General features: G+C 40.4%; 4 protein-coding genes across 6 annotated transcripts; 3 read left to right on the top strand and 1 right to left on the bottom strand.

Moving 5' to 3' along the window:
• Positions 1–4,779: 4,779 nt before the first annotated feature.
• On the top strand, positions 4,780–18,836 carry LOC124269486 (beta-1,4-galactosyltransferase 1-like). The gene is made up of 6 exons (XM_046704500.1): positions 4,780–5,001; positions 7,912–8,099; positions 11,772–11,894; positions 14,739–14,843; positions 17,166–17,304; positions 17,967–18,836. Exons 1-6 carry the CDS (start codon positions 4,789–4,791, stop codon positions 17,976–17,978), a joined length of 780 nt encoding a protein of 259 aa, XP_046560456.1. The 5' UTR covers positions 4,780–4,788; the 3' UTR covers positions 17,979–18,836.
• Positions 18,837–22,272: 3,436 nt separating this feature from the next.
• On the bottom strand, positions 22,273–32,640 carry LOC124269453 (methyltransferase-like protein 27). 2 transcript variants are annotated; one of them, XM_046704457.1, is made up of 6 exons: positions 32,452–32,640; positions 26,026–26,174; positions 25,438–25,566; positions 24,481–24,616; positions 23,506–23,604; positions 22,273–22,572 (listed from the first exon to the last, which is right to left on the bottom strand). In XM_046704457.1, exons 2-6 carry the CDS (start codon positions 26,167–26,169, stop codon positions 22,382–22,384), a joined length of 699 nt encoding a protein of 232 aa, XP_046560413.1. In that variant the 5' UTR covers positions 26,170–26,174; positions 32,452–32,640; the 3' UTR covers positions 22,273–22,381. The 2 variants fall into 2 exon arrangements, with proteins under 2 accessions (XP_046560413.1, XP_046560414.1); XM_046704458.1 differs by having other exon boundaries at positions 32,457–32,640.
• A 1,268-nt stretch (positions 32,641–33,908) lies between these two features.
• LOC124269484 (acetylcholine receptor subunit alpha-type acr-16-like) lies at positions 33,909–44,841 on the top strand. Of its 2 annotated transcripts, none has more exons than XM_046704497.1 (5): positions 33,909–33,991; positions 34,818–34,951; positions 43,386–43,540; positions 43,805–44,203; positions 44,313–44,841. In XM_046704497.1, exons 1-4 carry the CDS (start codon positions 33,937–33,939, stop codon positions 44,169–44,171), a joined length of 711 nt encoding a protein of 236 aa, XP_046560453.1. In that variant the 5' UTR covers positions 33,909–33,936; the 3' UTR covers positions 44,172–44,203; positions 44,313–44,841. The 2 variants fall into 2 exon arrangements, with proteins under 2 accessions (XP_046560453.1, XP_046560452.1); XM_046704496.1 differs by having other exon boundaries at positions 43,805–44,208; positions 44,308–44,841.
• A 3,347-nt stretch (positions 44,842–48,188) lies between these two features.
• On the top strand, positions 48,189–54,079 carry LOC124269485 (acetylcholine-binding protein-like). The gene is made up of 4 exons (XM_046704499.1): positions 48,189–48,263; positions 50,389–50,522; positions 53,149–53,303; positions 53,691–54,079. Exons 1-4 carry the CDS (start codon positions 48,209–48,211, stop codon positions 54,049–54,051), a joined length of 705 nt encoding a protein of 234 aa, XP_046560455.1. The 5' UTR covers positions 48,189–48,208; the 3' UTR covers positions 54,052–54,079.
• Positions 54,080–55,369: the final 1,290 nt, after the last annotated feature.

Below are 55,369 nucleotides of genomic sequence, written 5' to 3'. Positions count from 1 at the left end.
AAGTTCTGGGTCCTTAAGCGGTTTTTATTTTCTGCAAAACTATATACAATTGGTTTTCGATTTAGAAAATTTAAACCTGTTTTCAAGGCATCATCTGTGAATTTTGTTGAGTCAGATCTGTATCTGTCTGTGAAGCCCTTTGCATATGTCTTCCACGACAAAACAAACCCATTAAAATCCACGAAAGGGGATACATAGATTGAATCAGTTAAAACTTTAGAAAGACTATGTATTTTAATACTAAATCAAGTGACAGAAAAAATACTGCCTTGTGGAACACCCTGATCCTGAGTGTGATGATCAGACAAGGTTGATCCAACTCGGACTTGAAATTGTCTCTCATTCAAAATGCTATTATAAACAACACAATGTATTTCCCTCCTTGTAAGAACCACATTCACTATGTATCGCTGGGTCCCCAGACATGCTAGTAGTCTGTCTCATATTCCTTTCTGCAATGCAATCTAGACTCTCACTGGTTCTGAATCTCCGAGCTCACTGGGGATAATTCAGTGTAAACCGAGTTATCTATTTCTATCAAAATGTCCTATTTCCAGACACTTAGCCCTTTGTATAAGGTGTCAGCATAATTATGGATCGAAACATGCCCAGGATGTGCTTATTGGTTTTTCAAGACCATACCTATATTTCTGAATTTCTTCCACATAAGACACGTGTTGTAAGATCCACTATTCAACTTGAATGCTTTGTAGTCTTTTTATGGCATTTGTGTTGGTTTTGTTTGTGTGTTTGTTTGTTTCTTGCTGTATTTGTATGGGTTGGGGCTATTCAAGATGAAATCCATCTCAGTAGGATAAATTGATTATTTTCTGACTAACACAGAAGTAGCGAATGAAGTTCGTACCATAAGTTCACATTTTCATCCGGTAACTTGATTTTGCATGTGATTGTACCAGGTACTAAAGGTAGGGCAAAATGTGCTAAACACGCTTCTAATAAAGATTGGTGTTTTCTTGGTGTCTTGTGCACCTTAATGGTGAAATTCCACACAACTACATCCTAATTACTATATTTAATCATGGTTAAATTGTTATAATGTATTTATGATATTGAATATCTGCTTGATTAGATGTTTGATATAGGCATTTAGAGGTTGGAAGGGTACTACAAGACACTTGATATGGATATGCAACTTCTTTATTATTTACACACGACGTTTCTGGGCTAATACTTGCCCCTTCATCAGGTGAATGATGATGAATAATAAAGAGGTTGCACATCCATATCAAGTATCTTTTATCCGCTTGATTGTATGGCATATGGAAAGGCTAATCCATGCACATTGTATATACGATGTGCTTGTGCTTGTGATCTTTCAATTAGCATGAATATATTCTCCAATTATCCATGGGGTAGTGGAAATAGAGGTAAAAATACATGGCAGAGGTATAGCTCAAGCTCAAGCACTGCGTTAATACGTCTCACAAGCATTTTTGAGACCCATGAACCAAGAACTAGATAACCTGCAGTGTTGCTTAAAAATATTAAATCAATACATTTGAAATAACAGAGCATAGCTCATAGGAATCTTAATGAAAACATTTGTTTCCCCTACAACAGCACTGTGAAAAGAATCGTAAGCACCTGTGGGTAATGCATTTTAAGCAGGTTTTGATCACAAGCATTTTGACATATATTTTGTCATTGATTGAATGCCGTGAGGTTTAATCATGAACCAAGAACTGCATTGTATTAATGAACACGAGGAAGCTACAATGAAACAATACATATTTATAGACAACATGTCACAAATCTGTCAATGGTGATTGAAGGTTTGAAGGTTGTTTACAAAGACATCAGTTGACTAGACAAGCACGGTCAGTCATGAAACGTTGAACAACTTGATGATGGCAGACAGATGTGTATACATCCAGTCATGTGTTACGCCCATCGCACAACTCAACAACCAGCCCTTATTTAGCTCTGACACAGTTCTCGAGCATTCTAGCTAAGCTTGGCTCCATCATTATCCTCTCAGAACGTTACGCGATTTTCTCGAACACACGACATGATGAAAGCCAGAATTCAAAACAAAAGACAAATACTCCATTCCGTACAGAGACTACGTATTATTATAATCAAACTTCAACCTACAGGTAGGTTTCGTTTAATTCTACAATTCTACTAGGTCTTTGACGTCATTAGTATCCACGTGAGATTTGAAAACAAATGGGTCCATGAAGAACACAACAATTTCCATCATGCATGACATTTTAATGTCAGAAGACAGGGTTTTCATCAAACAGTAAACTCCTTACAATATTTCAAAAACATTGAACCATAATTCTTCACAGAAACAACAGATTTACGGTTTAAAAAGTTGTCTCTCTTTTCCAACTCGCACTTTTCATAATAATGTCCACTGGGATGCCATTATTAAAGGCGGTTGAAGAAGAAGCCGCCCTGACACTGTGGGCCTTATACACACTGGCATCAATACCTGCTTGCTGTGACACTCACTTGAACCACCTTCCTATAGTGTCACACGACACAGGATCATGCGGTCTCTGGTAGCTTACAAGGAGTTGTTTGTCAGTTCTTACAGTTTCAGTTTTTTGTAAGTCCATCTTTAAGCATGAAACCACACAAAAGTCAGAGTCCTCATAAACCACAAGCTCTACCGGCAAACATGGGTGCCATGTTCAGTAATTTAAAGCACAAAATTGTCAGTTTATTCTCTCATGTTATTAATACTGAGCAGCTTCAAAGTCTGACATCTCCGGCCAGTGACTAACGCTAACAATATCACAAGTTTTAAATCTTAAATCTTTAACCTTAACTCTAAAGTTTTCTGACTTCTAATGAAATTTAGAACAATTTCAGCGTCCCATATTTCTGAATATCGGGGCATAGTAGATTTAACTTCACAGAGTCCTTTCATAAAGAGGATGTTCGTCGAAAGTTCTGTTGCAAGGCAGTAGTATTGTAGATAATATACTATTAGTATTACCGCTTTGAAAGTCCTTTACCTTCAAGTAGCTGCCCGACAAGCGGCATGCTACAAGTGTAAGAGGTTTGTACAAAGGAAAAACTTCTTGTCGGTGACTGGGTAGCACTAGAGTTCTCTGCCCTTGGGTAACAGCACAGGGTAGGAAATGCGCATCATCATTAAGCGTGGCCACCAGGTCTGCGTTGTCTACAGAGGGACTATGATTGACCCCGTCGCCCCCTCCCCTTCTGTCTTCTGCAAAACTAGTGATATTATACTGAAAGGAGGGAAAGCATAGAAGTTATATTCTTTCCATGAAATAGTGAAACAGTCAACAGATAATGCTTCTGGGTCTGGCAAAAAGAGATATATGGTTATACTTGATAGTTTAACCTTGAGGCAAATAAGTCAACACTTGGAGACTGGTCTAGTCTTTTACACATTCTCGAGAATATCTCACTATTCAGTTTCCATTTTGTGTCTTTGCGAATTTAACGAGACTCAAAGTCCACCTCAACATTTTTTAACACCAATATATGAGCAGCAGTCAACCAAACATTTTCAGGCAAACAGTATTCTTGTAACCTTATTACACAAATTAGCATGACTAGTTCCCATATGACACATACAAGAGATAGCAGTTGTGTTATCACTAAGGATTTTGACACTCTGACCTTTAACTTCCCTTTGAAAATATTTGCAGGTAATGTGACGATAAAGAATGTTTGGCAAGAGTTTCGCCAATGTCATTTGCAATTTCCGATTTGTTACGGTATTAAACCATGGCTTCCATACGTGTTTTTTCGTAGAGGACTGTGGTATACACTCATCAGATCTCTCATTTCAAACGTCAGAAAAAATCTAAATGGGATGAGTTCCATCACTGAAACATTCAGGTTGTAGCTTCAATTTACATACAGTTTGGTATAAGCACAAGTTAGCTTTCGACAAATTCCATCTTGTATACAAGGAATAATCAGTGTAGTCAACGGAGTTATTTCTGATAGTTTGGAAGTGCTCACTTCCACAAACGTCATTGAGGACTGACCAGTCCAATTCATTGAATAGGTTAGAATCTGCAAGAGACAAATCCAGAGAAGAGTAAGTGCAAGTTGCAAGATGCAGATAAGAGCTTGAATCATCATTATATAAATACAGGTCATTGTTGGAAATGAAATCTTCCAGTATTTTACCCTTAGTACTAGTGTTGGTACTGCCCCAGAGCGGTAAAATAGAATATCCGTCTGTTTTATATACGTTTCCTGCCGACAGAATGCCGAGGGTGTTAAATCCTGGATTAACTGTTGTACTTAATTAAAATTAGTTATTACAATAACCTTTCAGGTGGCTTCTTAGGGGATATAACCCTTACTTTCTTCGAGGGCGACGAGCTGTGTGCCCTGGGATGGATGTTTTCTGACACATCCATGTCCTCGAGTGAACCATTGTTACTAAATAGTTCTATGCGATTTTCTGAACTGTTCCCAGTTTCCGTTCTAGGTTTGACAGTTTTTTTATCTTCGAATTTGTCTCAGATCGAGTCTGTTATTTGGATTGTGGTAATGCTTGTTCTTCATCCTGAAATTTAGAGAGCACCCGAGTATTAACACATGCTTCTGAAGTCTGAGTAGACTATTCAAATCCTGCATCACATCTCGCGTTCCTCCACTATAAGCCTGCATGCCAATATATATAAATGTAAAACTATTCAAACCAGTGTTACATCCGACACATTACACTCAAACATTACATGTGAGGACAGTTCCTTGGCCTTTTAAGCTGGAGCAACAATTCATGATAATATCCTGGATGTTTCAGTCGGTGCGTTAGCTGTCAATATGGAACCTGTATCATTCGAGGATATTAAAAGGCATAATCCACAAATCAAACCGGGTGGCAGATTCCATCCTCTGGATTGTAAGTCCCGTCAGCGAGTGGCCATCATTGTTCCCTATCGCGACCGAGAGCACCACCTCAAGGTCCTCCTCAACAACCTTCACCCCATTCTGCAACGGCAGCAACTAGACTACGGGATCTTCGTCATAGAAATGGTAAGGAAAATGTATTTCAAACATTGTAATAAAATGGCAACATCATTGTTGTGAATGATGTTATCCCTCTTTCTTTGGTGGGGAGGTGAATATAGAATATGTTTTATTGTGAAATACATTGATTATACATTAAACATAGATCTGCTTATGGTTAAAACTCTTCTGTATCTGAACCGATGGGTGAATGCTGTTTCTACTCCATTTAGCAGTAACATGGTTTTCAATATCATGTCCTAAGATAGCATGGTAGCACAGACGCAAAAAATCAACGAATGACCTCACAAATTGTGACATTTCTGATAATAAGGCCACTTACATAGCCACTGATCTCAATACCGCAAAGCCATGCACTGTGAGGAGCTAGAAGGTTAATAGTCATATTACTCATCCCACCAGGTACCCATTTTCTGCTGAGTGAACAGAGGCAATTTTTAACAAATTCACTTGCCTAAGGTGAGACCACATGCATCACGTGTGGTTCGTTAACTTTGTTCTTGTTTTATAAACGCCGCACTCAGCAATAATTCAGCTGTATGTTGGCGTTCTGTAAATAATCGAGCCTGTACCAGACAATCCAGTGATCAACAGCATGATCATGTATCTACGCAGTTAGGATATGCTGACATGTCTGAGCCCTGGCTGCGAGCCTGACCACCAGATTCCGTTAGTCTTCATTGGTAACCGGACGTGCTTATGGGTAGTTTCAATTTTGTAACAAGTGATGAGACGTTACAGATCGGATAATGTTACTGATCTCCAAATGTTACTGCACTATACACATAATTAATAATTTAAACAGAACTGGCAGTTCAAGTTATGTCACATCCGGTTGAGGATGAAACAGTCTTGCATTAGCAGGTAAAACCTGTGAAGCTTTTTAGAAGAAATTCCATGCTTTGCTCTAATAACAGAGATGGCAGTACTTCCTCTGTGGAATATTTCATCCGGTTACACGAAAAATTGTTATCGTCAGGTAACGTTTATCAAGATACAACGTTATGCGTTTTCAAAGTAGAAGGACCATAAATTACAGACCTACTCTGTTGTATATTTAAATGTTAGAGAACGGTACCACCCGAAGGAAGTGTAATCAGCCCAAAATTATATAATGTAGTGATGATTAGTGATCTGTTTGAGAATATCAATGTACTGGTCATAAGATCACAACCTGCAGGTGATGGAGCATTGTGTTCACGGTCGGGTATTGTTAACACTGTCTTCAACGACATTCAACAATCTCTCTATCTTGTACAGAATCGGTGTGTACATTGGGGTTTTAGGAACCCAGCTTCTAAATCATCTGCAGTCATTTTTACACAGAAGAAGATTCCTCATAATTCAAACTTAGTTTCGTGTGGTTCTCATTTGGATTTTGAGGATAAAGCCAAGGTTTTTGGGACTCTGGTTTCAAAACATAATGGGATGCCGACAGAAAGTGTAACTGTTATACAGTGCCCTCATTAGACCTCGACTTGAGCTGTTCAGATGATGGATTTGCGAAACTAGATGTTGTCTAGTCAAAAGCCCTACGATTATGTTCAGAACCACCTCTGTTGAGGTTTTACAAGTTGAATCTGGTGAAACTTTAGAAGTTAGATCAATGTCGAAATTGAAATCATTTGGGATAAAATACCCTACGTCTGTTCTGGGAGATTATGTTTATTATTTTTAAGATCCTTGGAAAGATGGTGTGGGGCCTTATGGGAGGGCTTCTCAGAGAACTGCTTTCCATCATAATGTACGTGATGTTACCATAGATGATATTATTGTTCTGTCTAAGAAGCCACCATAGTAACTTGAACTTCCATGACTTTGTGTTGATGTACTGGAACTGGTAAATAAATCCGAGCCAGCACCTCGTGTTAAATCCATAGCGGAGGAACATTTCCGACGTTTACAGTGGATCAATGTCATGCACATTTCCACTGACGGATCAACGTGCCCAGTGTCCGGTCGTGGTTGTACTGGTGTCTTCATTGCTAACGACAAACTAGATGGTTCTTTACGATTAGCTGTTCACTTGTCAGTGTTTTCTGCAGCAATCATTGAAGCATTGTATTGGATTCATTTTAAGACCTGTGGTCAGTTGTCATTTTCAGTGATTCAGTCAGTGCTTTTCAGAAGCAGTTCGGGCAGGTTCATCCTCAGGAAGGCAGGACTTGACATTAAACTCGACCATTTTAATGAATGAAGTAAAGATCGTTTAGATGTTGAATTGTCATAGATACCTACATGTATTCATGTTGGTGATGATTTAGCAATAGCTGCATTAGCTAGACTTCGATGAATCAGAACAGGAGGAGACAATATTGCCTTCTCCTGCAGAATTATGCACTGTCAGTAAGGTAAACGCTGTAACTAAATGGATGCCTTCTCAATGACATTGAACGTTTTGTTACTAAATCACATGTATCTCGAAACAATCGGAAAGAATATATTCTTTTTCACCAGACTTTGTCTTAGAGATTGTGATCTTGTCTCAATATTGTTAATAAAGATATTTCTGACAATTGTAAAGTGTGATATCAGCTAGATAATGTGGCTCAGCATTTACTGCATTGCTACAAATATGTAAATCAACGAAAGCGGATGGTGGACTCTTACAGCTCTCAATATCGTTCGCCATGAAATTCAGAATGCCATTCTTGCTTACATTTAAGCGTGTAGAAGCTTTGCTACTTGTGACATTTTAGAAACTGTTTTTGATGGAAAAGGTGCAAATGGGCCTAGTTGCCCGAACACCTACTGAACTTGTAATGATCAGTCAATCAGTCAATCATCCAACAGGGTGATGTACGTTTGGTCCAGGGAACATGTGTCCAACCTATCTAGACTCGTCACCTAGAGGCGTACATCATCAGGCCTTTCTTCTTGATATTATTTTTTTACTTAACTCATGTTTTGTCGCAGGCAATGCCAACCACCTTCAACAGAGCCATCTTGATGAACATAGGCTTCAAGGAGGCATTAAAGGACTATGATTTCCAGTGCTTTATATTCCAAGACGTCGATCATATCCCAGAAAACGACAAAAACCTGTACAACTGTCACAATTCCCCAAGTCATCTGGCCGTTTCTGTCGACAAGAATAATTACAAGTGAGTAATGGCTTTTTCTATCATGGAAGGACATCGAGCAGAATAGAAATGAAAATCCTGAGAAAAAGCCACATGTACCTACATGTTTGCTGTAACCGTATTTTTGGTTTGGCTGATTTGGTTTTTGGTTTGACACTGTATTCACACACTCCCACGACAAATAATGTCCGAAAACTGTACCTACAAGTGACAGTGGGAGGGCGTTGATTGTCTAACACGATCGTCATGATTTTATTATGCACTTTGTACACATATATTCTTCTAATGATTCTCTGATGACGCTTATTAAAACTTATGAAAATAATGCATTGTAAACAAACCAAGGGTTTTGGACACAATCTCAAGGTCAGTGTTGATTTTGTTGATGGCTCAGTACTGCTGCTCGAAGATACAGACATGACTGTCACCTAAGGAACGTTTCATTTCAAAATGGCAGAGGTTCAGGTTTTCATGTAAAGTCTCCCGACCGACCGTTGCATCCAGTTTGTGTGCGGCGTGTTGAGTAGAGCAAGCCTGATCGGTAGCTTTGGTGGCTCCGAAAAATGAAACAGAAGGTTTCCTGTTTACCTGATCAGGGTCAGTCTCTTCTCACTCCAAACCGTCAAAGTGTAATTTTGCACAATGGAATATTGAATATGGAATGAATTTAATGAGACTGTACAGCACCCTGTCGGTTAGACAAACAACTAGTCGTTGAAATGAACACATTGTACGAAAAAACCGGTTCCTGAAATAAATGCATAAAAAATAATAGAAAGGAGCCAAGAGATTGTCTTCATTTTCAGATACTAACAAAATCTGCAGAGCAATACTTGTTGCTTATCTAATAAGATTCTCATGACACATCACTGGCATACCAAATGAAAGCATGACAGGTATCTTTATTGCCCCCACCACCTCTCCCCAAAACACACGCTGCCCTCACCACCTTTTCAAGGGTGTTCATTTTCACTCCCCTAATGCAAACTGTTTGAAATCATCCCCTCTTCTTTTCAGAGAAACAATGAACCAACTAAAGAAAAGCGATAGATAGTGTGTGTCTCTATGTCTTTAATGTAATCACACTTGTTGTCTGGGTGCTAGGACAGGGAAGGAGCAGGCAGTCTTGACTCAGTCTCAGATAAACTGATAATTACAAATTCTGTTCTCGCTTGTGTATTCAGCAGATTTGTACAGACCCTGGAACCGTGGTTATCTGGATTTGCATGGAATGTACTGGGTATATTTGTTTTAGGATCTGTATGACGGTCTACCTGTCAGTGGTTAGGTTGATAGAGACGTCGTTGACTCGTTGACTCAGAGCTCAGTGAAGTTTCAGAATATGTGGAGGTGCAATGGCAAATGATCAATATAAACTTCTGTGGAATAGGCCCGAGTGTTCCAGGATCATCCAACCATTTGCAGCATTCATATATTTTAATCTATGAACAGAAACATGTTGTGTCTTGCCACCGCTGTATCCCCACTGCCTCTAAAATGACATCTAAATGACACTGATCACAGTGGATGCAGCTTGATTTCATTACAACAGAAAACGCTGTGGTCAGTGTCTGTATCGCGACGACAACTGTTGACACTGTATCATAACTGAATCAAAGGTACAAACACTGCTCTCTCTGGATGTTTTATAAATGTATCACAACTTTTACTATTGATGTCTGTATCAACCGATCCTCTTTTTCGTACTGAAGAGACCACAGGCCTATTGTACATATCCATATATGATAGGGATTTACATAAATAAATATATTTACATTACACTGATAAAACTTTTGTTCTATACAACATTGCATTGTGAATGAACATTGCAGGATTTTGTAATATATTTTGATTTTTAATTCTTATAAGAGTAGAGAATTTTATGATATTTGGATGGACATAGTAATACCTTTAATATATTTACAGCGTATTGAATTATACAATGGACATGATGAGAAGAAGGTGGTATTCATCTTCAACTTCATTTTAATTACAGAGTGTACATCTTCTTTTTTAACATTTTTATATCTGCCGCTTTCATTGAAGAAATCGTGAGATGAACATCGGAATCTTGCCAGTGAACGCCTCAATTTCTTTATATTAACACATGATAAGTATACTTCATTGAATAGATCTATTTTTAAAATTGTGAATAATAAAAACATTTTCTTGACAAAAATATTTTCTCACACTATGTTTGAAGATATATATCTTTAAGTCATATGGTTAACGACTGCATGAATGACGTATGAGATTCTACATATTGTGCATTCCAAACGTTTCCAAAGCCAATAGAGAATAAGAAGTTCTTAACATGAGATGTCCAGTTTCTTTGTCCATTTTCATCATACAATAACAACATATTACAACATTTTTTCGTTGAACGATATGGAGGCATGTTTAACAGTTTTATCCAATATGTGACAACTTTTATGCTTTAAACAAGTGTATAGGATATCTGCCATATTCACCGTAAACCACTGCGTTAACTGTATTCAATTTAACACCAAGATATTTCTTACATGCATACAAGCGTTTTCTTTCTATTTGATGAAAGTCTACTAATCCCCAGATTTCTGCTCCATACGTTAAAATTGGGTTTATTTTTGCATCAAAGATCTTAAAAAAGGTCTGTATCATAACAGCAAACACTGTTTTAAGATGTAGTAGTTATGGTCAGTGGAAGAACCACAAACACTGTGGTCAGTTACTGTATCATGACTGTGAGACGTTGACAGTGGAAGAACCATCATCAACACTGTGTCAGTGGAACAACAATCAACACTGTTGTCAATGGCTGCATCATGACTGTGTCATAAAGGTCAATACGGTCAGTGGTTGTATCACCATAACAACCAACACTGTTGTCAGTGGAAGAACCATGAGCGTAACAACCAACACTGTTGTCAGTGGAAGAACCATGGGCGTAACAAACAACACTGTTGTCAGTGGAAGAACCATGGGTGTAACAAACAACACTGTTGTCAGTGGAAGAACCATGGGTGTAACAAACAACACTGTTGTCAGTGGTTGTATCACCATAACAACGAACACTGTTGTCAGTGGAAGAACCATGGGTGTAACAAACAACACTGTTGTCAGTGGAAGAACCATGGGTGTAACAACCAACACTGTTGTCAGTGGAAGAACCATGGGCGTAACAACCAACACTGTTGTCAGTGGAAGAACCATGAGCGTAACAACCAACACTGTTGTCAGTGGTTGTATCACCATAACAACGAACACTGTTGAACCATGGGCGTAACAACCAACACTGTTGTCAGTGGAAACAACGAACACTGTTGTCAGTGGAAGAAACCATGGGCGTAACAACCAACACTGTTGTCAGTGGAAGAACCATGGGCGTAACAACCAACACTGTTGTCAGTGGAAGAACCATGGGCGTAACAACCAACACTGTTGTCAGTGGAAGAACCATGGGCGTAACAACCAACACTGTTGTCAGTGGAAGAACCATGGGCGTAACAACCAACACTGTTGTCAGTGGAAGAACCATGGGCGTAACAAACAATATTGTTGAAACAGACTGTATCATGACTGCATCATTACTACAACGACTGCCTTAAGTTGTTGGGCTATATGTTTGTAGGTTTGCTTGATAACTACCTTAAGTAAATAACAGTTATCAATCAGATCATTTACTTGGTTCTTTTTGCTTGTTTCTTTATCTAGGCTTCCGTACCCATCTGCGTTCGGAGGGGTTGTATCACTGACGAAGGATCAAATGATCAAAGTGAACGGTTGGTCGAATTTGTACTTCGGATGGGGCTGCGAGGATGATGATATATATAGGAGGTGAGATATAAAATACAATTAATTATAGTGTGGAATTGCCAGGTTACATTTATTGGCATCTGGCAAACGGAACGAGCAATAATGAATCGAGTGCTTGGCAGTGTGATAAACATAAAAAATGACATTCACATAAAACAACCATGCTGTTTCCATGAAGATACCAAATTCCGTCGTTCAGCTGTTGCTCAAAAGGTGCTTCATCACCGTCACAACTCTCAAAGTCTTAGCAGAGGTTTCAAGTTCCATTTTTCACAGATATTTGTATTGCATTTCCATATTTGATGAAAATATGTCCGATGCAACAACAACTTTTGATTTGTAAGGTATGTGCCCGTGTTTTACAGGTAAAACAATTGACCAATCTCTGCGTGTCATTGAAACGGATGCCACTGCTTGGCCAGCAAATATTCACATTTTCGCAAACACAAGCTCAGGATGAAAGTTAAATTGACAGTATAGACTCTTGATTTCTTGCGCAGGGTTCCTGTGGCTGTTATTCAAATGTCACATTGAAATGGACATATTTACATCACAGCGTTAACCGACTGTAATTATATTTTTTCCATCCACAACTGCCTACCGCTTTAGGGCAAGCTCACGATACTAGGTGCTGACAATATCCACTATCAGATATAATATACATTTGCCAGAATCCTGTTTACGAATATTATTACGTATAAAAGAAACGCTTTTACGTACATTTGATCAGATTTGAACAACGGTTAATTTCCCTTCACCGTGGCGAAATACTGTCGTTATTCAAATTCCAAAACCTGGCGGTAATCAAGCTGATCCTTCCAATTATAGGCCAATATCGCTAACTAGTTGTGTTTGTAAGACTATTGTTTCCAATGGTCAACAGCCGATTAATATGGTACCTAGAAACAAATAACTTTATTTCAAATATCCAGTGTGGTTTCAGAAAAAACAACCAACCATTTAATTAGCATTCTTAACGAACTTTTCCATTATATTATCAATAATCAACACAGTGTCCATATTTTTCGGTTTAGAAAAAGCGTACGATACGACCTGGAAGTATGGAATTTTAAAAAGATCTTCATGAAATGGGGCTGAGAGGCGTTTACAATATGTTTGTCTCCCTTTTTAACAGATCGGCTCGTGTAGATTCCACCATGTCTGATTGATATGATTAAGACCAGGGTGTGCCACAAGGTAGCGTATTATCAGTAACTTTGTTCAGTATAAAAAAAACAGCTAATCTAGAGTATTAAATGATGATCAATGATGACCTTTGATGGATCAATATTAGTAGATGATTTTGATGTGTCATGTCGAGATTAAAATACAATTGCAGTTAAGTCTGAATAGAATTAATGATTGGTCAGAACGAAATGGTTTTAAGTTTTCAAAAACTAAACTATTTTCAGTCAATGTCTGTCGGAAATGTAAACTGCACAGGGACACAGAGTAGCAGGCACTTCCGTTAAAGTTGTAAAGGAAGCTCAATTTTAAGGAGTAATATTTTGACAGCACCTTACTTTCTTAGCACATATTAAGTTTCTGAAAGTTGAAATTACTGAAAGTTGTTTCTTACTCAAATATTCAGAAATCCAAAACCACAAAAGGCACAACCTATGTGCCAAATTTGGTGAAGAAATGATAAACGGTTTATAAAGTTCTGTTCCATAAAGAGCACCAACACCAATTTTATTCGAAGTCAGACTTGTTGCCATGGAAAGCGCAAAAAAAGTATTATATTCAGAAATCTAATGCTACCAATTGGCCAGTTCACCACCAGACCTATGTATGTGCCATGGTGAGGAAAATGTGAACGGTTTTTTGTTCTCCTCTGGAAAAAACGAATTTACACGGACGGACGTAGTGTCCATTTTAATATATAAACACACACACACACACACTGTGACGCCACTTCTTATCCCATACAGACTTAATAAACCTGTTGTTAGAAGTTACTTCCGGAATCTGATACAAAAGAAGTGGGGCCCCTAGGTAGGTACCAATAAATTACACAAAATAGAGCCAACTGTCGGTTACACCGACGTGGGTTGTCAGTACAGATTTAAAGAGGTAATTTTAAGACGATGCCATATTGGCCACAGCATATATACTCATGAATGTTTATTGAAATGTTTCCATGGTTGCTGGTGATATGTAGCCCGTCTTTATACTGTGTCCTTTGTCGACATGTTTAAGAAATACAGCTCGCTCTTCCATCATGTATAGTGCAATAAAGCACACTTTCGCCCTGAACTATTATAGTTAAAGTACGGGGACGCTTCGGAGTAGTTTACTGTTGGAGGCTGTACGAGGCGATGACAACCGACATGCATCGTGACGTCGGTTACATTGTGACGTAATGCAAAAGTGTTCGATTACGAGGGGACAGACTAGAATAGCGTAGTGACGCCAATACATTGTAACGTAATGCAAAAAGTGCACATTATCGTCTGATAATGTATTGTCGGCGCCTTTGATCTTTCACCGAAGCATCTTAGAATTTCATATCATTACATATTGTTTTTTAATATTAATCTGTAGGTTTCATAGTCACGGTGCGACTTTATATCACTCACTGATAGTAATTCATAAGCAAGCTCATAATATGGTCGGAGTTGTACAATCGAGTTTTCGCATGGAGTGGGTTTTATCGCTTTGTTATTATCAGAGAATGATGATAGCAGGGTTTTCTTCTGCCCCATTGGTGCCCCCGTCATAAACACATGCCAAGGCTAGTCAATGTTCACATTCAAACTAACACTGAACGTTGGTCCTCGTCCTCCGAACACGCCATACCAACTGAAGCAATTACCTGCCTTTAAATCCACAAATACCAATATATATATACATATTTGTTTGTAGAGTTCATCTACATGGTATGAAAGTGTCACGTGGGCCAGCAGAGATTGGTCGATATAAGATGGTGAAACATAAACGAGATCCAACCAACCATGTGAACAAGGACAGGTAACATTTTTTACACCCTTTTATTCAGTAACAAACAACATTGTGAACTACGTACCGAATATTACAAGAATAATCGGAATAATTAATTGAACACTTTAATCGCGTTATGGCCTTAATTCAATATTTTTCATTTCAATAACTAATTTGAGAATTGACACCATTACAACAAAGTATCAATCTGAGTACCATATGGCGGGTTACAGAATCTGGTAATATTTTAAAAATATATTCCTTTGTATTCCAAAAGCAGAACAAGTAGCACAAAATAGATGCAACTTTTGCTTTTGTTGCAATATTAGAAGATAAATTTTGCATGAGTACTCAGAGCTTCTAGTGTTTGAAATAGACATTAACGCTGTTAATCTGCTGTCATACTTACCTGTTTCTGAAGAAAAACAGTCACAACTCAAACAAGCAACTAAAGAAGACAATGTGCTTCAAAATCTCCAGAATGTGGTGTTCCCAGGCTGGCCAAACGCCAAACAAAGTCTACCTCAAGGACTAGGTGAATATTGGTCTTTCAGAGACGGAATCTCAAGCTTGAATGGTCTACTATTCACGTCTCACAAGTTGACTGTACCTACATCAATGAGAAGAGAAATGTTGGATAAAATTCATGAACCACAAATGGGAATAGTCAAGAGCAAGGCTAGGGCCCGTGATGTATTGTATTGGCCTGGGATGACTTCACAAATAGGAGAAATGGTGGTCTAAATATTAAAAGTGTGCCCTGCATCAAACTGCTAATGCTAAAGAACCTATGATCACACCAGACTTACAGAAAGGCCTTGGTCGAAAGTGGCTGCCGATCTCTTCGAATGGAAAGGAGACCATTATCTTCTTACTCTGAATTTCTTCTCTAAATAACCTGAAGTGTCAAAAGTGGAGAATTTAGAAAGTGTAAATGTGATCTCATACATGAAAAAGCAAATATCCATATATGATGTTCCAGATGAAGTGGCAATGGACACCAGTACTCCAGTTCGGATTTCCATCAGTTCAGCAAGAAGTATGGTTTTACACACACTACCAGTAGTCCATACTACCCCCGTGGAAACGCACAGGCGGAAAGAGCAGTAAAGACTGTAAAAAGCCTGATTAAAAGGGCCAGTGATCCAAATCTAGCCTTACTTGGCTACAGAAACACTCCTATAGAAGAAATCGGCTTATCACCTGCACAGATGTTCTTAGGACGTCGCTAAAAAAGTACTCTACCGACTGCAGCAAGGCTCTTGAAACCTGAATTCGCAACTGATGTCAGAGAGAAACTCCAACAGAAATAACAGAATGAGAAATTCTATTATGACAATAGAAGGTGTAAGGAGTCACCTCCCTTGACTCCTGGTGATCAAGTTGTGTTTCAACATCAGCAAAAGTGGGTTCCACCAATGGTGACCGCAAAGCATTCTTCTCCCAGATCTTACATAGTTGAAACAGCAAGTAAATGACAGCTCAGAAAGAATAGGTCACAGTGCAAGCTGACCAAAGCTTTTACTAATGGTAATTCTCAAATGGATAAACAAACTACTCAGAACATCATGCCAAGTGCCTTACAACAGCCACAACATGACGTCACAACAACGATGATGAGACATGATGACAACAACCGGACCGAGTTGAAGGTGACACCTGCCAACGATGAACCTGTTACTGTCACCAGGTCCAGTTGAATAGTCAAACCACCACAGAGATTCAGTGACTTTGTTAATTCATAAATTATGGTTATTTTCAAGTCATCATAACCAAGTGACTCTAACAGTAAAGTTGACTTTGCTATTAAGTTTATAGTTTATAGGAAAGGGAGATGTCATGTGTTGTATTGAAGCGTTAATAAAATATCACACCTCTAAAATGAGTGTTGTGAGCGGCATGTACAGCTTGTGACGCTTAAGATGGAGTAAAAGCACTTCCAGTCTACCCTCCATGCTCGTGAGTTGTAAATACATCACACTGGTATATGAGATTTAATTGTGAACGAAGCGTTATACAAGAAACAGCATTATGAAAGTTGGCTACCACTGAGTAAAATGATCAGTGCTGTCAGTGTTGTATTCGGGTACATGAATACACAATGAGGACAGATTTAGAAACATTTAGTCCTGAAGTGAGTGAGTGAGTGAGTGCGTTTGGTTTTACGCCGCTTTTAGCAATATTCCAGCAACATCACGGCGGGGTACCCATTTGGGGAATCGAACCCGGGTCTTCGGCGTGACGAGCAAACGCTTTACCCACTAGGCTACCCCACCGCCCCTAGTCCTAAAGATTCATATGTGTACATGGATTGGTTATTACCACTAAGCCAGACACAAATCTTCATTGCAGAGGAAACCTGTTGAAAGGAGTAAGAACAAGAATGACAAAAGATGGGTTAAATTCACTGACGTATGAACTTCTTAAAAGAGAAACTAGGCCATTATATGCTTACATTTATGTACGCATACCTGTTCCAGGGGACATGAAGGTGAGTCTTTCATATCTGTGGCTAACATCGGATATAGCATTTTCACACAGTTATTACATAAACTCGGTTGCAAACGTGTCCCACACATGGGAAACGCAACGATAAGGTTTTGGTGCTAAATCGTATTAGATCGAATCTTGAATTCAAACCTGCGGATTAAAACCAAAATCACGGTGATTTAACTCGACCACGTCCGTCATCTTTTCAATGGTCTATCAGTTATTATATAGCGACATTGCATGTTAATTTGAGAATAAATATTCAACCCGACATCTCCTTCATTAATGGGCTCCAACGAAGAGCATTTTCCAGGATAGGCCAAAGCCACTAGATTGTCGAATGACTCCTAGAATCATTTTTGTAAGGAATTAGTTTTCACTGATTGAGTCCATACATGGATGTCTTAGAGTTTGAATATGGGTGAATGTGGAGTTAATCAATATTCACTTGTGAGTGAGTGAGTGAGTTAATATTTAACGTCATATCGGCAATACAATAGTCACTTGTAACACAAAAATACGTTAAAAGATGGTAAAATAAGGACTTAGTTCGACATACGGTAACTGTGTAACTTGCTGTTGACCATAGCACTCTTTTCTGTGAAAGAATGATTCTTTCTTGTTAACGTTTGTCGGCTTTACACTCATACCTTTTCGTTCCAGAGTCACCAGTGATGGAATGCTGGGGAACATTGACTGAAGACGCCAGGCAACCTGAATGCACCTATAGCAAGAACATTTTATGTTAATATTTACACGTGTTTTATAAATATTGATCATAACAATTGGTATGTGGTATGTTTCATTCAAATATTAAAAGACTGCTGGAGTTTGTTTCATACTCATTTAATTTGGTTTAAAGTGATCATACGAACTGGTATCAATTCCATTTTAGCATATCTATGTAATAACAGATCCATTAAGAGCAAGTATTTGTGTAAGTGTAGATTAGAGTAGAGTCTGGTGACATAGAACCTGACTATGTATGTGTCCCAAACTTTACAAGGCTCAACAGCAGTAGGGATGTCATCAGTTGTGGTTCCCTGGCTTGTCAGGTCCAGATTTGATTATTTGTAGAGCAGATATTTAAACATTTAAACAGCCAACGAACAGGGCTTTACATATCCTAAGCAGCCTATGTTTGGTCTAAGTCCATCTCAAAAAAGAAAAAAGAGGAAAGTACTTTCCATATGCACTAAAATCTGTTTTCATGTAATGCAATATCGAATTTCGATTTATTGGAAAAGAACATGGACATGTGTCGCCAATCATTTATAACTGTGCATGTGTATTGTCGAGTCAGGTCTTAGACAACACATAACACCTATTCAAGCACGAAAGGTACTTATAGATATATTGAAAAATATATAAATACTCGGGGATTTAAGTTTAACATCATTTTTCAGAATATTTGATGTAAAAATCAAACCGATTCTACTGTAGATGCTGTAATTATGCTATAGACGGCGAATATAATTTTCGTCTTGTATGTCCAGCATATATTACTATATGTAAAATATATTAAAAAATACTATTTTGTCCATCCATTAATTGATAAATTTTCTTCTCTATTGAATTATTTAAATTGTTTTATTAATCAAGCATGATGATAAGAAAGTTGAATATATTTAATGTACTATAGGCCTGAGGCCTCCTCAGTACCGAAATAAAGCTTGATTGATTGAACTCTGATTCGTTTTTGTGTCTGTGCCACCGGTAAAATATGCAAAGCTTACAGTTTCGGGAATCAAGTTGTGTCATCACTGAATTTCATTTTTCACAACTATTTATCCTTTTCTACCGTGATGAGGTGCTGTTGCACACAGTTGAGCCATTCCAACAACGTGTCGGACAGAACTTCGAGTTTCAGCAGGATAACGTCAGGCCCCACACAGCTCAAGTTTCAGTTGAATGTCTGAGGAACCACGGCGTGAGGATTCTGCCCTGACCATCGAAAAGTCCGGACCTTAACCCCGTTGAACACCCCTGAGATGTTTTGGGTCGAAGAGTGAGAGGCCGTCAGGTACAGCCCCAGAATCTCAATCAGTTGTATGATGCTCTGGTAGAGGAGTGGCGAGTTATTCCTGGAGCTGTCACACGTAAACTCACTCGGAATCTGCCAAACAGGTGTGCTGAAGCAAGTCACAGATGCGGAGGACACATGGGATACTGACTTGGGAAACCTTCCTGCTCTACATTTGTGTCACAATGTGGTCATATTCAATACAAGTACATTAAATAAGCTTAGATTAATCATGCGTTCCTTTATTCTTTTCCATGAGTATATAATGAAATATATTTGGCTCTTAAAAAATGGTAAAAGCCCAGGATGCCCTTCTACAAATCAACGTTAGCGATACGCCAGTCGTAAGTCTATGCTATGGCATATGGGAGTTACGATCACTTTAGCGATACTAAGATCGCTTTGTACGACACCCAGGCTCAGATGGCTTTACAGGAGATGTTTTATCAAATTCTTCTGGAATGATTTAGGGAAATACTTGATAAGTTCATAAAACTATGGATATGAATCTGGATCTTTATCTACTACACAAAGACAAGGACTAATATTATTTTTATTTTGGTATAGGATATTTCTATAGCGCACATGTCCATGCAACTAGTACATGCTCAAGGCGCTGGTATTTTTCCCTAGATCATTGGATGTCAATCTCAAAGGCACATCGTATTATCAATCTCAACTCCTTGGTGACCTTAGAACTCTTGCAGCCACTTAATCAATAGCATTATAAGATTCTACCACAAATAATCCATAAAAAACAGACTTTGTAGAAGGGAGATATTTAGGGGAAATAACTAGACTGATTTATGATTTGATGAATTGTACAGAAACCTGTTCAAAATCTGGCTCGATTTTATTGATTGACATCAAAAAGCCTTTGGCTCTGTGGATAGACAATTCATGCAGAATGTTATAATTAGGAGATAAACGTACTGTGTTTGGAAATTAGATGAATGTTAGACCGAATTGATAGTCTCTAAATTTCATTTGAAGCCGAACGCGTAGAGTGAGGTTTCAAATGATTAATTAGAGACAAAATTAATTCGGTCTACCATTCATCTAATTTCGAAACACAGTACGTTTATCTCCATTCTACGATAACTGATTTAATATCGAACTTCCTCGTCCTGCGGAAGACACGGCGTCATCCGACATGGGACGAGAGGCGAATTGAGCTCGCCTGTGAAGGGAGTGGTAGGTGCTTTTCGTATTTTTGGTAACATTGCAACATAAAGAATATTCTGTCCAAAGAAAACAAACTACTGTTTATTCAATGCAATAATGTAACACCTAAGAGCTTGGTTTTTATAATCATAACTCCACACGACCGAAACCAGACTATTGTTTTGTTATCTGTGTTACTGTACACACACACACACACACACACACACACACACACACACACCACACACACACACACACACACACACACACAACACACACACACACACACACACACACACACACTATAATTGAATCGTCTGACCTACTTATTTTCTTGGAAGTAGACAGTTACGCAACAGTTTGAAATGGCGTACGAACCAGTGTTTACATTTTGCGAAAGGTTGAAATTCGAAGTGACAGTGGAAAATACTTGACTGACTGTCGATCCTGAACCCTGCAGAATCGAAGAATACATCCTTTTCTGATCGACCTATGACCTGTAACTCATCAAAAACTGATTTCACGTACCTGCCTCCACCCCGGCATGCGACAAAAGAGTGACAGTGCTGCTGCTTAGTGTGCATGCGACTAACTTGGTATTCCTTGGAACATTGTTCTCATAATTTTGGACTGGATTGTGGCCAAGCTTTTCAAAGTGTACGAACATAGCAGTGACAGCTTTGCGGGGAAGGTGGCAGAGAGCGGAATTCTCGTGGTTCAATTTTTTACATTTTGAACGATGCAACGGGACATGATGGAGTGTGAGTGGCCTAAATTTTGTGTTTCGCCTGACCGTTACACTCTTGCGAATTTCTCATTCTAAACGGAAACAAATATACCATTTACCAGGTAGGTAAATGTTTACGAACGTTTTGCCGCACAAATTGGGATAGATAGGGATGTATTTTAATTTTGTTACAAGGTTTTCTCATTTATATGTTAGATATTGTTTGTTTATGTTTGGGGTTGTGTATTGTAATTGGGTTTGAATATTTTATAATAGAAGATAATAATTATGATAGTGAGGTTTCCTAATAATTGTGGAGGAGAAATCGTATAATTGTATTTTTCGAGTTTTAATAAATGTTTCATCAGCATTTCCATCACGTCGATCTGTTGTGTTGATATTAGTCATGTTGGTGGCCAAGCTGAAGTAGTGCGGCAGTGTTGTATACGTGCGTAGTGAAGCGCCGTGAAATCAGACGCATTTTCAATCCAAATTGATACCGTCTCATTTTATTGATTGACCAATCAAATTCGAGCATTTCACGTATCCATGGTAGAATGTATTTTTCATTAATGGCCAGAGAATTCAAAAATGGATTACAATACTTTTGATGGGGCGGAGTCCAGTGTTTTAGTGAATGGATATGAAACTTGCAATAACATCAGGTTGTCATCCAGTATCTCCTTATACTTTTATACTGTGTGTGGAGATTCTTGCAAAACGTATTAGAAAGGATAAACATATAAGGGTGTAAGTACGGACAGTATAGAACATATTTCAGAGCAGTTTCCAGATGACACTGCCTCAACCTTAGAATCAGAGACGGGACTACAAGCAGTTTTTAAGATTTTCAGTTTGTTTGGTTTTTTGTCGCAAGATTTTCAGGACTCAAAGTGAATACTGAAAAGACCAAATTAATTTGGATTGGTTTGAAGAAACCATCTCAGATTCAATATGCAAGGATGTGAATTTTTATTGGAACCAGACAAAATGAAGCTCTTGGGAATTCACGACGAATAAAAAGAAGTTGTTATCCATCAAGTTTGTCCTATACTGAGTAAATTCGTTTGTGTTTCATCCAACTACATTAATACATAAAGGGAAATATTTTACAAAGCATCCAGGACATAATGAGAAGGTCCTGAAATGCAATTAGCAATAAGTTCATTTCAGGACTTTGTGGACTGAAACGGCCCCATCTGAATCGAAGAAGGTTTGGTGAAAGAGGGTCAGTTCCACCTGTTTCCATTTCCCTTGGGATACCAGTGTCTTCGTGTTTTCTCTGAACACCACTGCCTCAGCATCCCCATCGTCGGAAAACAGGCGAGAGTAAGCGGTGTTAATAATATATCCGCCTGAAGAGAAGAAGAACAGGGGATAGAGGGTGATTCAAATGTGTGTAGATACAAAGAGACAAAACTTTTCATAATCCGGGATGACTGAAAAAGATTGATTTTCAGAAGACCCCTCTTATCCCTAGGACACATGTCAGCCATTAGTTTTCTCTTTTAAAATATTTAATTGACATATATGGTGTGTGAGACTCGACAAAGGTAATAATCAGACAATATGTCGAGCTTAATCATCCAAGGAATTCATCCTATTCTGTGTTGCGTACTATATTATTCACCTAGTACACAGTGCTTCTCCGTCTTGCAGTGCTAATATCGATGGTAGAAGATACTGCGACCTTTTGAATAGGGTATGTAGTTTTTAGACAGAGCGTGTATGATCGTCATGGCTAATACTGTGTTTCCATTGTAACACTTATTTTTCGGGCTTACATATTTAAAGTGTTACTGACCAGATTCAACCTTCTGTTTTCAACAACACGGCTGATACACCAGTAACACAAACTGACCGTCAAAAGAAACTATACACCCATTGTTAAATAGGTGTATAAAACTGGAATAGGAAATCAGTATTCGACAGTGATGGATTAGTGACTAGGATCACCGTAACAGTTTTTGGACCGTAGGTTACCTGAGTTTCGTCCGTTGTCATGAGCCTTACAGCTTGGAAAGCCGAGATAACATTAATTTTGTTTTGTTTTGTCAAAAACACAGTTTTCAGGTGTATACCTTCTTTATCCCGTTTTTGCAAAGAGTTCGTGACCGTATGTCGTTTGAATAGATGAATCTTGTGTAGTTTACCCGTCATCAAATAAAATACCTCTTGTGGCGACTAGACACCACATGTTACTTACATCTCCAGAACTGGTCCAGCAACTCTAGCACAATGTCATTAACATTACACTAATTTCGAGAAGATAGTTCAGGTATACTTTCCTGGTTTGGTAATGCGGATGAGCTCTTCAAATGCTTTAATAGGCAGCTTTTTCAAAACCACTGTGCTCAACGCGCAAATGGTTACGGCATCATACGTGTCTGAAATAATAAATCATAAATTCCAATCTAGTTGGACAGGCCCTCCTATCTTTGCGAGGATTAAAGATTTAAAAAAAATTGTTTTTGAGATGACCCCCGACTCGAAATGCTTCACGAGGTCGCCCACTACGAGGGGCATCACCATACATACAATACATCATGATGTACAATCATGATGTATTGTACTGTGAAGCATTTCGAGTCGGGGGTCATCTCAAAAACAATTTTAAAAAATCTTTAATCCTCGCAAAGACAGGAGGGCCTGTGGCCAAGACCCGATAATACAAATTGCCGTGGCATACCTAGAATAGTGATGACTGGTTGCGTATGACAACATGTAATCACATTTGTTTGATTGAATGGAATATGTTGTTTTGACGTGGCATCCACGATCTGTAGTGGGTAATGTTGTACAAAACTATGTGTGGCGTGTAAGTCATCAGATAATACTTACAGACATAGGTGCATGAATTCACATTGAACTGAGGCACCAGAATGGCAAATATGCAAATACAAGCGACAAAACCCCTCCCACATCCATAAGAAATCTCTGCTAAAAGCAGGGTCGATTGTACAATTGTGACTTTATCATGACTATATGTTTGTTTCAGCAGTATTACAGCTGTACGATGTTGTTTGTAAACAAACTCTGGAACAGACAATCCAGTGATTGTCACTGGAAAAGGTGAGCGTGTCCTGCCCCACCGGTGGCACCTGTCATAAACATCTGAAGTCTAGTCCATTGTTAACCTGAAATAATTCAAGTCAAAAGAGGGAATTGCATGGGACATCGCTTTTGTCACTGATGCATCAAATTTTGAAGTGTCCCTTGGAAGCGACATAGTATCGGGATCACAAACAAATACCCCTACTTACCATTGGCAATGTCTAACGTATTTTCTCCTAATCCCTTCAGGTAGTACTGACAATACAGCCCTTTCGTCTTTGCCTGTTCAAGCATTTTGGCTGAAGGTTCTAGAGCATCAATTTTCCGAAAGCCATGAGAGAAAAGCTGTAAAAAAAACGACAAGAACAACGGTTCACTCAATAGAAATTCGATAATATATGTCGTGTAAAAACAAAATATCAGAAAAGATAAACAGCTGTTTCAACCATAACTAGTCTCAGCTGAAACGGAGTGGACTATATCATAAGCATGTGTATGTGAACCGCTATAGGATAGTGAAAACAACAGGTGTTTGCGTAAGGGTGAACAAATCCTGCCCTACCGTGGCAATGGTTATAACACGTAGACATGTTTGTCAATTGTTCATCGGAATAAAAAATAGGATCATATTGTAAAATCCAAAATACAAGAATGCATCTGATCATTTTTCTTTTGTCACTGATGCTTCAAATGCGGAATTTGGAATGCTTGCAGAGTGAGTGAGGTTACCATCACAACGTAGAGGTACTGTTATTATTGTGTTGAGTCGCGAAGCGTTGTAAACCACGTAATGTAAGTTACTGCATAAGGAAATGTTCTATTATGCCTGTGTGTACTATAATGCAAGGAAACAATATGATATTTCGACGTACTTGATATCGACATACGCTTGGATGTAACGATTTAATCTGTTATCTAGTTGCTGGCGATCTACAGCCAGTATTTAAATTGTATTAAATATGATATTTAATAATTGTGTTAAATAGATTATTTAATATTTGAAAATGTTCCTTTATAGACATAAATTGTGATTTTGCTAATATTTATACTGTCCTCTGTGACAGATATTAACTTCATTCAACATAACTCTTCTCGTCACTATTTGGCTGAAATATTACCAAGGTGACGTTAAGTGTGTTTCATCACTTAAATAGTCATCTGCTTACCCTTTCTGCACAAAGTCCAGTTCCAGCAGCCGCATCGAGAATATAGATATGTTCTCTGTTGCCAGGAAACAGCTCTGCAGTTACTTTGGCAGTCTGCATAGGACTTGAATAGCTTACTGCGTCCACGACCTTAAAAGAAGACATGACTTAGGCATCAACAGTGATTTTGTGTTTCACGTCACAAAGATCAGTTGTAAATGGAAGAAAGTATTTGCTTGTTTGTTGTTCAGAGCTCTACTCAGCAATATTCCAGCTGTGAAACGGTGGTATGTACATGACCCAGTCTGTACCAGGTAAGATAATTAATTTATTGACAATGGCCGCTGACGTCAAGCACAAGTAACTGGGAACCTTTATCGTCAAACTCAGAATCCCCCTGCGTGTGTTGTGCAAGATAGTAATGTGGAAGATATTCAATATTTCTTGACCTTAAAGAGTTTTATAAGTGTTATATAATCTAGGTATTTTCATGAGCTTATCAATTTGCTCTTTTGCTCCGTTTGCTCTTCAGACAAGGAGGGTCGCTGTTTCCGGTGGGAAATTTCAGGCAATTTGAATTCAAACCATTCCATCTCCTATTGTACCCACCTTGTCATACATGTGGCTGGTTTCCGAGAAACGTCTAACGATGTCGTCAGTGTCTGTTTTGTCATCTCCCAACAAGTAGTGAAGAGTATTCTTTGCTTCCTCAAGATCTTCCCGTGGTGCGTTCGCTGAGGCTATCTCACTCATGTTTCCTTTGAATCCAAAGATAATGGCTTCAGTACAGTTGTTATTATGCATACTATAGTACATTGCTATATAAATTAAAATATTATTCATATAGTTGTAATTGACAGCATACATACAAATCATAGTTTGCGCAGGTGTCCTAAGCCCGAGAAGGATTTTCATTAGTCAAATAGGAACGTCCTTGACCTCAGTGACTACCTTGGAATACAGAACTACATGTATCACTTACAAATGTTCACTGTAGTCCAAACTGATGACGGTATCCGACAAGTTGAAAGACTGTTATTTTTCGCTGTCACATTAGCAGTGACGTATCCCTCTGTCGTAGTACTAGATTACAAATTTGTTGAAAGATTTTTTACCTGAATGACCAATGATTATTTGAATTGTAAATATTGACAAAAGTGGATGACGTCTCCTCGATTAACACTATCAAGCCAACAGGCGTCTATTTCCCGATGAGGTCACTTTAGGCGTCATTACTTTGTCAAGAGAACTACAAACTTACATCTTGGGGAATTCTTCAAAGTCTAAAAATAACTCGAAATAACTACGGTATCATTGTACTACAATTCCTGTTAGACAGATCACATATGCCCTGTACATGACGGGTGACCTAAACGAAGCGTCCATTCAACGTTATAACAAATAATGCTTGTGTACTGCCTCGGGAAATCCAACCACGCCCCAAGTAGTAATCCTCGTCATCAGAAGTTTATCTGGCCTTAATATGACTCACACACACAGTCGAAGTTCACAGAACATTCGTGTTAATCCATTTTCAGCATCAACCGGCTGGTTTTCAGTTTCATGTGAAGGAAATTGCTAGGTTATTACCTTTGTGAGACCAAAGGACAGAACTCCGCATGGAATTTTGTGACGGATGACGTAGCAATCAAAGACATTTTCACGTTTATACAGTTCACATTACAAGGATTAAGTTCGGTTATTAAATAATTGGTGTTTAAAATTCATGAGCTTATGAACGTCAACGAACACAACTTTAATCCAACGATTAATAGACAATAAACATTTGAAATATACATGCTAAAGAGACTACGTCATTTTTTGAAGACCCGTGAAGGTCCGGGTTACAATGAACCTTCAGTAACCCATGCTTGTCGTAAGAGGCGACTAACGGGATCGGGTGGTCAGGCTCGTTGGCTTGGTTGACACATGTCATCGGTTCCCAATTGCGCAGATCGATGCTCATGATGTTGATCACTGGGTTGTCTGGTCCAGACTCAATTATTCGCTGTAAAACTAAACTCACTCACTCATTTTTTGAAGCAGCCGCGGTATCTGAGTGGGTTCGATCGCAGTCTTTGTGTGATTAGATGAATCTCTGAGAGTGTGGGTTGGAATTCCAGATATATAGTACTGGAATCAGGAAACTGAGAAACTGTTAAATACCAAAGTTCAGGTTTCTCAGTCAGGTGAAGAGAAGAGGAGACATCACAAGTGGATTTAGAGACAATATAGCAATATTGTCAACATACACACAGTTGATTAAAAACATAGTAGAGAACGAACGGTAGGTTGAATCCCACTGACAACAAGCACTTACACCATTATATATCGTTTAAACTATGGGGGCCATATCGCGATATTCGATCCTCTTGTACAAATATGGTGTTCAGAGGTATCATAAGCTTAGTTAGGTGACCCAAGGAGAGGTGTGATTGTACCAGGTGATATACGCGTTGTGCCTTCGTGCAGACAGAAGTGATATTCACTGTCAAACTATTTTATAAGTGACTGAAATGAAACTAAACACTTTTTTCATGACCATACCATACCACATAAATTATTCCATTTAACAAGCGTCAGCTTGAAAGGACACAAAACATAATTCACCAGGTTCCATCATTTGCTACTTTTTTAACTCTACAGAGTGAATAATACAATCATGCAATACACATATATATGAAGGATGTAGAGTCTTAATAAGAACATCCAGTGCTTATTCCCATGTGATTCAAGGCCGCAGAGTTACGATCAGCTTTTGAGTTTTACGATGGAATCACTGGCTTTGAGAATATCAGTGAATGTATGATCATGCACTGATATTTCGGCGGAGAGGTATCCTAGTGAGTAAAAACGTTCCCTCGTCACGCCGAATACCAGGATTCGATTCTCTACATGGCGACAATGTGTGAAGCCCATTTTTAGTGTCCACCTCCGTGATATCGATGGAATATTGCTTTAAAAAGTGGCATAAAACCATGCTCGCTCACTCGGTTGTATTCTTTGGAAAAATAAAACATACATCTTAAATGCATTTGGAAATAATAATAAAGTAAACTATTACCTTTGCCACATCTGTAGAATAATAACATGATGTGATGTATTTAACAGTTTTCGTAGCAGGCGCTTGCCTACAAGTCATCATGAAATCACGGTTAACCAATATGCATGTACATTGTCATGTCGTGTCTATTAATGTGTCTACACGTCCACATGCCATATAGCGTCAAGGCAGATAGTACAATGAAATCAACGAAGTCCTTTACATAATCATAAGATCATATTAAGGTTAGTGATAAAAATGACTAGAACAACGAATAACCCCGTGGAAATATACCGATATCTATGGTGTAACAATATGTAAAACGAGACAAAATTCATATCCATAACCACATGAACTCTGTCTCCAAGCGGAGTTTATCGGTTTCTACTATTTCTTAAGCATATATCTATAAATAAATATCAGACAGTGATAAACAATGCAAAAGTACTGTTTTCAAACGGGGTCATTTGTCACAAGTCAAGTCTGAAAAAATCCCATGAAAACAAATTGTCCAAATAGAAATGGATAATTGCATCGGATATCATTTTGGACTATGGTGTGTCATGTTCATCGTTCACATGCGTACTGTAAACCGAATGAAAATAATCGTAGAACATACATTCCTAATCGTTCACATGCGTACTGTAAACCGAATGGAAATAATCGTAGAACAAGCATTTCACATTGTAATCACAATTTGTGAAACGTAGACCACAAATTAGGTACAAGCCCGATACAACGGGAATACTGATCATTAAAAGGTAATTAATTACAGACAAGACTGGTAACAGTTGGCTTCACGAAAACAAATAGTACTAACTAGGTAGTGTCCCCAACTGAATACTAATTTAGTTTCATTTGGTGCAACCACTATACCGTTAATTGAATTGCTGCCGTTTACTTTTTACATGTAAGCCAAGGCCAGACATATGTTTGAAAACAAATATATACCGTTTCTATGCCAAAATAATAACTCATGGGCGTACACGTGTTTGTATTTCTAAAATTGGTCAAATGGTTGTTTTCTATGGAAACTAAACATGTTTGTTAATCTGACACCTATTGGATATGATAGCATCATGGTGTGTGTTGCACATTCAAATTGTAAAGTAAATTGGTTGTGGGCATCGACTGTTTCTAGGTTAGATGTACGTGTAGGAGTAATTATCAACACCTACACAATTATTTGACATTGAGTTTACATACTAATATGTGTAGTGTGTAATGTGCATGCCATTATGATACTTTCATATATCCTTTTTCACCATATCGGCACCATCCCTTGGTTTTGAGATAAACGACACATCCCTAATAATGCCATCCAATCAAATTACACGGCAATTTTCGTTATTGCAGAATGTGGCGATACTTAAGGTATTTTGAGGTACTTTTCCACTGTTTCTCATTTTTATGCATTGATAATTCCTTTAGAAATGCCAGAGGTATCCCGGTAACATCATTAGTTAACTATTGATATCTTTATTCTATGTCACAAGATGGAATAAAAACCTGGTGATTTGATTTTCTTTAAATTTATTTCATGGCACGCAAAATATGATATTTCAAAACCTTCCATATTTAAATTCGAAGTGATAGAAATTATGCATTGTTCTTTTCGTGAAACCTATAAAATACAAATAATGAAGTTTACAGGCGCCTTTTGCTATTTATTGAATGCTGTCTCAAGTAATAAGTTTGCCATCGCGTTGTGTAGTAAAATGTAGCAATTCACGACTGTTGTTGGAAACATAAAATTGTTTATTTACCTAATTAGGAGCATCTTTGGACATTCTCGCCCTCAATGTCTCGCTGTTTATTTCAGTCTTTTTAATCAAATCTCGATATATTGTGAAGCATTGTTTAAATCCATCTTTCGTTGTCTAAATCAAATATAACTATATGAGACTACACTATGAATGGGTCCTTAGAGGATACGTCAGTCCTGAAACATTTAAAGTAAATTTTGATGTATCAAGCTTTTTAATCGTATCATTTATGTCATTATAATTTATGGCTAAATCTAAGCACAACCACCAATGACTGAATGGATGGTGTAAATCAAGCTATGATACTCATCCGATACCCATTTTCTGCTTGGTTAACAGAGGCAGTTTTTAACAAACTCACTTGCCTAAGGTGAGACCAGATGTATCACGTGTGCTTCATTGTAGGATAGGACAGTAGTCCTTGAAACTCTCAGGAGTCAAGCTGCCAAAAACCCATGCAAGGACTCTCCTTGAAGACCGTGACCAACTTTGATTCATCTGATTTGTAACCTGGGCAAGACCACACACCTCCATTTTCAGCCTCAGTTAGAGTTGTTGCCATGATAACTTTTCCCCAAATTCCTAAGCTATCAAATGGCACCATTTCACCACTGGACCTACCCACCTCCTAGGTTTGGTGAAAAACATGGTGTACAGTTTTCAAGATCTGCCGCGGAAATATAACCTTCATAGTGATTTAAGTGACAGGACCAGTGATAATTATGTTTTCGATACAACCGCTACATATGACAGACCCAGCAAATATTAAAACCTTTTGACAACCATTCTTAGGTTGCTAAGACAACCTGATGTGGTATAGTGAAGAGAACCATTCTTGAAAGGTGGCGTTAGTTTTTATTCTTATTTTAAAAGCAAACACAGTTTCTGTTGTCTCAGCTTCGGCCATTGTGCATTTTCCGCTGTAAACCACGTGACCTTTTCACTCGTGAAGTCGGCCATATTGCCTAAGACCAAGAGCTGCCAAAATGTAAACCGCCTTTTTCTGTCGTCTTTGTTTTAATAATAAGATGGTGCATTGTGCTGCCTGGGGATGCACGGCGTCATCGAACAATTGATAGAGCCACCATTTCTACCTCTTTCCAAGTGAAAAGGCAGATTTAGGCAGGAGAAAGGTTTGGAGTCACAGGTGTCAATAGGCTTGAAAATGACGTCACGGGATTCCCCGTTTCGCTACGCGCGGGCTTTACAAGTTACGGAATGTCATAATATAAAACAAATACCTTTTCAAACCTAATATAATATTTTTAAATAATTAAGTATATCAAATTGACCTCGCACTTTCAAGTTTCATAAAACATATCATATTATTAGATCAGTATACACCTGAAATTCATGGTCTTATTTAAATTTCATTATTTCGATTATCACATGTTACTACACCCGAAACAAAATGGTTTAATATCAGTATGCATAATTACTTTGGCTACAACTCAACATGAAGTTCGATGATCTCTTGAGAACCATTGGAGAGTTTGGACCTTATCAGAGGGGACTGTCCGTGATGCTCTGCCTGCCCGCTATAGCGATTGCTATCCAGAGCATATCCTTGGTCGTGTTTCTCTTTGCTGTTCCCGAACACCGGTAAGACACACGTATTGGTATTACTGCTTTTAATACTAATATATAAGCGTTGCAAACACTTGCAAGAAATTCGGTCATTCCTTAAACAGCGGCAAAACACTTTCTATATCCATAGGATGTTACAATTTTGACTATACTATCGGCATGAATCAATATTGATAATACTCACTCACTCATTCTCGAAAAGATGAGTGCATCCTGACAAATCAGTGGCATCCGTCACAAACATACAAAGGCTATTACCAGGTGTGCACTTTTATCCGATGACAACAATTCGTACGTAGGAATTATATTACCTTCTGTTACATCTTGATAAAACTAACATAGTTCACTGTACCTAAACATTATTTAATGCAGAATTGCAAAAGGATGGAGTAGCTAGAATATTGCTCGATATGAAGGTAAACTTTAAACATGAAGGCTGGAAAGTTAAGTTCATCCCCCTATCACAGTTGTGATAGCCAAGACAACTATTGGTCTGCCCGACCATGTCTCGCCATGATCAATATGGATGGTGACTTCACTAAACATGTTATAAATATGTTCCAGCTGCGCAATACCGGGTGTAAAAAATGATACATACGAAGTTCAGGACAAAGAACATGAATACGTAATCAACCTCACCATACCTCGACTGGCCTGGTATAACGTCTCGTATTCGCCGTGTAAAATGTACACTTATCCCACCGACGTTACCTTACGCCGTGATGACAACCATACAAGACCCCTCAACAGATACACGGAAACATGCCATTCCTGGGTGTATGATAAGAGTTCCTTCGACACGACCATTGCACAGTCAGTATGTATATGCCATCTCACAACCTTCAGGCGCAAGACCAATTATATAGGTCAATAATTAGTCACGATCTGCTGAATCATAATAAGGATCACAGATTGCCTTGCCTTCTAAGGGTAATGCATATGAAAAGAGCTAACCTCAAATGTGTTAAGTCAGGTTCAGGCATGGGGAAAGGGAAGACCAGTCCATCTATAAATATGCTGGTACAGAACTGTCAAGCCTACCAATGCATTGCCAAGGCATAAATAATTCAGTCGGTGATTGCAAATTGCATAAAAGAACATAATGACAAACTGCTAATTCATGGCCAATGGTTGAACATGCACATGCAAATAAGACAGGGTTGGGTATCTTTTCACCTGTTAAATGTACTCAAAGGCAAAACTTGTGACTCACAAACAAGAAACAGGATGAATTCTTACTGTCGCGAATGAAACAATATTACATGGAAAGACAAATGTTTCTATTTATGGTAACGATCAACAGTCCATAAGAACAGCGCATCTGGCTTACACAAATGAGCAACAAGGCAAAGCATGTTCACGCGGTCAGTAGCGAGTGTATCCACCCTGCGCAGTATGTGGGGCCTGGCACCTTCCCTTCCAAAAGGCCACTAAAAGTCAAGTCATATGCTTGAAAACGGTATACGGATCTATACCAAAACCTCGCCATTGTTAAAATAAAGAAGTTGATAATCCTTAAAGTTTTGTCATATCCACTAAACGTTGATGTAGAAGATGATTCCATATCCAAGGCAGCATGAGTACTAAAACAAGTAGAACTTCGATATTCATTGATAGTTCCACAACACGTAAATACATAATCGTATTGGAAAACAAAAACATGTAAGTAACAGAAGCTTTGACTGTGGTTTGTTGTTTTAAGGCAGCTGTTTTCCAGCTAAATAATCGACAATGACGTTATGAACATCGATCTACGCAATTGGCATACAATGATTTGCATCAGCCAAGTCAGCGAGCCTGACCACCCTTTCCCGTTAATCGCCTCTTACGACATTTAGTCCAACAATGTTGATGGAAACGTATTCTAACTCGTCATGTTTTGTTCAGTTGGGAAACATAGGCGAAAGAGCAAGAAGAACACAAAGTCAGCAGAATGAGAATGAATGCCCTTTGACTTTTAGCTCATTGAGGCACATTATGTCTGTTCGGCCTCCAGAACAACAATTATTGTGCAAAGTACGTGACTATGACCTTTAGGCTAATCAGCATGAAACAATTTATCGTAATTGTCGGGTATATATTCCATAGCTAGAGCAGTAACCAGACAAACCTCCCAGCACATAGATGTCCACGATGTCCACGGGAACGTTTATTGGGCTGTTGGCAATATGTGCCGTCGGTAAGTGTTATTCATGTATGGCTTTACACAATCATGCACGGGGGTTCCTCTGGTGCCAAGCAGTATTGGTAGGGCGTGGACTGTTGTACTGTGCCCCGACCGTGGGTGGTGATTGTAGGGTCAACACTTCCTCTCTACACTGTATTTCGATGGTTAAATTTCACAACATTTTATACTTTCATAATATATTATATGTTTTAAATATCTACTTCAGCAAATCTATGGAGACTGTCCCGTAAAGGCCCGGGTTAGAATATTTATCTTCAGTATCCCATGCTTGACGTAAGAGGCGACTAACGGGATCGGGTGGTAAGGCTCGCTGACTTGGTTGACACATGTTATCGGTTCCCAATTGCGCAGATCGATGCTCATGCTGTTGATTGTCTGATCCAGACTCGATTATTTACAGACCGCCGCCATATAGCTGGAATATTGTTGAGTGCGGCGTAAAACTATACTTACTCACTCAAACAGATTACTCTCTCTGTATACAGTTGTTCAAATACACCGCATATTTTGTATAATATATAATCAGAAACCAATAACATATATTACATGCATATTTATACCTTCTCCAATCTTACACAAGACTCAAGTCTGATACAATGTTGGAAATTACCGATAACTCCAAAATATCAATTATCATTATTGTACTGATGTCGGCGAAATTGGGTTTGGATAGGCAAACGTGTTTTAAAGGCGTCAAAAGTGATTTAATGTAAGTATTAACTGTATCTTTTCTAATCTTAATTTCATTGCGCAGTTAAGACCGACGACGTTCTTGTTCTGGTGTAAAGGCCAATCAAAGGGTTTCTCTTCGTTTTAGCTCAGTGCCAGCTCTTTGATGCTCTGTACACATACGTCCTGGACAAAGCGGCTAATACCTCCATCCCAGTCGTGAGCAGCAGAGAGCCAGTGAATGTATCCATAGGGATGTCCCTTATTCAGCTTACGTCACTGGTGAGTACCATAGACCAGCAGGTCAGTGTATCCATAGGGATGTCCCTTGTACAGTTTACATCACTGGTGAGTACCATAGACCAGCAGGTCAGTGTATCAATGGGGATGTCCCTTATACAGTTTACCTCATTGGTGAGTACCATAGACCAGCAGGTCAGGGTATCCATAGGGATGTCCCTTGTACAGCTTACGTCACTGGTGAGTACCATAGACCAAGACGTCAGTGTACCCAAAAGGATGTCCCTTATACAGCTTACGTCACTGGTGAGTACCATAGACCAGCAGGTCAGTGTAACCATAGGGATGTCCCTTGTACAGCTTACGTCACTGGTGAGTACCATAGACCAGCAGGTCAGTGTAACCATAAGGATGTCCCTTATACAGTTTACGTCACTGGTGGGTACCATAGACCAGCAGGTCAGTGTAACCATAGGGATGTCCCATATACAGCTTACGTCACTGGTGAGTACCATAGACCAGCAGGTCAGTGTAACCATGGGGATGTCCCTTATACAGTTTATGTCACTGGTGAGTACCATAGACCAGCAGGTCAGTGTATCCATGGGGATGTCCCATATACAGCTTACGTCACTGGTGGGTACCATAGACCAGCAGGTCAGTATAACCATAGGGATGTCCCATATACAGCTTACGTCACTGGTGAGTACCATAGACCAGCAGGTCAGTGTAACCATGGGGATGTCCCTTATACAGTTTATGTCACTGGTGAGTACCATAGACCAGCAGGTCAGTGTATCCATAGGGATGTCCCTTATACAGCTTACGTCAGTGGTGAGTACCATAGACCAGCAGGTCAGTGTATCCATGGGGATGTCCCATATACAGCTTACGTCACTGGTGGGTACCATAGACCAGCAGGTCAGTATAACCATAGGGATGTCCCATATACAGCTTACGTCACTGGTGAGTACCACAGACCAGCAGGTCAGTGTAACCATAGGGATGTCCCTTGTACAGCTTACGTCACTGGTGAGTACCATAGACCAGCAGGTCAGTGTAACCATAAGGATGTCCCTTATACAGTTTACGTCACTGGTGGGTACCATAGACCAGCAGGTCAGTGTAACCATAGGGATGTCCCATATACAGCTTACGTCACTGGTGAGTACCATAGACCAGCAGGTCAGTGTAACCATGGGGATGTCCCTTATACAGTTTATGTCACTGGTGAGTACCATAGACCAGCAGGTCAGTGTATCCATGGGGATGTCCCATATACAGCTTACGTCACTGGTGGGTACCATAGACCAGCAGGTCAGTATAACCATGGGGATGTCCCATATACAGCTTACGTCACTGGTGAGTACCATAGACCAGCAGGTCAGTGTAACCATGGGGATGTCCCTTATACATTTTACGTCACTGGTGAGTACCATAGACCAGCAGGTCAGTGTATCCATAAGGATGTCCTTGATACAGATTACATCACTGGTGAGTACCATAGACCATCAGGTCAGTGTATCCATAAGGATGTCCTTTATACAGATTACATCACTGGTGAGTACCATAGACCAGCAGGTCAGTGTATCCATAAGGATGTCCTTTATACAGCTTACGTCACTGGTGAGTACCATAGACCAGCAGGTCAGTGTATCCATAGGGATGTCCCATATACAGCTTACATCACTGGTGAGTACCATAGACCAGCAGGTCAGTGTATCCATAGGGATGTCCCTTATTCAGCTTACATCACTGGTGAGTACCATAGACCAGCAGGTCAGTGTATCCATAGGGATGTCCCTTGTACAGTTTACATCACTGGTGAGTACCATAGACCAGCAGGTCAGTGTATCAATGGGGATGTCCCTTATACAGTTTACCTCATTGGTGAGTACCATAGACCAGCAGGTCAGGGTATCCATAGGGATGTCCCTTGTACAGCTTACGTCACTGGTGAGTACCATAGACCAAGACGTCAGTGTACCCAAAAGGATGTCCCTTGTACAGCTTACGTCACTGGTGAGTACCATAGACCAGCAGGTCAGTGTAACCATAGGGATGTCCCTTGTACAGCTTACGTCACTGGTGAGTACCATAGACCAGCAGGTCAGTGTAACCATAAGGATGTCCCTTATACAGTTTACGTCACTGGTGGGTACCATAGACCAGCAGGTCAGTGTAACCATAGGGATGTCCCATATACAGCTTACGTCACTGGTGAGTACCATAGACCAGCAGGTCAGTGTAACCATGGGGATGTCCCTTATACAGTTTATGTCACTGGTGAGTACCATAGACCAGCAGGTCAGTGTAACCATGGGGATGTCCCTTATACAGTTTATGTCACTGGTGAGTACCATAGACCAGCAGGTCAGTGTATCCATGGGGATGTCCCATATACAGCTTACGTCACTGGTGGGTACCATAGACCAGCAGGTCAGTATAACCATAGGGATGTCCCATATACAGCTTACGTCACTGGTGAGTACCATAGACCAGCAGGTCAGTGTATCCATGGGGATGTCCCATATACAGCTTACGTCACTGGTGGGTACCATAGACCAGCAGGTCAGTATAACCATAGGAATGTCCCATATACAGCTTACGTCACTGGTGAGTACCATAGACCAGCAGGTCAGTGTAACCATGGGGATGTCCCTTATACATTTTACGTCACTGGTGAGTACCATAGACCAGCAGGTCAGTGTATCCATAAGGATGTCCTTGATACAGATTACATCACTGGTGAGTACCATAGACCATCAGGTCAGTGTATCCATAAGGATGTCCTTTATACAGATTACATCACTGGTGAGTACCATAGACCAGCAGGTCAGTGTATCCATAAGGATGTCCTTTATACAGCTTACGTCACTGGTGAGTACCATAGACCAGCAGGTCAGTGTAACCATAGGGATGTCCCATATACAGCTTACATCACTGGTGAGTACCATAGACCAGCAGGTCAGTGTATCCATAGGGATGTCCCTTGTACAGTTTACATCACTGGTGAGTACCATAGACCAGCAGGTCAGTGTATCCATAGGGATGTCCCTTGTACAGTTTACATCACTGGTGAGTACCATAGACCAGCAGGTCAGTGTATCAATGGGGATGTCCCTTATACAGTTGACCTCATTGGTGAGTACCATAGACCAGCAGGTCAGGGTATCCATAGGGATGTCCCTTGTACAGCTTACGTCACTGGTGAGTACCATAGACCAAGACGTCAGTGTACCCAAAAGGATGTCCCTTATACAGCTTACGTCACTGGTGAGTACCATAGACCAGCAGGTCAGTGTAACCATAGGGATGTCCCTTGTACAGCTTACGTCACTGGTGAGTACCATAGACCAGCAGGTCAGTGTAACCATAAGGATGTCCCTTATACAGTTTACGTCACTGGTGGGTACCATAGACCAGCAGGTCAGTGTAACCATAGGGATGTCCCATATACAGCTTACGTCACTGGTGAGTACCATAGACCAGCAGGTCAGTGTAACCATGGGGATGTCCCTTATACAGTTTATGTCACTGGTGAGTACCATAGACCAGCAGGTCAGTGTAACCATGGGGATGTCCCTTATACAGTTTATGTCACTGGTGAGTACCATAGACCAGCAGGTCAGTGTATCCATGGGGATGTCCCATATACAGCTTACGTCACTGGTGGGTACCATAGACCAGCAGGTCAGTATAACCATAGGGATGTCCCATATACAGCTTACGTCACTGGTGAGTACCATAGACCAGCAGGTCAGTGTATCCATAAGGATGTCCTTGATACAGATTACATCACTGGTGAGTACCATAGACCATCAGGTCAGTGTATCCATAAGGATGTCCTTTATACAGATTACATCACTGGTGAGTACCATAGACCAGCAGGTCAGTGTATCCATAAGGATGTCCTTTATACAGCTTACGTCACTGGTGAGTACCATAGACCAGCAGGTCAGTGTATCCATAGGGATGTCCCATATACAGCTTACATCACTGGTGAGTACCATAGACCAGCAGGTCAGTGTATCCATAGGGATGTCCCTTATTCAGCTTACATCACTGGTGAGTACCATAGACCAGCAGGTCAGTGTATCCATAGGGATGTCCCTTGTACAGTTTACATCACTGGTGAGTACCATAGACCAGCAGGTCAGTGTATCAATGGGGATGTCCCTTATACAGTTGACCTCATTGGTGAGTACCATAGACCAGCAGGTCAGGGTATCCATAGGGATGTCCCTTGTACAGCTTACGTCACTGGTGAGTACCATAGACCAAGACGTCAGTGTACCCAAAAGGATGTCCCTTATACAGCTTACGTCACTGGTGAGTACCATAGACCAGCAGGTCAGTGTAACCATAGGGATGTCCCTTGTACAGCTTACGTCACTGGTGAGTACCATAGACCAGCAGGTCAGTGTAACCATAAGGATGTCCCTTATACAGTTTACGTCACTGGTGGGTACCATAGACCAGCAGGTCAGTGTAACCATAGGGATGTCCCATATACAGCTTACGTCACTGGTGAGTACCATAGACCAGCAGGTCAGTGTAACCATGGGGATGTCCCTTATACAGTTTATGTCACTGGTGAGTACCATAGACCAGCAGGTCAGTGTATCCATGGGGATGTCCCATATACAGCTTACGTCACTGGTGGGTACCATAGACCAGCAGGTCAGTATAACCATAAGGATGTCCCATATACAGCTTACGTCACTGGTGAGTACCATAGACCAGCAGGTCAGTGTAACCATGGGGATGTCCCTTATACAGTTTATGTCACTGGTGAGTACCATAGACCAGCAGGTCAGTGTATCCATGGGGATGTCCCTTATACAGCTTACGTCACTGGTGAGTACCATAGACCAGCAGGTCAGTGTATCCATAGGGATGTCCCTTATACAGCTTCAGTGGTGACCATAGACCAGCAGGTCATCCATGGTGTCCCAGTTACGTCACTGGTGAGACCATAGACCAGGGTCAGTGTATCCATAGGGATGTCCCATATACAGCTTACGTCACTGGTGAGTACCATAGACCAGCAGGTCAGTGTATCCATAGGGATGTCCCATATACAGTTTACGTCACTGGTGAGTACCATAGACCAGCAGGTCAGTGTATCCATAGGGATGTCCCTTATACAGCTTACGTCACTGGTGAGTACCATAGACCAGCAGGTCAGTGTATCCATCAGGATGTCCTTTATACAGATTACATCACTAGTGAGTACCATAGACCAGCAGGTCAGTGTATCCATAAGGATGTCCTTTATACAGATTACATCACTGGTGAGTACCATAGACCAGCAGGTCAGTGTATCCATAAGGATGTCCTTTATACAGCTTACGTCACTGGTGAGTACCATAGACCAGCAGGTCAGTGTATCCATAGGGATGTCCCATATACAGCTTACATCACTGGTGAGTACGATAGACCAGCAGGTCAGTGTATCCATAGGGATGTCCCTTATACAGCTTACATCACTGGTGAGTACCATAGACCAGCAGGTAGGTATATCCATAAGGATGTCCTTTATACAGATTACGTCACTGGTGAGTACCATAGACCAGCAGGTCAGTGTATCCATAGGGATGTCCCTTATACAGCTTACATCACTGGTGAATACCATAGACCAGCAGGTCAATCGGGGTGAGTGAGTATAGTTTGTGGGGACCGGGTCTTCAGCGTGAAGACCGAACGCTTCATCCATTATACTACCCAAGCAGCCCTCACCCTTGATGATATATATCACTGGTTACATGTCCTTCCCTCCTTGCGTTATGTAAACATGACTGTTCTATCTATATATATTTACTCTGTGCACAGATGAAGGAGCAAGAATAAACTCGGAAACGTTTTGTAAAGAAGTTTTAACCATAAAAAGTGCCATGTATTCATGAGAAATATGAGGTATATATGAAGCGTTTAGTATGGAATTTGAGGGGTTAAATAGGCACATGATGTCGCAACCAGTAGTTTGAATCGCCAATGTCAATTAAGACTTGATATAAATAATGGCCGAGGTCGGATGGGCAGTTGATGGATAAAGCACCACACTCTAACTTGTACAGATGACCTTAAACCCCATAAAGTACAACGTATGTATTGAGTCTCTGGTAAAATTACATCAGGATCACTCGTTTCAAGTATATCATGCACACACTATAACACTTACAGCCACACTCACATACATGCATTTACACTGTGTAAATCAGATTATCATGAAACCCCACTTCTCCTCACCCGATCAATACTATTTCACCCTAATCTCTGATTCTCAATACTTTTGCACCTCAACACTAAATCTCAGTACTGGTGTATCTGAACACTAAATATCAAAACTGTTTCACCTGAACAGTGTCCACCAATACCGTTTCACCTGAACACTGACTACCAATACCGTTTCACCTGAACACTGACTACCAATACCGTTTCACCTGAACACTGACTACCAATACCGTTTCACCTGAACACTGACTACCAATACCGTTTCACCTGAACACTGACTACCAATACTGTTTCACCTGAACACTGACTACCAATACCCTTTCACCTGAACACTGACTACCAATACCGTTTCACCTGAACACTGACTACCAATACCATTTCACCTGAACACTGACTACCATACTGTTTCACCTGAACACTGACTACCAATACTGTTTCACCAGAACACTGACTACTGTAAATGACCCCAGCAGTTCAAAATATGATACAATTTAGTATAAATATATTTCTTGGTTTTTCAATTTTTTTTGTTCTTCGAAAATTAAATTTTGAGTGAATTTAGGTTAATTTTAAGAACTTTTGAGGAAATAGGAACGAGTAAATAACAGACATTTCTCGTTTTAAAAATATGCTTAAAAATATACTAGCGGAAAAAGATAAGATATAACTGCATAAAATAAAAGTTATTTGAAACGTTGTCATACTAAACCTTTGTGCACAATGAACTTACACACTGTGTGCATGCTTTTTGACACATGAAGTTCACAGATCTGATATTGAAAATCTAAGAACGATTGATTGTTGTGGAAACACGTTAATTTCAACCTACCACGGCTTACAGAAAATCAGCGTCTCTGCTGTAGACTGGAATGACCCAATACTAGACATTTTGACATCCATCACAACACGATCTCACCTCTATGGAGACGTTTTCAACATAATGGGACATAACAGTTTGACTGTTCTGACCTTTACTGACTTATGTCCAATCGGTTCCAAGAATGTACGGAACCGACTGATCATGAAGGAGCTCAACACCCGTCCCCGACGGCCTGCAATACGTCCAATTGTGCTCCAACGTCACCGACAGGAACGTCTTGGTGCAGACAGCATCTACGGTACAGGAGACAAGATTGGGATGGTGTTTGTTCACTGACGAGTCGAGATTTCATTTGGACAGCTCAGATGGCAGGGCAAGAGTGTACAGATGTATGGGTATGCTGACGCGTGCGTTGTTCAACGTCAACAGTTTGGCGGAGAAAACGTTATGGTATAGGGAAACATCACATCTCATGGTTGGGCACAACTTTTCATTGTGGGTGGCAATCTCACAGGTCTGTGATGCAGGGGTGAGATGATTGGGCCGCAGGTGCAGCCGTTCATTCAAGGACAGAGACGTTTCACACTTCAGCAAGAAAATGCCCGTCCACATATCGCTCGTGTTGTAACAGATTTCCTGAGACAGAAGAACATTCCGGTACTCCTCTGGCCAGCTGTTTCTCCGCACAAGTCTTCTATCGAGCGCGCTTGGGATGAAAGGGAGACGTTAGCTGAATTGGGACAAGCGTTGGTTCAGCCATGGAACAATATGCTTCGTGGTCAAGCACACACGATACTGAATTTGTGAACTGACATTTGACACCGCATCTCTCCAGTGGCGTGTCAGGATGCCTAGTGTCAAACCACACATATGTCGATTTTACTCTGTCAACAGCTAAACACTGATCAAGGAAAACACCACAAATTATTGCTATTATTCTTTGCATTAAAATATTTTACAACATCAAACTTGCACAGTTACTATATTCCAGAAGTATACCAGAGTGAGTGAGTGAGTTTACTTTTACGCCGCACGCAGCAATAATCCAGCTATATTGCGGCGGTCTGTAAATAATCCAGTCTGGACCAGACAATCCAGTGATCAACAGCATGGAAATCGATCTGCGCAACCGGGTACCGATGACATGTGTCAACCAAGTCAGCGAGACTGACCACCCGATCCCGTTAGTCGCCTCTTACGACAAGCATGGGTTACTGAAGATTCATTGTAACCCGGACCTTCACGGGTCTAGTAAACTAGGAATCAATCAAAATTCCCCTAATATAAAAGTAATGGGAAAAGCATAATAGAAATATAAGAGAACAGTCAACCTAAAAATGCATATACCTAAATATTTTGGCACCATCAGGCTTTCGTACTGCACATGGTGTACAGAATTCATTTCTCTTCTTCCATCAGGATTCTAAGTCAGGTGATGCTGAGATCGAAACATGGATGTCATTCAGATGGACAGACACAAGACTGTCGTGGGACCCAACAACTTTCAACGACACGGCTTTTATCCGTCTGCCGCTATCTAGAATCTGGAACCCGGATGTTATGCTCTACAACGGGTGAGTATTGTTATTTGTAGATACCCAAGTTGAAACCTAGTTAAGCTATATCTACGCATTATATAATTAAGTGAAAAACTACCATTCAATTTACAACAGTGTTACAGTGAACTAGGATGGTTTTGGGTGGTATGATAACCGGGAATATGTAGTCCATGATGGTGACTAATAAATATATATTTACTGCTGCAGGACAAAGCCGACTTTTATGACTTTTTTCACTAATGACCTATTTAGCTCATTGTGATATCCCTTTGTCGCCAGACACACAAGTAACATTGAACCCTTGACTGTGGTGGACGCTAGTGGAGGTGTGATGTATTTTCCACCTACCACTTTGAAGACACGGTGTTACGTCGGCAACTACACTAAAGACGGCAGCGTCACTTGCAGATTTAAATATGGATCGTGGGTGTACGATGGCTTTCTTCTCAACGTAATTGAGTCGTCGAACGAAGTGGACCTCTCGAACTACGAGTCGGATGAGACAGAGTGGGAGTTGACTAAGCAAAAGGTGGAACGTAGGGTCACGCACTATGCATGTTGTGAGCAGCCATTTCCAGACGTAGTCTTCACCTTAAAATTCAAAGAGAAGGGAAAGCGAAACAGCGTATGGAACATATTTGACTAATCTCAAAGTTCAAGTTGTCTGGAAGAGATGAGGTGAGGTGAGATTTAATGTCGCGTTCAACATTACTGCAATTACAAAGCGCATGCACGTGTTTGCCTGATGTAATATTCTCGACGTGCGTCGGTTTTATAGAGAGGTGAGGTGAGGTGAGGTGAGGTGAGGTAAGGTGAGGTGGGGTGAGCTGCGATTCAATGTCGCGTTCAACATTACTGCATTTACAAAGCGCATGCACGTGTTTGGCTGCTTGTAATATTCTCGACGTGTGCCGGCTTTATAGTATCAGCCCACTGAGATAACATGCAGTGTAACACCTTTGGAACACCGACCTGTCACTCTCCGGACAGACACGCTATCCACTAGCCCAACTTGGTGTGATCTGGAAGATGAACACTGTATTATTCTATTTTCATTGACCAATAACTGTTGTTTATTACACAGCCGTAGACACGGCAGCAAGGCGATCTATTGTGATATGTTCTAATCTCAATGACGAACAGTTCAGTGCCAGGAGATCGGAAACAACAGACAACTTGACTTCATCAGTGTCTGGCAGTTCATGTACATCTTGTGATGATGACTGTCTCCTGTCTTCGTGTTATAACTAAACGTGCACTACTAATATACTCAATATAAAAGTGAAGTTTAAAAATGCAATAAATTATTGATCAAATACACTGTTTCATACGGCATTACTGTCTCATTGTGAGATGACATTTGACGTCTCGTTTTCAATTCTTCAAACATTTGGAGAAAAGCCTTGCAGTGTGTGGCAATGTCTTGACGGCACGCAGGTCCCGAGGGGAATGATTTTGCCTTGATAACCCTGTGTGTTGATATGTTACCTTTGGTGTGAACCTGACACTGAGTTCCCCCAAATCTCAGGGTGGTACATATTTCGACTGGTCAAGTAATCAATATGACGACTGTAATGGCAAGAGTGTTGACCCTTAAAGGAAAAGATATCTTGGAGTTCAATTATCAGGTATCATAGATAATGAGGTTCATGTGTGATGGAGAGATACTTCTCAGTAACAACGTCTCCAACAAAACATGTTTTTCGGAATTGTCTAGGGTAGATAGCCTTCGCACTGATCATGCCTGTCAGTTGAACTTCATCATCGCATTAGCAATGTCTCGTTCCCGGGGCTTGCACTAACGTCAGTCATGACACGTAGGGGAGTATCTTGACTAATCAAGTTGCATGAACCCCTGTGTGCCCATAATGTTAGTGTTCCCGGGGCTAGCACTAACGTCAGTCATGACACGTAGGGGAGTATCTTGACTAATCAAGTTGCATGAACCCCTGTGTGCCCATAATGTTAGTGTGTTTGCATTAATGCTGCAGGTGCCAACATCTCCCCATGCCCATAGTTAAAGGGACACATGAGTGAGTTAAGATTTAACGCTACCTCGGTAATATTTCAGCCATATAGTGACGAGAAAGGTTTTCCATTCATAATCAATACAAGTCATCAAAAGTCATCAAAGGGCTGTAAAATAACTACAGTGAGTGAGTGAGTTTAGTTTTACGCCGCACTTAGTGAGGTGAGGTGAGGTGAGGTGAAATTGGGTTTAACGTCGTGCTTGAGAATATTTCGCTCATATGACGACGTGCATGAGTGTGTATGTGTATGTGCGGCTGCTTGTACTAGCCAAGACTTAAGCTGGTTTTATAGTGCTAGACCACTAAGATACCATGCCGCAGTGAAGCATGAATACCCCACTCAGACACATTATACTGACTCCGAGCCGACCAGTCCTTGTTGTACGTATTAATGCCGAGCGCCAAGCAGGGACCAACAAGTACCATGTTTTAACGTCTTTTGGTATGACGCGGTCGGGGATCGAACCCGCGACCTTCCGCTCTCCGGACGGACGCCCTAACCACCACACCACGGAGGCGATACTCCGCACTCAGTAATATTCCAGCTATATGGCGGCGGTCTGTAAATAATCGAGTCTGGACCTGACAATCCAGTGATCAACAGCATGAGCATCGATCTGCGCAAATGGGAACCGATGACATATGTCAACCAAGCCAGCGAGCCTGACCAGCCGATCCCGTTAGTCGCCTCTTACGACACGCATGGGTTACTGAAGGTTCATTCTAACCCGGATCTTCACGGGTTGTAAAACACTAGCTATAGAGTATCACAGATGGTGTTTAACACTAGCATGTATATCTAAACCTATTTTACTTCTGAAGACAATACAATATATAAACAGGCTATGGGTCAACAACAACTGAAGGTAGGTCACCACACTAGGGACCATGGGGACTTACAGTGCTTTTGCTACCTGCATGGACCCTAACTGGATTTACATCGTCCCTTCAAATGTTGGCGAATATGACAAGTTTAGCCAAAGATAAAACGAACACATTTTCGACGAACAAAAATGTGGTAGAAATAAATACACTTTGAAAGACTTGGTCTTTGTACCGTCTCAGGAGGACAATAATTTAACGGTACTTTAAACCTCCTTGAGGATACCGCCACCAACAATCGCAGTTGCTAATTCATACTAGCAGTTTTAAAATACCACTGATCTATATCCAAAACATAATATTCAAAATTATCTAACAGTTCTATTTCCTTTTAAAATATCATTATAAAATGAATATACACATAGTTTAAAAAAAAAGACAATCTTATTGGCAATTCTGCATCCAGTTGGGGCTGGCTGTTACGCAACGAACCAAGCCTGGCCGCCTCTCAATTCGGTATCCTCCCATTACGCAGACAGGCAGTTCGCAGACACCTCAAAACAACAACATTTATGGTTCAATGAACAGAGTAGCTACTACCTGTTACCTACACATTAGAATAGAATAGTCCAAATAAAAAAACTGAAAAAAAAATGAAGTTATATTATTTACTTTGAAAGATGGCCGAAAAGATATTAATTTGAATTTTGATTGTTGCAATTATAAAACGGGAGTTATCATATTTCATCATCATATTTGTGGGGCTATAACTACAGTATATATGTTTGCTGTTCTAACTTTAATTTCTTAATGCTCCAATCATTTTAGATGTCTTTTGGACAATGTTTTATTATTCACTCTCCTTGATAATTAGTCGGTTAAAATCATATTGGGAAACAAAAGCTTATACGTAACAGGGGCTGTGTTCAGTTGGCTTTGGTTTGTTGATAGTTGTTTAACGCAGCTCTTTGCCAGCTGACAGACAATGACATCATGAACAGCGATCGATGCAATTGGGATACAATGATTTGCACCAACCAAGTTAAGAAGCCTGACCACCCGTTCCCGTTAATCGCCTCTTTGGACAAGCATGGGATACTAAAATCCAATTCTGACCCTTCATGGGTTGTTTAGTTGGAAACCATAGTGAGGCATGGTGGGCGAGCTGGCTAAGGCGACAGGCTAGTGATCCAGCGAGATTGAGGTGTCGGGATCGAGCCCACCTGTAACCCTGGAGTCAACTTTGTGTGCAGAATCTTTCAGTGTTGTCGAAACCCCTAGTGTACAGTACACATCCCTGTGCACTTAAAATGAACCGATGGTGGCCACATGAATACGTGCAAACACCCAGTTGTGGGTGTATAAACGTGCAGCAAGCTTGGACAAAGTACTGTGACTATGTGTCCCAGTCCACTCAGCTGTGAATGGGCAAAGATGGGAAGGCCACAATAACTCGGTGCGTCTAGTGGCTGCAAGAGGTGTATGATTCCCAGGGAGTTGAAATTGAAATACGATGTGCCATTGAGAGTGACATCCAATGATCGAGGGAAGAAATACCAGCGCCTTCGACATGTACTAGTTGCGTGAATATGAGCGCTATAAAAATATCCTTTAAAAATATAAAATAATATTACATGGGCGAAAGAGCCAGAAGAACACAAGGTCAGCAGTATGAAAATGAACGCCCTTTGACATTTAGTGTTGAATGTGGTGCTAGTTCGGCCTCCAAAGCAACAATTATTTTGCTGATCAACAGGAAGCAATTTATCATAATCGTCGACTCTACATTTCACAGCTGGAGCAGCCAAAGGACAGGCATTTATGCACATAGATGTCCACGATGTCCACGGGAACGTTTGTTGGGCTGCTGGCAATATGTGCCGTCGGTAAGCGTTATTCATGTACATCTTTACACAATCATATACGGGAGTTCCTCTGGCGCCAAGCAGTATTGGTAGGACGTGGACTGTTGTACTGTGCCCCGACCGCGGTTAGTGATTGTTAGGGTCAACACTTCCTCTCTCAACTGTATTTTGATGATGTATTTTTCACAGAGATCCTCCATGATTACCCCTGGTTCAATGTTTGGTTTAATGTGCCACTGTTATATCCATGTCTAGTTTAACAACATTTTGTATGGATATAATGTATCATTAGTCACAAATATCTACTTACGAAAACAAATTATTAATAATAATAAGTCCATTTATATAGCGCCCTATATCCAATCACCAAGTGGTTGCTCATGGCGCTGACATATCTACATATTTACAACAGGAGTTCATTTATATGTCATAGTGCTTCTTGAACAGGAAAGTTTTCAAGTTAGACTGGAAGCTGGCTATTGAGGGAGATTCTTTGAGAGACACATGCAGATTGTTCCAGAGGATAGCTGACAAGTAGGAAAAACGTCGATGTCCGTATGTCTTCAGACGTGCATTTGGGACGATGAGCAGCGGCTGATTGGCTGATCTAAGAGTCCTAGTTGGAACGTACTCTCTGACAAGACTAGAGAGATAGGATGGAGCTGCATTGTTAAGACATCTATACGTCATGTTAATTATCTTGTATTCTATCCTGGCTGGGAGTGGTAACCAGTGCAGATGCACGAGGATTGGGGAGATGTGGCTGTGCTTGGTGGTTCTGCAGATCAATCTGGCAGCTGCATTTTGGACTTTTTGCAACCTGGAGAGCAGGTCTTTGTTCATGTTCCCAAGCAAACTGTTGCAGTAGTCCAAGCGGGACAACACCATGTAGATCTTACAAGATGGTGTGTTGTGTCAGCTGGTAATATACTGGCGCATGCTGGAGCTATTCCTCATGTGGTGATAACCGATTTTACATACGTTACTGACGTGTGGCTACATGGAAAGTGTGGAGTCGATCACGACACCCAGGTTTTTGACTGTTGGACTCACATAGATCCGAGATTCGCCTATCTTAAGTGAGTTCACACTCAGTTTAGGTCTGTTGACGGGTGAACAAGCCATGAGAATGTCTGGGTTTTTTTATCGTTTAGTTTGAGTTTACTTTGAGTCATCCATGTCTTCAAATTCCCTACACACACTTCAACTTCTGCAACTTGTGATTTTGCATCATTAACATTGAGTTTTCTTAAGAGTTGAGTATCATCAGCATAACAATGATGTAAGATTTTATGGCGAGTAATAAGGTCCCCAAGACTGCTGATGTAGAGAGTGAATATCATCGGCCCCAATACGAAACCTTGCGGAACACCACATGAAAGGCTGCGTGTCTGAGATCTAATATTTTGGATGAGCACAAACTGAGATCGATCTGATAGGTATGAGGAAAACCATCTTAGAACAGAGTCGCCTAATCCAAAACGGATTTGTAGACAATCAAGAAGCTGTTTGTGATCTATCGTATCGAACGCTGCCAATAAATAAAGAAGGACAAGTACACAAGCCTGGCCAGAGTCTACTGCTCCAAGTAGAGTGTCCATTACATGAAGTAAAGTTGTCTCATTGTTGTGATTGCTCCGATACGCTGACTGGAATTCATCATATAGACTGTGGTTTTTCAAATGAGCAGTAAGGCGAGTATTACGCTTTCCGTACAATTTTGTTCAAATATATCACGATATTTTTATCATATATTTTCCAAAACAAATAAAAATATTCAGACACATTCATATATATATTCTCATCTAATTCAAGCCTGAAATGTGTGTCTGACACAATGGTACAAATTACTGCCAACTGAAAAATAGTAATTATCATTATTGTACTGATGTCGGCGAAACTGGTTTTGGATGTGGCGGAGGTGTTTTAAAGGCGACAAATGAGATGATCTTTCCTAAATATTGATAGAAGAGTTTCACTCCAAAGTACTTTTCCCTTGCAGAACACTTCAGCAGTTACAACTGTATTAACTGTATCTTTTCTAAATATCTTCATTGCACAGTTACAACAGTTACAGCAGGGGCTGACGACTTTGTAGTCTCATCTTGTTTTGAAGGTCGATCAAAGGGGTTTCTCTTCATTTTAGCTCAGTGCCAGCTCTTTGATGCTCTGTACACATACGTCTTGGGAAAAGCTGCTGGTACCACTATCCCAATGACGAGCAGTAACCAGCCAGTCAATGTATCCATAGGGATGTCCCTTATACATCTTACCTCATTGGTGAGTACCATAGACCAGCAGGTCAGTGTATCCATAGGGATGTCCCTTATACAGTTTACGTCACTGGTGAGTACCATAGACCAGCAGGTCAGTGTATCCATAGGGATGTCCCTAATACAGTTTACGTCATTGCTAGTCCATGCATCCATAAGGATGTCCCTTATGCAGCTTATCTCGCCAGTGTGTCACATTTGCCAGCAGATCAATGTTTTCGTTGCGATAGTATTGATTGGTCCACATCACTAACGTACCTATAAAATGGCTTTTAGTACCGTCGTGACACTCGTAACACTCGAACCTCTAAAATTATTTACCCGAGGTACCATACATTCACGAGTTCCCAGCTGGCTCCCGATACTTACATGCATAACACTACTACCACATACACACGGATACACAAACCCCTCAAAACAGTTAGAACCAAAGTTTCTGCAATTCAATGAAGTATCTCGATCCACCAGTTTATATGGGAACCAATTACAAAAACGACAAAACACAAATTTCCCAAAGAGCAATATCTTAACCTAGATGTTCAGAGGGCCTTGAAAATCGATCCAGGTTATATATCAAGACAGAATGACTGTATGTTGTACTAGCTACTTGAAGCTCAACTCTCGACTTCCTCGTTATTTTTGTGTAGCAGTAATAATTATCTGTTTGTGTGAAGTACAAGAATAATTCTGGGATTCTTCACAACACCTTCACAGGCGTTGACCCTTCTTTATCCAGTTGCCCTGAGGAATGGTTCCTGTTTCTGAACACGGGCATGGTCAATCCTCGAGGACTTTCATAACCCCATGTATACCCGTTGAACGCATGGCATTTTCGAATATGTTTGACGGGTACAATAAAACAAAATAACCGCTGTCGTCCAACTCCATGTTCGTTCACACTTGTGAAATGTTAAGATTCACGCGAAAAGAGTGAAACTAATGAAAATAAAAACCTTTATATATGTATTAAATTAAAACTTGTACCCAAGTCTGCTTTTGGATACTGGCTATGGGATTATGGATAATCTGCATGGATACATATTATAATAAGTTACTAGTAACCGTAAATTATCCATTTTAGTAGTCTTTTATTTCTTTTGTTTCTTTTTGTACCTTGTCCCGTATTAAAGCAAGGGAGGAAAGCGGGTAGAGGTGTGACAGTTGTGATGACCCCGCAGTTCGCAGAACAGAGTTCTTGGAATCTCGCCCCGATTGTTACAGGGTGCGTCTGCACCCAGCGTATACCTGTAGGATGGCCTATAAAGCCTGCAGCATGGCATCTCTGTAGGCCAGCACTATAAGACAGTTCAGCATGGCATCTCTGCGGGCCAGCACTATAAAACAGTTCAGCATGGCATCTCTGTAGGCCAGCAATATAAAACAGTTCAGCATGGAACCTCTGTAGGCCAGCACTATAAAACAGTTCAGCATGGCATCTCTGCAGGCCAGCACTATAAAACAGTTCAGCATGGCATCTCTGTAGGCCAGCACTATAAAACAGTTCAGCATGGCATCTCTGCAGGCCAGCACTATAAAACAGTTCGGCATGGAACCTCTGTAGGCCAGCACTATGAAACAGTTCAGCATGGCATCTCTGTAGGCCAGCACTATAAAACAGTTCAGCATGGAACCTCTGTAGGCCAGCACTATAAAACAGGTCAGCATGCCATCTCTGCAGGCCAGCACTATAAAACAGTTCAGCATGGCATCTCTGTAGGCCAGCACTATAAAACAGTTCAGCATGGAACCTCTGCAGGCCAGCACTATAAAACAGTTCAGCATGGCATCTCTGTAGGCCAGCACTATAAAACAGTTCAGCATGGCATCTCTGCGGGCCAGCACTATAAAACAGTTCAGCATGGAACCTCTGTAGGCCAGCACTATAAAACAGTTCAGCATGGCATCTCTGCAGGCCAGCACTACACAACAGTTCAGCATGGCATCTCTGTAGGCCAGCACTGCACAACAGTTCAGCATGGCATCTTTGTAGGCCAGCACTATAAAACAGTTCAGCATGGCATCTCTGTAGGTCAGCACTACACAACAGTTCAGCATGGCACCTCTGTGGGCCAGCACTCTAAATTTGACTGACAATGTTGTTTTATATGCTAAGTACTTATCCCTTCACATTCACTACCAGTCCCTCTAAAACATGCATTGCCTCCACTTTCACTACCCATGTTGTACCACCATGAGTATCAATAATACGCTGACTCTAAATACTCTCAACAACGGAGCCACATCATACAGACAATATGGGTGTGGTCAAGCTTGCCTTACTGTCCAACACAACCTTTGAATATATTTTACACCTGCACTTCGAAAGCCGAATGGTGCCACTTTGGTAAAATACATATATTTTTGGTCTCGTTCTTTCACTGTTGGCTACTTTTCTTAAAGTACATTTTGAGTGAATTTCGGTTAATTTTAAAAATTCGGAAAATTGGGAAAATAGGAAGGAGTAAAATTTGAAAATGTGATTAACACGATATACTGGGACATATTCCATATTACCAAAATATAATCGAAGAGAACAGAATCAAATGAACACATTTACACAACCTTCCAATTTGGCACCATCAGGCTTTCGTGCTGCACATGAGGTACAGAATTCTTTTCTCCTCTTCCATCAGAATTCTAAGTCAGGTGATGCTGAGCTCGAAGTATGGATGAACTTCGGATGGACAGACACAAGACTGTCGTGGGACCCCACAACTTTCAACGACACGACTGTTATCCGTCTGCCAGCATCTAGAATCTGGAACCCGGATGTTCTGCTCTTCAAGGGGTGAGTACATCTACACACAACATTATTCATATGCAATTTACGACTGTGTTACAGTGACCTAAGGTGGTTTTGGATGGTATGATAACCAGGAATATACACCATGATGTTGACTAATAAAGATATAGTTACTGCTGCAGGACAAAGCTGGCTTTTTAACCAATGACCTATTTAGAATGGATACACAACTTCTTTATTGTGAAAGGCATATTGTTTTGACATAGATTCTAATGTCGTTGTCAAGCAAGAATCTATGTCGAAACGTCGCCTTTCACAATAAAGAAGTTGTATATCCATAAAAAGTATCATCATTCTTCATCACCCCAACTTCTAAAATACCCATCAAGGAAATGACCTATTTAGCTCATTGTGATATCACTTTGTCGCCAGACACACAAGCAGCCCTGAAACCTTGACTCAGGTGGACAACAGAGGAGGTGTCATGTATATGCCACCTACCACTTTGAAGACGTGGTGTTACGTCGGGAACTATACTTCTGACGGCAGCGTCACTTGCAGACTTAAATATGGATCTTGGGCTTATGATGTCTCTGTTCTCAACGTAGTTGAGTCGTCGAACGAAGTGGACCTCTCGAACTACGACTCGGATGGGACAGAGTGGGAGTTGACTGAGCAAAAGGTGGAACGTAAGGTCACGCACTATGCATGTTGTTCATATACGGACGTAGTCTTCAGCCTCACCTTCAAGGAGAAGGGAAGGCGAAACAGCGTATGGAACATATTTGACTAATCTTAAAGTTCAAGTCGTCTGGAAGAGGTGAGGTGAGGTGAGGTGAGGTGAGGTCGCGTTCAACATTACTGCATTTACAAAGCGCATGCACGTGTTTGGCTGATGTAATACTCTCGACGTGCGTCGGTTATATAGTGCCAGCCCACTGAGATAACATGCAGTGTAAAATGGTTACCACAGTTAGACATACATGTAAGATACTGACTCGGGGTTCAACAGTCGTTGTAATGCCGAGGGTAACCAGCTTAACAACGAATACCATCTTCAGGCATGACGCAACCGGGAACTGGAACACCGACCTGCCACTCTCCGGGCTGACACTATCCGCTAGACCAACTTGATGTGTTCTGGAAGATGAACAGTATGTTCTTCTAGTTTCATTGGTCAATAAATGTTGTTTATTACACAGCCGTAGCTACGGGAGCAAGACTATCTATTGTTCTAAGATGCCTAGCGGTTAGAACAATCGAAAAATAAATACATTATCAGACAATAAAGGTATAGTTTTTTGATGACGTAACAATTGAATGACGTTATCCCGTCACTGCGCCATTCTAGTGTGCCCCCTCGTAATCGAACCATTTTACATTACGTCACAATGTAAGCGACGTCACGATGCATGTCAGTTGTCATCGCCTCGTACGGCCTCCTACAGTAAACTACACCGTTGCATCCAGTTTCTTGGTTTGCTGTTGCTTCACGCAGCTAACATCACTGGTGGAAACATTACGTTTATGTTTTACGACGGTTAAAATGTGTCATTTCGACTCACAAGTTTTCAGCGACACGGTAACGTTCGTAATGTTTACATTCCCACAATGCAATTGTGGAATGTCGCTTGACTACTCAACTTCCTCTGGATGTACTGATCTAAACTTACGCTGGTAGTAGAAATGCAACGTTCATATTGCCCCATATGGTTTACGTTAATGACAGATGTAATTAAAATAATTCAGAGAAGATATTAAATCCGAACGTAAACCGTCATCAAACTGTTATCATTTGTTTTTTTTTCTGGTAACGTTCGTCTTAACGTAGGGGGCAGACACATCAATAGACCAGCGCGCCAGTTAGCCCTGTGCGAGGATTCTTAATTTAGGTCACCGACACCGTCGTTTGTTTTCTGCCTTAAATTAATCGTAATTATCTTTAGAAAGTATTAAATTTGGCATCTTAGAAAAGAAATACACTTCGCTCTACCACCATGTATAGTGTAATAAAACACACTTTTGCCCTGAACTATTATAGTTAAAGCACGAGGACGCATCTTAATGATGAACAGTGCAGTGCCAGGAGATCGGAAATAACAGACAACTTG

The sequence above is a fragment of the Haliotis rubra genome, unplaced genomic scaffold (assembly GCF_003918875.1).
Source record: "Haliotis rubra isolate DU_JTF1 unplaced genomic scaffold, ASM391887v1 Scf145, whole genome shotgun sequence".
NCBI lineage: Eukaryota > Metazoa > Mollusca > Gastropoda > Lepetellida > Haliotidae > Haliotis > Haliotis rubra.
This window is presented reverse-complemented; position numbering and strand designations above follow the sequence as displayed.

Coding starts and splice junctions, on each gene's coding strand:
- LOC124269486 (XM_046704500.1), top strand. CDS start 4,789: ATGGAACCTGTATCATTCGAGGATATTAAAAGGCATAATCCACAAATC. Junction 8,100..11,771: donor GTCGACAAGAATAATTACAA/GTGAGTAATGGC, acceptor TTCTTTATCTAG/GCTTCCGTACCCATCTGCGT. Junction 14,844..17,165: donor AACCATGTGAACAAGGACAG/GTAACATTTTTT, acceptor TCTTCATTGCAG/AGGAAACCTGTTGAAAGGAG.
- LOC124269453 (XM_046704457.1), bottom strand. CDS start 26,169: ATGAGTGAGATAGCCTCAGCGAACGCACCACGGGAAGATCTTGAGGAA. Junction 24,617..25,437: donor CTGGACTTTGTGCAGAAAGG/GTAAGCAGATGA, acceptor TTTTTTTTACAG/CTTTTCTCTCATGGCTTTCG. Junction 23,605..24,480: donor TACGTTAGACATTGCCAATG/GTAAGTAGGGGT, acceptor TTATTATTTCAG/ACACGTATGATGCCGTAACC.
- LOC124269484 (XM_046704497.1), top strand. CDS start 33,937: ATGTCCACGATGTCCACGGGAACGTTTATTGGGCTGTTGGCAATATGT. Junction 33,992..34,817: donor GTTGGCAATATGTGCCGTCG/GTAAGTGTTATT, acceptor TCTTCGTTTTAG/CTCAGTGCCAGCTCTTTGAT. Junction 34,952..43,385: donor TTATTCAGCTTACGTCACTG/GTGAGTACCATA, acceptor TTCTTCCATCAG/GATTCTAAGTCAGGTGATGC.
- LOC124269485 (XM_046704499.1), top strand. CDS start 48,209: ATGTCCACGATGTCCACGGGAACGTTTGTTGGGCTGCTGGCAATATGT. Junction 48,264..50,388: donor GCTGGCAATATGTGCCGTCG/GTAAGCGTTATT, acceptor TCTTCATTTTAG/CTCAGTGCCAGCTCTTTGAT. Junction 53,304..53,690: donor GATGTTCTGCTCTTCAAGGG/GTGAGTACATCT, acceptor CTTTGTCGCCAG/ACACACAAGCAGCCCTGAAA.